At 51.2% G+C, this 67,401-nt stretch overlaps 2 protein-coding genes across 4 annotated transcripts; both read right to left on the bottom strand.

Annotated features, from left to right (window-relative positions):
• Positions 1 to 699: 699 nt before the first annotated feature.
• LOC116958264 (uncharacterized) lies at positions 700 to 41,466 on the bottom strand. 3 transcript variants are annotated; one of them, XM_076052388.1, is made up of 4 exons: positions 34,178 to 40,412; positions 33,358 to 33,961; positions 26,009 to 26,086; positions 700 to 9,970 (listed from the first exon to the last, which is right to left on the bottom strand). In XM_076052388.1, exons 3-4 carry the CDS (start codon positions 26,051 to 26,053, stop codon positions 9,149 to 9,151), a joined length of 867 nt encoding a protein of 288 aa, XP_075908503.1. In that variant the 5' UTR covers positions 26,054 to 26,086; positions 33,358 to 33,961; positions 34,178 to 40,412; the 3' UTR covers positions 700 to 9,148. The 3 variants fall into 3 exon arrangements, with proteins under 3 accessions (XP_075908503.1, XP_075908512.1, XP_075908508.1); XM_076052397.1 differs by lacking the exons at positions 33,358 to 33,961; positions 34,178 to 40,412 and adding an exon at positions 40,419 to 41,466; XM_076052393.1 differs by lacking the exons at positions 33,358 to 33,961; positions 34,178 to 40,412 and adding an exon at positions 26,175 to 27,727.
• Positions 41,467 to 55,205: 13,739 nt separating this feature from the next.
• On the bottom strand, positions 55,206 to 67,247 carry LOC116958276 (uncharacterized). The gene is made up of 6 exons (XM_076071960.1): positions 67,135 to 67,247; positions 62,535 to 62,578; positions 61,796 to 61,861; positions 60,838 to 60,901; positions 60,199 to 60,354; positions 55,206 to 56,560 (listed from the first exon to the last, which is right to left on the bottom strand). Exons 1-6 carry the CDS (start codon positions 67,204 to 67,206, stop codon positions 55,226 to 55,228), a joined length of 1,737 nt encoding a protein of 578 aa, XP_075928075.1. The 5' UTR covers positions 67,207 to 67,247; the 3' UTR covers positions 55,206 to 55,225.
• Between the last annotated feature and the right edge of the window lie 154 nt (positions 67,248 to 67,401).

The raw sequence follows: 67,401 nt of genomic DNA on the forward strand, positions 1-67,401 counted from the left end.
CCTGCCGGAGGAGCTCACGAATGGGACTGTGTCCCAGATTTTTCAAGGATCTGAGCTCCTCACACAATCCGTTCCAGTTAAAGTCCCCGATGGATCGTAGACAGGTCATCCTGAATGTGTCCAATGATCCCCCGTATAGCATTAATAGACTTACCGAAAGAACCAGAGAGTATGGATTCCTGCAGTCACGAAAGCTTAAAATCAAAAGATTGTTTTGGGGAAGTTCATTGGTCGGCACGGGACACGAGGGGGTAGGTAATTAGCACCAGGCTCGAGCGCCTTTGTCTCCCCCAGTGGACGATTTTTACACGCCGCACCAGGTACTCGTTTGAGGCTGAGTCTACCTAGGGGAGAGCCAGGACCAGTGCAGGAAATCGTTACCGGTGTTGTTGGCCGTGAGCGGGACTCGAACTCGGGTCGCCGGGTTCGTAGCGCAGCGCACGAACCGCAACACTACGGTACCCAAACACTAAAGACAAAGATCCCCCGTGTAGCCCAGCCAGACTTTTGGGGCAAGTGTTGTGAGCGAGTCCCAGGTGAAGGCAGGAACGGCACACGATGGGGTGGGTGACCAGAACCACGCCCGACCGCCTTTGTCTCCCCAGTGGCGATGTTTACACACATCTGTACACACACACACACCCTCTCCCGTACACACACACACACCTGTACACACACACACTCTCCCGTACACACACGTGAGCAATAGAAAGCCGCCTTTAATAATAATAAGTGCGTGTAGAAAAGAATGACTGGTGTATTATAGTGACTGAACTACGAGTACCGTATTTACAACAATAAATTACGCACTGCTCCTCTGCCTTACGGAACACTCGGCACGCGCGCGCCTTTACTCGGGGAAATAGCGCATTGTTAGCAATTGATAACAACACACACAATTATATTAATAATAACCACGTTAATACGAATAATACAGTGATAATTATAACAACGATGGTGCTAAATAATAGGACAACGAATATAAGACACACGATACGAAAACAAATGTTGTCATTGTAATAAAAAAATAATTTATGCAATAAATACTGAAATTCTCTCTTTTGTTTTATTATAATTCAATTGTTTTTTTTTTCTGTATAACATTCCATCTCCTGGCGCGGTCAACAAAGCTGTTGAAATTGTACAAATAATGATAATAATAATTGAATTTATTTAATAATAATAATAATAATAATTCATGATACAGTAAAACTCCTGTAATCCGCGATTGTGGGCTGGACGTGTCGCGGATTCAGAGATACTGGCTGGTTTGATAGGAGGTTAAATCGAATAGCTGATAAGAGACAGAGTCCGAAAGAAATCAAGTCGGCGGGGATTTAAGTGTGGGGGGGGGGGGGGGAATACATACAGTGTACGACTGTCGAGGAGGGAGGGAAGGGTGGTGGTGGTGGATGAGGTTTCTGTAATGGATTCTCAAGAAGTGGAGTCGAACGCTGTGTGTCCACCCCACTGGCACACACAAATGTATAACACAGCGCGGTGACATATCACGCGTGGTACATCCATACCTGTCAAACCCTTATCAGTGCTCTGCCTTATTACAGACCAATTCAAACCTTATTGGCCCACCCCCCCCCCCCCCGTGTCCCCTTTCGATCTCAACGTTCATCCTACAAAGTCCCATCACAAAAGGGAAACACAAATAGACCTTATTATTTTGTACTAATTTTCCCTGTCCAAGAATACGGATAAACCGTATGGGTTGACAGGTATGTTGCATCTGTGTAGACGCGTGTACGTAGACTGTGTACACACACACAAACGTGTGTGCACAGGTACACCTGTCAATCAATGCTCGACATATATTCTTCAGTAGAATGCTAACTTTGTTTTGATTTGAATGTAACAGGCAGGGTGCAAGTGGATATTCTGTGTGTGTGCGTTTAGGCCCATGCGTGATATATATTTAGTGCGTGTGTACACGGATGTACTTTTTTATGTGTTCAAGTATATGATTCTGACTTAAAGCTTTCGTGACTGCAGGGTTCTTTGAACACATCTAGGTGACTTTACCGAAAGACCCAAAGAACATATGATTCTGTAACATGCACGTATATATTTGTATGTGTGTGTGTGTACAGAGCACGTGCCGTGCCGGCTTTCACAGGTACTCGCTGAAAGCACTTGCCCCAAGTCTGTTAAAGGCTACACGGGATACCTTTTTCTTTGTTTTGAAAATACAGTGATCGTGTTATACTGTAATTGTACGTGTGCCGACGTGCATTCATGTAACTCTACACGCGTGCACGTGTGCGTACACGCGTGTGCGTACACTCGTGCACGTGTGTGTACACTCGTGCACGTGTACACGCGTGCACGTGTACACGCGTGTGCGTCTGCGCGGTCAGCGTTACGAACCCGGCTACCCGAGTTCGATTCCCGCTCACGGCCAACAGTGGTGACGATTATCTGAACCGGTCCTGGCGCTCCGCTAGGTCCACTCAGCCTCAAGTAAGTACCTGGCCTTCATAGGTGCTCTCGTAAATAGCACTTGTCCAAAAACCGTATGTTAAGGCAATACCGGGTGGATCTTTGTCTTGTATTTATGCACTTGTACACATACATGTATGTGCACGTGTGTACACACGCGTGGTGTATAATACATGGGTACGTGTGTGTGTGCACAACGTCCATACTCTGGCTGCACGCGTGGTGGGTGAGCGGGGTTCGTGCTCGTCATGCTGGAGGGTTTGGTGGTGGTGGTTGTGTGAGTGGTGGCTATGGTCGTTTTCAGCGGGGTAACCTACATTTAAGATTGGCTGACACAAGGAAGAGTAAAAGCATGATACGTAACGGAAGAGTTATTGTAAGGTACGCTTAGGTTGAGTAAGGCAAGACAGGATAAGTTGGGTAAAGTACAGGAGGTAAATAAGGTTGGGTAGGTATGTAGTGTAGGGTTGTGTAGTCATGGGCATGGTAAGCCATGGTTAGGGCAGGGTTGAGTAGCCGAAGTGATGGTAAGGTGGGGTTAGCCATGGTTAAGGCAGGTAGGGTAGCCTAAGTGATGGTAAGGTGGGGTTAGCCATGGTTAAGGCAGGTAGGGTAGCCTAAGTGATGGTAAGGTGGGGTTAGCCATGGTTAAGGCAGGGTAGGGTAGCCTAAGTGATGGTAAGGTGGGGTTAGCCATGGTTAAGGCAGGGTAGGGTAGCCTCAGTGAAGGTAAGATGGGGTTAGCAATGGTTAAGGCAGGGTTGAGTAGCCTAAGTGATGGTAAGGTGGGGTTAGCAATGGTTAAGGCAGGGTAGGGTAGCCTAAGTGATGGTAAGGTGGGGTAAGTCATGGGTAAGGAAGGGTAGAGTAGCCTAAGTGATGGTAAGGTAGGGTAAGTCATGGTTAAGGCAGGGTAGGGTAGCCTAAGTGATGGTAAGGTGGGGTAAGTCATGGTTAAGGCAGGGTAGGGTAGCCTCAGTGATGGTAAGGTGGGGTTAGCCATGGTTAAGGCAGGGTAGGGTAGCCTCAGTGATGGTAAGGTGGGGTTAGCCATGGTTAAGACAGGGTAGGGTATCAAGTCTTGGCAAGCTAACGGTAGAGCAAGCGAGCGAGCGAGGGAAGACGTGGTAGTGCGAGACTGACGAGGGCACGGCTGATCCTCCGCGGTTGGCGGAGCGTGTGGCCCCGGAGAGGCCGGCAGGGAGCGAGACGGGGTCAAGGCAGCGCGAGGTAAACGAAGCCACTTGCACCACCACCACCACCACCACCGCACGCGAGACGACGCAGCACGAACGCACATCTTCACAGCGACGTGAGTCACCCGCCGTCTGCTCCGCATCATCGCTAACTTTGGCGCGGTTTGAACGATCTCGGGGTTGCTGGGACGCGAGAAGAGCTGAGGGACACCGGGGGGGGGGGGGGGGGGTGGGTGGTCTAGGTGGGGTTGGTGGAACAGAGGAGGAGCTGAGAGGGAGGTTCTGGGTAGGGGAGTCCACGCGGAATTCCCGCAGCTGCACTCTCCACGTGGTGTCCCCTGCTGCCACCTCCACAGCCACTTAGCCATGACGCTGCTGTTGTTTTTCCAAAGGTCACAGGCCTGGGTCACGGAGGTCACAGGCCTTGGTTCAATCGACACTCTCGCCAGCCAGCAGAGGGCACTCGCCCAAGAACGACTGCTCCGTTTCCGTCGCGGATTATATTTGACTTCTTTCTCTCCCGATAACGTGCACGCTGTGTTGCTGTGTGTGTGTGTCGGCGTGGTTCAAGTGGAGAAACACACCGGGGCCAGGCGACACGGTCAACTCTGCCTGGGTCTCTGGATGGTGTCCTGAGGATGCTCGACGCAGTAGCGAGCGAACCGTCAAAAATAATGTATAACAATAACTGGCGCGCAGCTCAACACTTGCGCACGTCACACTTTCATTTGCTTGGTTATGTCGGGTGGTAGAGGGTCTTAACAACATTCATTTTAGGCAGAATAATTTCGTGGCCTTAACTCTCCACCCCGCCCCACCCCCCAACAAAAATCGATCGCAAATCCTATCAGCAACAGAAACCCACCAGCCACGTGTCAAAACCCGCAGTTCTATATGCAGAACTGTTGCAGCAGAGAACGGTGCACCACCCTGTGTTGTTACACCGCAATCCTCTGTTTGGGAGGTCGCTTGGCCCGCCGCTCTTTGTCTTTTTGTGCTTGGGTTCCGCACCTGCCCTGGCACAAGCGCTGTGGGGACGTCACCGCCCATTAGTGGAGTCTGCGTGTTCTCTTTCCCGTGGTTGTGTGGATTTTTCTCCGGGTTCTCCGGTTCCCCCCCCCCTCTACATTTTGAATCAACATCACGCATTTAGGGGACTTGGCTGCTATACATTTCCACATCAATAAGCCACTTCGTTGAGATATCATTTGTGGCCAGGTCGCATCTGCAATAGAACTATATCGCTCAGTGGTGCCTTACCTGGCAAAATAAAAATGTTCAGTTTAGTTTTAGATTAGTGGCGAATGGCAGCTGTTGTTTCAATTACCGACAATTATCGGTGTCTGGGACGAGATCAGCGCTCCGTCTAATCACCGGGCAGCTACCACCGCGATTGGAAACCCAGCTTCTCGGCACTGCCTGCTAGTCAAGTGTCCCCGACACGGCCATTCTGAATTTCCTGAACTAACACGGTCTTGTGTCTTGGACGACCCATCAAAACGTGTGCAGCCTCCGTTATAGCGAGCCACTCGGGGGGGGGGGGGGGTGATTCAATTGAGAACCACGATCAAGAGAAATGGCCTGCCTCCCTTGTTCATGCTATGAACTCCACGGACAATCAATGAACTTCATAATCATCCCATAAATCCGATGTTCAATCAACTCACTCCATAATCAATCAACAACCTCCATCATCATCCCATCACCGCCTTTCTCAATTGATTAACTCCCCAATCAATCAACCATCTCCATAATCAATTCATGGCCTCCTTGCTCTACGAACTCCCTCTAAGCTCTGCTCTATGAACTCCTGCCAAATATTACCATCTGAAGACTTTCACATCCTCTGTTGCCACACAAACCCTCAATAGACATATCTTAAACCTTCAACCGGATACAGCACCTGGATCATCTGAAGCCAACACGATGCAGGTGTGCATACTGCGTGCATACTGTGTGTATATCGTGTGTGTGTGGCCTTCATAGGTGCTACTCGCTAACAGCAGCACTTGCCCCAACAGTCTGTTAAGGCTATACGGGGGATCTTTTTCTTTGTATCCACAGGCTGCACGGCTGCAAAACCGACAAATCTACAGCGTTGGCCTTCCTGCGGGAATTCGTGATTCTTGCTTTGGGCAATGAAGGCGACGACTCGACTTAAAAACAAGAAACTAACGAGCCGAGAAACGAGGTTTAACGATTCCTGCACCCACCCATCCCAACCACCCTTCAACAAGTGCGTTCCCGCTGCGAGCATCTCGCCCGACACAAACACAACACCAAGAAACGTGGCACAGGGGTAAGTGGCACTGAGATGACACCGGGATAAGTGACACCGGGAAAGATGACACCAGGATGACACCAGGATAAGTGACACCAGGATGACACCAGGATGACACCAGGATAAGTGACACCAGGATGACACCAGGATGACACCAGGATGACACCAGGATAAGTGACACCAGGATAAGTGACACCAGGATGACACCAGGATAAGTGACACCGGGATAAGTGACACCAGGATGACACCAGGATGACACAAGGATGACACCAGGATAAGTGACACCGGGAAAGATGACACCAGGATGACACCAGGATGACACCAGGATAAGTGACACCAGGATGACACCAGGATGAGTGACATCAGGATGACACCAGGATGACACCAGGATGACACCGGTGTGTCCACCCCACAGTTCCACCGCTCCTCCTGCTCTCGACTCCTCGATTTGTAATGGAATTCTGCGTTCATTTTTGTAGTTTTTCTTTAATTTAAATAATTAAAATATTCTACTAAATCCACGCACACACACACATATATACGCACGCACACGGACACGTACACGCACACAAAAATACAACTTTGTTTCACTATCCATGTAATAGCTATATAAAATTAACGGGATCGTCATCTATAATATATATTATATAAAAATACCCTAACTTTTCTCTTTCTGTCTGATGCATGAAAGTTGTTGGGAGTGGGGGGACGATTAAATCTGCGACAAAGATAAAAGGGGGGCACGGAGCGGGGCTGTTGGGGGGGGGGGTCATGGGAAGTGCGTCACGCGGGGGGGGGGGGGCGCAATATTAAAACATCACGACACAAAATCACGGACGACGACGTAAATAAAAATAAACTTTTTCCTCCATCGACCTGACAGCGTCGTCTAAGTGCTTTGCGTCAGCGGCCGCCGCAATCGTTGAAATGTTTTGCATTTTTTAAGTTTTGCGCGGTGTTCGTAGCCGTTCCTCTTCCTTTCCAACTTCAACGGTTTCTGGTTGTTTTTTTTTTGTGGGTTGTTGTTTTTCGTCCTCTCGAAAAAATTCTGACGGTGAAGGTCAGCTCAGCCGCCCTGCCCCCCTGTCGCCCCCCTCCCCGCCACCCGAGGCGTCGGTGACAACCCGTCCCACGCGGTGATCTGAGCCGCCGGACGTTTCGCCGCTCCCGTCCGCCGCATGCTGTCGTGCGTTTTCTTTCATTTCTTGCGCTCACGGGCGATTTGCCGAGTCGGGGCGGTGGGAGAGAGAGGCGGTGGTAGGGGGGCGAGAGGTGCCAGAGAGAGAGAGAGAGAGGGGGTGGAGGGGGGGGGGCAGAGAGAGGAGGATGGGGAGGGGGGTCGAGTCCAGAGTGGAGGTCTCGTGAACACCAGCACGCACGCTGCCAGGGTTTGCGTGTGGCAGCGAGTTTCCCTGCTGCTTGCGTTGCCTGTTCTTCCCGTTTCTGAGCCACTCTTCAGCTGCTGCTGCTGCTGCACTAAAATGCTGCAAATTGTACCGTATTTGTTTTTGCAAACGCGGAAACAGAATGCATCTCCTTCCGGAAACACCACTCATCGTTTTGAAATTCGGGTTTCATTTGCTGGTCGGTGACAGCTCCGCGATTGGTTGCCTGCAGACACGTGGTTGGATTCGGCACACGCCTCCAGCTTTACTTAACAGGATTTGATTAATGAGCGAGACGAAACTGTGGTATCGCGAGACCGTAAAGGCTTGAGTCCTTCATCCAGCAATGGACAGACCATGGGTGATGATGATTAACGGACCGCATCTTAATTAGCCGTATGGTCTGTTTGCGCTACGGGACGGTAGAGGACAAGGGATACTCGCTCCCAGACGCATCGTGCCTATCGGTGTTCACCAGCTCCTCACTCACTCTTCCCTTACCACCCCTCACCGCCTCTCACCACCATCAACTGGTAGAGACACTGACATGCCCGGGGCGGGCAAAATCCACTCGACTTGGCCTTACAAGTACGAATAAATAAACGCGTATAAAAACTAAAACTTACAAAAACAATAATTAAATAATATAATGAACACACACTCGTATAAAAACCTTTAAAATACCGCGGAGGTATCGGTCACGTGTACAAGTGCTGGACTGTTTGCTGATGCGTTTTAGTTTCTTGTCATGTTGTCGCTAATCGATAAAATTTTAGCGGAATATATATATTTTTTTATTTCCGCGATCGCACACGGCTAAAGCGATTCTGCCGCTCGCCGCAAACCGGCCGGGCCGGGGCGAATTCGGCGGTCAAGGTGTGGTGACGCAAAATAAAACGCGGACGAACCAAAGAGGGGCGATAAATAATAATAAAAATAACAATCAAGATTTTTTTTTTTTAAATATCGACATCTCCCACCGGCGGCTCCAAGTTCCGCTTCTGCACCCCGGCCGTGGGGGCCAGCGTCGTGAGGGCAGTTGTGGAATGTTCACACCGATGACCATCGCGGGGACCACTTGCTTCTCCGTTCCCGGGCCCCTTTTTCACTTCTCCCTCCATGGCCCCTTGAGATTCCCTTCAGGAACCCTTGGTACCTCATTCCATCCAGAGCTCCCCCCCCCTCCACGCACCCCCACCGCCAGGGCCCACAGGCTTTAGTACCTCCACTCAGGCCCACCCTTTCGCATTCCTTTACGGCGTCATCCGTTACCCCTCCACGGCGCCATTGCGCAGGACCCACCCACACCCCCTTCTGCTTGTGCCCCAGTCTGGGACCCAATTCAGACCTTCTCTGTGGCTCGTTCGAGAGCTCGTTGAGATCCATCGCAGACCCTCTCAGGGCCAACTCAACGACCTCCCCGTGCAGACCACATTCTCGAACCCTCGTGACCCCATCTGTTTTAGCCCCTCTTCTCATCATCATCATCATCGTCGTCGTCACCACCGCCGCCATCGTCGTCACCATCAAACAAAACCAGCAGCAGCAGCCGCCGTTCACCACGATGCGGTAGCAACACGCCACCCGCGCGCCAGGCTAGGTGCACCTTGAGGCCACGTGAGGGCGGCGAAGGCTCGCCAGCCAGCAGGAGGTCACAGGACAGACCCAGGTGTCACAGGGTCAACCGAGTAGCTCATCATCACCACCATCATCATCATCATCACCACCCCCATCCTCCTGCTCTCCGCGCTAGCGTCTTTCAGTCTTCTCCCTCCACCCCTCTGTCCCCAGCACTCACGCTGGCACCGCCGGTCCCCACCGGTCCCCACCGGGGCCTAGAAGCGAGGCCCGTGTCCGCCCGGCGCCGTGGGGTGGGCCGCGTGCAGCTGGCTCGCCGTGGCGGCAGTGGCGGCCGCGTGCGCCGGCGGCATCACCACGCCGACCGACGATCCCCCGCCTCCTCCTCCTCCGCCTCCTCCTCCGCCGCCGCCGCCGCCACCTCCCGCCAACACCCCTAACGCCGCCGCCACCACCGCGTTGTTGTTGTTGTTGTTACCGCCGCCACCACCGCCGCCGATTCCCATGCCCATGCTGCTGTTGCTGATGACGCCGATGACGTTGTTGCTGTTGTTGCCGCCGCCGCCGCTGTTGTTCTCCGACTTGACGATGGTGATGACGCTGGTGGCCGCCACCTTGGCGGGCGCGATGGGCTCGCGGGCGACCGTGCGCGCGAACGCCTGCAGCGCCTCGTACTTGGCGCGCAGCGCTCCGAGCTCGAGGCGCATGCTCTCATTCTCGCGCGCCAGCTTCTCCACCTCCAGCTGCAGGTCGCCCTTCTGCCGCTCGAGCTCCTCCTTCTGGGTGACGCGCTTGACGCGGCAGCTGGCGGCGTAGCCGCGGTTCTTGAGCGTGCGCCGCCGCTGCTTGAGCCGCGCGATGTCGTCCTTGGAGAGGCCTCGCAGGTGCTGGTTCAGCTCGCGCACCGACATGGACACCAGCTCATTGTCGCTCAGCGGGCCGCTGCTGCCACCGCCGCCGCCACCGCAGCTGGTGTCCGTGTCGCCGCCGCCGCAGCCCCCCCCCCCGGTGAGTGCGGCGCCGTCAGGTGACGCCACGCTGCCGGCGTTCGGCAAAATCTCGTTCGGCTCGCGCTTCACCTGCGGGGGAGGAGGGGGGGGTGCGGGGGAAGGAGACGGAGGCGGTTGTGAGAGGGGGATGCGATGAGGACGCGGGGTGGACATGGTTGGGGGGGGGGGAAGCAGTTCCAAAGAAATTAGTTTTCATTTTAGATTATTTGAAATTGCGTAGCTCCCAGTAATATCGGAAGGAAGAGCGCTCCAGACGGCCACGACACGATGAGACGGAACACGAGAGGATGTGGTTAGGACAAACGGAACGCGGAAGCACACGAGGGGAAGTGAGTGGACGGCAGACACACCACGAGGGCAGGATGGAACACAAGAGGACACAACATGAAGCCAGAAATGCAACTCGAGCCGATGGTGCACAACGTATAGACACGGAGAACACGAGCCGGTGCCGGGGCCATCCTGGGGCCCCGGGCGAAGCTTTTGCTCTCCGGTTTGTTCACATGACCAGATGTGGAAAGCGCGGCCATTCGGCCGAAACCATGGTGAGGAACAATGCTAAGCCACATTTTTTCTTCCCTTCTGCTCTTCAAACTCTGAACTCAAAACACGAAGAGGGGAACAAGCCCACCAAATCAGCACGGTGAACATTTCTGGACGCGGTTTAAGAAGTGACCTCGGGCAAAGCTTAAAGGTCAGGCCTAGCTCATCATCAACACCGCTGGTCCCCCAGTGCTTTCCGGTCTGAATGAGCCAACACCAAACTCTGTTTGGGCGTAAATTACTCAAGTTAGCGCGAGTGACCAACGGACAAACGACGGATGACGTCGCCGCAATTAGGGCCGAAGTCAGGGCAACAGGACACAGAAAGACGCAGAGAAACAGGGTGGGGGACACAATGAATTACTCCTGGGCACAACGCGACATGGAAAGGTCTTCAACAGCCCGAAAATCGAGCTAGACGGAGTGCTTCGACAGCTTGTGGCGACGGTCGCCAAGGTCGTAACGAATCATGCCCGAAAGCCCGGCGATTCAAGTCAGGATTGGCGGATCACTCGGTAAGCCTCCCACCCCCCCCCCCCGACCTGCCCGGGGTGTGGGTGGCAGTGCAGCAAGTAGGCTCCCGCCGCGTGGGTATTCCCTGGGCACTTCCGCTCTCCTCCTCCTCCCACACACACGAACTTATCGAGATAAACACCGCCTCTCCCTGCCACTGGAAAAAGTGGAACTTCCACCAGCGGCTCGGTCGGGGCCACGCCAGGCGGCCGAGGGCGGCTTGGACCGCACGGCGGGTCAAGAGAAATCTGACCGCGGTCCGGACCTCAAGCGAGAGTTGGCCACGCGCTGAGCTGACAGCAGCACACGGGGCTGGCACTCATTCCTGTTGGCGGCCCCCAGAGCCGGCGGTGGAAATTCCACTTTCCAAATGCGCGGGGGGTGGGGGCGGGCAGTACGTCCACAGCACAAAATGTGATTGCTCATTTATGGACTCCAGAGGGGGGATGATGATGATGATAAACTAAAAGTAAACCTTTTTTTAATTTTTGCAGGTAAGGACTACTGGCTATCACAAATGAAAGCTCAACTCAATTGCTTATAGTGTCGAAATGTACTGCAGCCAAACACTCTAAATGTGGAGGGAAAGACCCGAGTCATGATGGAGGGTGATGAAGACTGCCATATGATAGTGACAATGTGATGACAATGATGATGATGCTGGTCACAATGACAGAGACAACAATGATAATGATGTGATGTGGAGTGGTGGTGCAGTGGTTAGCACACGGTCCTCTGAACTGGGCGAAGTGGTATCTCAATAACAGGTCCTGGACCACATCTCTTTCAACCAACCGGCACTGACCAGCTCGGTGAAGTATAGTCAAACCGCCCGTACGAGCGACACTCCATGGGGGAGGCCTTCATCCAGCAAGCAGCGGATTGACACAGGGCCCTAAATCCTACACTACCGTTATTTAACAGGACTGGCCACTGCTACTTCGAGAACAGCAATGGCTCTGTGAGCACGACAGGAAGGAGGGGAGGGGGTGTGGCGGGCGGCTGTAGCTGCGGGAATCAAACCGTAGCCCCGGGGCTCCTCCGTCGCTAGCGAGGGCGTTGTGCACCAGCCGCTAGCGGCCTGGGTAAGGGCGAGGTCCAAGCTCAACATTGGCGGGGGGGGGGGGTGTTTGGCGGTGAATCCTGGGAGGATGGGGGGTGGGTGGGCCGTGGTGGGGGGGGGGGATCTGCGTGCCGATGACGACACTCGGAAGGTATTTGTGTACGAGTGCAGCGGAACCGGGCAGCGTGCACGTGCTTGTGCAGCGCCGCATGCACGCAAGCGCGCTCGCCCCTCGCCAAGTAACGCGCGGAGTCGCACGTTCGCTCGCTTGCTCACATTCGCATTTAGTTTCACGTATTCGCTCGCTCACTCACGTGCTCAACGAGTCACACACGCGTTCACACATCACTCGCTCGCTCGCTCATTCACTCACATGCTCAACCAGTTACGCATTCGCTCGCTCACTCAACCAATCACACACGACGTTCACACTTTTGCTCACTCTATCGCTCACACACTCACTCACTCGCTCACACTTGTACTCACTCGGACACTCGCCCAGTCACACATCTTCATGCCAACTCTCGTGCTCATTCGCTCACACGGACACTTGCTCATTAATGCGCTGGCTAATGAACTGCCTTACTCGTGTGTTAACACGCACGTGCGCCCTTATATGCTCACCCCAACACACTGTGAAACACTCTCACATACTCAAAACCATAACATTCCTAAGTACACACACGTAGAGACATTTTTCACATAGTCCCGCAAACGTACCCAAACATGCTCTGGCACACTCGCTTGCACATTCCCTCGCACTATAACACACACACAGCACTCACAAATATACACTTATACACACTCACACGTGACTCACAATCACAACACAATACAAAACCCCCCAATAATAACACCCCTTACAAACACACACCAACATCACACACACTTACACCAACACAATCATAATAACACACCACCGACTTGGGGCTCACACAAACCCTCACAACAATAATAATTATACGACTCAGTGACTCCGAACGCATGTACACGCGCGTGCACGCGATCACAAGAATAACATTCACTGACTCACGCGTGTACACGAACCAACTCCCACCACACCAACAGTCATTACACTCGGGCACACACCTTGGCCGGTGAATGGAATTTTCCAAACGCCAAGCCACCTCAGCCCAAATTCTCCCCTCCTCGCTAGCTCTCACCCCCCCCCCACTCCTCCCTATCCCCAATACCTCTCACGCAGCCTGTGATCTCAGGCTGCAGCATGCAGGCTAAATGTGGTGCGGTGGTCCCACGCACACGCAGACAGACAGACGCACGCGCGCGCACGCACGCACGCACGTGCAAACGCGCACACAGCCACGGGCGCACAGCCACGCCGCACGCGCAAACGCACGCGCAGCCACGCGGCCACACACGCGCGGACGCACGTGCACACGCGCGCACCCACACGGCGCAACCCGCACAATCCGCAAACTCAAATAACGAGAGGCCGCGACACTGGAGGAGGCCTTGACCGCTTAAAACGCGCAAGACCACACACGCTCGCAGACGTGCGTGCACGTGTACGCACGAGCACACTCGCGAGCGCGTGCGCACGTACGTACGGCCGCGCAGACACGGTCTCGCACACACGGACACGTTCACACACCCTCACCGGCTTCCTTCACGTCGGCATGCGGAATCGCGCGCGCGCGCGCACACAGGCAGTTCCACAAATTAGGCAACCGGCACAAAGTTTCACAATCACCCGAATACACACCCACAGGGGGGTGTTACTGTTAGGGTAATAATTATCTACAGTCTTTGAATATATGGCTTACATTGTGAAATTAGCTGATGCGTTTACACGGGCGCACACTTGCGCGCGTAACCGAACGCCCCATCCGTGTCCGTGGTATTTCACGAGAGGCTTCTTCCCTGATCGAAATAATTCGTACAAATTATTCCCGTCCGAATTATACTCATAATCAGTTGACGTGCTGTGCCCAATTAATAAAGATAAAGACACTTCACGATTCTCCCGAGGATGAACCCCGCATCTCCAAAGTGTCTGAAAAGCACGTCGTTTAAACCGGGATTGTTTGATTATTACTCTTTGGTTTTTTCGATAAAGTCACGTAGGTAAAAAAAAAAATTAAATAACGACGTTTCGGAGGCAACACCAGCTTCCTTCATCAGGTGTAAAAAAGGAAGCTTGTGTTGCCTCCGAAACGTCGTGATTTAATTGAGTAGTTTTCAATTATTTTAATTTTATTTTTTACCTACGTGATTTTTCCGAAAAAACCAAAGAGTATGAATCCTTGCAGTCACGAAAGCTTCAAATCTAGAATGTTTGATTATTATTTGATTGTTATTATCATCGCGATTACTCTACGACGCTGCGTCGCATTACGAGATGCTTGTCCTTTCAAGCGCCGTGGCGTTATCGACACCCAACGTGTGGAGTTTCTCAGTTCCCCCCCCCCCGACCGCCTCCTCTCTTGAGACCAGTGGTGGGTGGGCAACCTGCGACGCGCAGGCCGCATGCATCCCTTGGCGCCCCTTGCGGTGTCCCGGCCTAAGTCGTCTCGATGTTGTGCGTACGTACGTTGAACTCCTTTCGCGCCGTGCGTAGCCAACCGTGCTAATCGGAGGTGCGGGACTCCAGGTGAGGCTGTAGCTCAGTGGTGCGCAACCTGCATCCCCCACGGGCCTCGCGCGTCCCGTGGAGGCCCTCGCGGTGTCCCGGTCTAAAAGGGTGTCTCGAGGGTGGCACGTGGGGTCATGATTAGTGCACGAGCACGGTGTCAGGCTTGCGGCCCACCGAGGTGAAGGATGGCCGCTCACGCGGCCCACCGATTACAGTCTGGGGTTGCCCATCACTGCTGGTTTAGACCATGGAACGCGTACCACCAAGCGCACTCCGGTCATCCTCGCAGCTGCGGCTTTTGGCTGGGCCATCGAACAAAGATGGTCACCGCGTCGCCCGGCGCTTTCAGATGCACTCTTCCTTCTGATGTTAGGAAGCCACTGGAGCTATGCACTTTTAAATCATCGAGTTAGAAAAAATGTTTATTTTGACCCGATGTTTGTGTTTAGTTTGTTGTCCTTCCTCCGCACCTCCGATTAGCACGGTTAGCTACGTACGGTGGTGTGAAAGAAGTTCAACATACATACATTCACGCTACTCGCGTTTAATTCTGAACGAAGAGGCGCACGTAAATCAATTCATCTACAGCCACGCGCGCACCCATGCACGCACGCACATTTATGTGCCGGAGAAAATCCACACGGATAAATTCACAACACAAACTCGATGCCACTCAACTAGGTGTCAACAAATAATGACGAGGATTATTATTATTATTCATAAAGTTACGTATAAAACACTTTGCCAAACACCTACAGTGAGGGAAAAAAGTATCTGATCCCCTGCTAATTTTGTACGTTTGCCCACTGACAAAGAAATTATCAGTCTATAATTTTAATGGTAGGTTTATTTGAACAGTGAGAGACAGAATAACAACAATAAATCCAGAAAAACGCATGTCAAAAATGTTATAAATTGATTTGCATTTTAATGAGGGAAATAAGTATTTGACCCCTCTGCAAAATATGACTTAGTACTTGGTGGCAAAACCCTTGTTGGCAATCACAGAGGTCAGACGTTTCTTGTAGTTGGCCACCAGGTTTGCACACATCTCAGGAGGGATTTTGTCCCACTCCTCTTTGCAGATCTTCTCCAAGTCATTAAGCTTTCGAGGCTGACGTTTGGCAACTCGAACCTTCAGCTCCCTCCACAAATTTTCTATGGGATAAAGGTCTGGAGACTGGCTAGGCCACTCCAGGACCTTAATGTGATTCTTCTTGAGCCACTCCTTTGTTGCCTTGGCCGTGTGTTTTGGGTCATTGTCATGCTGGAATACCCATCCTTGCTTAGCAATGGTCTTGTAGCCCATTCCAGCCTTGTGTAGGTCTACAATCTTGTCCCTGACATCCTTGGAGAGCTCTTTGGTCTTGGCCATGGTGGAGAGTTTGGAATCTGATTGATTGATTGCTTCTGTGGACAGGTGTCTTTTATACAGGTAACAAGCTGAGATTAGGAGCACTCCCTTTAAGAGTGTGCTCCTAATCTCAGCCCGTTACCTGTATAAAAGACACCTGGGAGCCAGAAATCTTTCTGATTGAGAGGGGGTCAAATACTTATTTCCCTCATTAAAATGCAAATCAATTTATAACATTTTTGACATGCGTTTTTCTGGATTTCCCTGTTGTTATTCTGTCTCTCACTGTTCAAATAAACCTACCATTAAAATTATAGACTGATCATTTCTTTGTCAGTGGGCAAACGTACAAAATCAGCAGGGGATCAAATACTTTTTATCCCTCACTGTACGTCTACAGTAGAATTCACAGCTGTTGAAATTTAACACAGTTACAACATTTATTGACAATTCTTAAAATTACCTCAGAGTAAAACAATTAAATTAATTCAGAACTGGTATACAGGGTGGCCCAAAAGCCAGGACAGATAGGGTTATTATTATTATACAGGGTGGCCCAAAGATCAGCACACAGGGTTGTTATTATACTGGGTGGCCCAAAGGTCAGGACATAGAGGGTTGTATAATGACAACCCTATGTGTGCTGATCTGTGGGCCAATTTGTACAATAATAACCCTACATGTCCTGACTTTTGGCCACCCTCTATAACAATAACCCCATGTGTCCTGACTTTTCAGCCACCCTGCACGTATTTCCTAGACCACCGATTAGCGTCTCCGATTAGCACGGTTGGCTACGTATTGTGCGAAAGGAGGCCCAAAACATCAAGGGGCCAGCAACAGACTATTATCAAAAATAGGGATAGGTTTTACCCTTTCTGACAATAAAAAAGGGAGGCGTTAAGATGTTCAAACACCACATAGATACATTTTGCAAGGCATCAAGTCTGCATTAACCACAAATACTTGTGGCAAAACATGCAAAAAAAAACATAGATCTGATATATGTGCATTGCCTTTGACACTGATTGGCCTGCTCCAGAGACAGTCTTCTTTATGGCCTTCTCTCACCAGTGTTAGACCAGAGAGAATGCCAACGGGCGAACAGCACAAAGGCAATGGTTAGTGCAGACTTGATGCCTTGCAAATGGTGTCTCTTTGGTGCTGGGACATCTTGACACCTGTTTTATTGTCAACAAGGGTAAAAACCCATTCTTATTTTTCCCATCATTTTTGATGATGGGGAAAAGAAGGTCCCATGCACTAGCACAATTATATCGAAGGCGTTAAGCAAGAGTGACATCGGGAGGAGGGAATTATAGAATTAGCAGAGCAGTGTGAGGGAAGAAAAAGAGTGAGGAGTGGTGACCTCCAGTGTGGTGGATGAACAAAGACAAAGATCCCCCGTGTAGCCTTAAACAAACTTTTGAGGCAAGTACTGTTAGTGAGTAGCGCCCATGAAGGCCGGCACGGTGCACGAGGAGGTTGTGTAGATAACACCACGGCCAGCTGCCCTTTGCCTCCGCAGTGCATCAGGTACTCATTTGAGGCTAAGTCGACCTCGGGGAGCCCCAGGACCGGTTCAGATAATTGTCACTGCTGTTGTTGGCCGCGAGCTGGAATCAAACTTGGGTCGCCGTGTTTGTAGCGCAGCCTCACAGACGACACACACGTACGTACACTCAAATCCATACGCGACACATTCTAACTCGCACACAAGGGCACGAACAAATTCCCAAACATTGAGGGAAGGCACGTTTAGTTCCAAATTCACGCACGCACAGCAACAACCACAACCACAACAACAGCCGCCGTTCACCACTCAGTGACGCTTGGCCTCCTGGGAATACCCAGGTGCTGTAGGCTCTGGCTGCGCGGTGGCCAGGAGATGTTGTACTCGAGCAAAGGATTATTGCGTCCACCTGTGCCGAGCTTTAGCTGTTACGCTCCCGTACGAGTGGGGGGTCGCTCCTCAATTGGGGATGATTGAACATCCCCAATTGAGTAGCAGGACCCTCTTGAAAAAGAGCCTGGAAACTCAGCGTGCCTCTCCTCGGTGATTACATCGACCCTTACGCCGGCATGCATGGTAATCTCCGCCCTAGTAACGGTCTCCATCGGCAACCGTCGTCCCAGCGACGGTTGCTATGGTAACCCCCATCACAGCAACGACTTCCCCCCCCCGGTTACCGGTGCCGCCGACAGGAATGTGACAGTTGTTAAGCAACCGACGCCAAGGGTTAACGGGTCGGCAACCAACGGCGATGGCAAACAGGTTGCCAACGGCGCGGCTGGCATTTGCCGCGGGTATCGGTCGCCGCGGGCGACGGTCGTCAGGGGAGACAGCCGACATTGCAAATTTCGCTGCATCAGCTGTTGCCTGGCGACAGATGCAAGCCCAGAGGTCAGGGCCTAAATATAGAGAAATAGCATCACAGGCTGGGGCATCACAGACCAGCCCACACACACGCCGCACGGTACAGCTGCCTATTGAAACAGTAATGATATGGATGTACTGCCCCTGACCGTGGTAATGTGGAATTTAAAACCGTTGGCTCAGGGTCACCAACATACGTGCACTTGATCAGAACACACGAACGCACAACCGTGATCAGAAACAAAGACAAAGATCCCCACGTGTAGCCTTTACAGACTGTTGGGGCAAGTGCTGTTGGCGAGCACCTCTGACAGCCAGCAACGGTACACGAGGGGGTCGGAGGCCAGCACCGTGCCAGGCTGCCTTTGTCTCCCCCGTGGCGATGTTTACAGACAGCACTAGGTACTAGTTTAAGGCCGAGTCGACCTAGACACACACGTGTACACACGCACGCGTACAAGCGCACGTACGCACAGCTCTCATCTGATGCGGACAGTGCATGTGTACACACACATTATTCACAAACGTATTCACGCACGCGCACAAACACACGCATAAACACCTACAGCGATATGCATGTACGGACACCCATCACCACAGGCATTGGTGGTGATGATGGTGAGAGCTGTGATGGTCGTGATGGTGGTGATGGTCGTGATTAGTTGTGGCGGTGAAGATGACAGTGAAGGCTGTGATGGTGGTGAGGGCGATGATGGTTGCGATAGCTGTAATGGTGATGCTGGTGTTGATGGTTGCTGTGATGATGGTGGTGATGTTAGTGATGGTGATGATGGTAGGGTTATGGTGATAGTGGTAATGATGATGATAGTGGTGATGGCGGTGATGGTAGTGATTGTAGTGGTGATGGTAGTGGTGATGGTAACAACTGAGATGGTCGTGGTGATGGCTGTGATGGTGGTGATGGTAATAGCTGCGATGGTCGTGGTGATGGCTGTGATGGTATTGGTGATGGCGGTAACAATTGAGATGGTCGTGGTGATGGTAGTGGTGTTGGCGGTGACGGCAATAGCTGCAATGGTCACGGTGATGGCTGCAATGGTCACGGTGATGGCTGTAATGGTAGTGGTGATGGCAGTGACGGCATCAATTGAGATGGTCGTGGTGATGGTAGTGGTGATGGCAGTGACGGTAACAGCTGCGATGGTAGCGGTGATGGTAGTGGCGATGGTGAGAGGAGAATTGTGCTGATGGGGCGAGTGCTGTGGGATCTTGCTGGCTCAGCATGGCCGGGAGTGCTGACTCCAGCAGTCTCACCCCGAGAGGGAGAGATCTCAACACACACTCACACACGTGCAGACACACAAAGTTAAATATCCCCCGTATAGCCTTAGCAGACTGTTTGAGCAAGTGCTGTTAGCGAGCACCTATGAAGGCACACCGAAGTAGGTACTCATTTGAGGCCGAGTCGACCTAGGGGAGGCCCAGGACCAGTTCAGATAATCGTCACTGGTGTTGGCCGCGAGCGGGTTACATGCTTGTAACTCAGACAGATGCATATACACACGTACACACAAGCACACAGACAATTACAAATAGAGACCCACAAATACACATACAGGCATGCACATATATACACACACACCCTAGTGTAGACATACTAGTGTAGACATACTATGTATCTACATACCCACGTGTACGTAGATGCCGAGATGGTACGTTGACGTCACCACGACACTTGTGCCAGCCTAGGTACACACACACACACACTCACTAAAACACAAAGATCCCCTGTGTAGCCTACACAGACTCTTGGGGCAAGTGCTGTTAGCGAGCACCTATGAGGCCAGCACAATGGCTTGGCAAACACCACATCCCGCCACCTTTGTGCCCCAGCGCTGTTGTTTACACACCGCACCTAGTACTCATTTGAGGCCGAGTCGACCTTGGGGCAGGCCCAGGACCGGGAATTGAACTCGGCACCGCGGGTTCGCAGCGCAGTGACGCTGACCGCTACACTTCCGCTCACGCACGTGCACACACACACACATGCAGGCGCACGTGTACCACATCCACACAGACACACACACAGTATACATGCAAGCAGGGCATGAGGAACGGACAGCATTCATCGCGGCCCTACCGACATCTGTAGTAGTGCTTCACAAGCAATATTTACAGCTCTCTTGCCTCTCCTCCCGCCCATCTCTCATCTCTCCCTCAGCTCCCTGGCTCGCTCTCACTTGCTCGCTCACTCTCTCTCGTGTTGACAAAGCAAATGCTGATGCAGCACCTCTCGCACGATTATAAATACTGTATGAGAACACACAGACGCAGATTTACACGTGCGCACACAGACACAAACATCCCCTGTGTAGCCTTTACCAGACTGTTGGGGTCAAGTGCTGTTAGCGAGTACCTACGAACGCCGGCACGGTGCACGTGTGGGGTGGTGTGGCCGATACCACGCCCGACCGCCAGTGCTGATGTTTTACACAACCACACCAGGTACCCATTCAACAACACGTACAAAGACCCCCCGACCCGCCCATAGCCTCAACAGACTGGTAGGGCAAGTGCTGTTAGCGAGTACCTACAATAAAATACAAAGATTCTCCTTTATAGCTTTTAACAGACTGTTAGGGCAAGTGCTGTTAGCGAGTACCTATGAAGGCCGGCACGGCACACCCACCTACATATACAACACATACACGCACGGACGCGCGTACACAGACACACATCCCAACGTACGTTTGATTGCCACCATGAGTGCCGGCCATGATGAACCAACATTCTGTCAATACGAGCGTCAGGGTTAATGGATCACACAAAGATAGAACCTTCTGTGTATCCTTACCCCCCGCCCACCCACTGGGAAATTAGATAACTCCTACATAACGCAGCACGGCAAGTAAGTTACACACAGGTGCAACGCAGTTGGCTGATTACTGACTCCCAAACTAGGTTCGTCAATTTATAAATGTGTCGTAACCCTCCACCACCCGACACGGCCAAACAGTAAAAAATGTGTCACGTTTACAAAGGACAAATAGTTCACTACTTTAGCCCACCGGTGTGTTGAAGAGTGAATCAACATCATTTAAAATTTTAGTACGACGTTTCGCTGGTAATTACATCCAGCATCATCGGGCAATTCGCAAGAATGGTAAAGCCCTCACTTGCTCCCGGTCTTAAATAGAGCAGCAGGGTGACGTCATCATTTAACTCATTCAGGTGCAATGATTTGAGGCGGAGGGGGGGTATTGTAATTATATAATCGATTGGTAATCAATCAATGGTTATGATTAGTAATGAGTTGTAGATTAGTAATTAGAGGGTTATGACACATTTATAAATAACGCGATCTAACCCAAAAACCTTTATTATGAATATTGGTCGCGAAAGCCTACGTGTTAAACTAGGTTCGTCAACCCATTTTGTGCGGACATTCGTGTTACTAACCTCTCGTACTCAAAGTTGGTTTTCTCCGGGTTCTCCAGTTTCCTACCACACTCAGCCCAACTCTCATTTTACAGTGGGCCAATGGATGTCACGTAATGCAAGTTGCTCTTCTTTCGCACCGCACGTAGCCAACCATGATAAAATCGGAGGTGCGGGGGAAGGACAACCAAACACAAAAAGCGGTTCCAAAGAATTTACCTTTCAATCTAGATGATGATTTAACAGCGCAAAGCTCCAGTGGCTTCCTAATATCGGACGGGAGAGCGTTGCAGACGATGGCCAGCTATAAAGCCGTTGCCGCTGCGAGGATGACCGGAGTCCGCTTGATGGTTTATGTCAAACATCGACAATGCGATGGGATCCCTCCTGAAAAAAATACCCGTGGATTCAGCAAGCCTTTTCCTGGGTTAATAATGCACTTCGTTACTTTGGCGGAGTCTGAATGCCCGTCACCTCGCGTCGCACGGGGTTTTCGTCCAGGCACTTCGGTTTCCTCTGGCACGCACCACAGTGGCGAGAAGTTAACTACCTCGCCTGGTATTCAGGTCGTGGGTTCGGTCCCGACCCTGACGTCTGTATATTTGGGGCATGCGTCACTCTCCCCACGGTGGCGTGGATTTCTCTCTCCGGGTCCTCCGGTTTTCTCTCCACATTTAGAATCAACGTGCGTTTACGGGCATTTGGCCGCTATACATTTCCACTTGATAAGCCACTTCGTTGGGCTATCACTTGTGGCAAGGTCGCTTCTGAAAAAGAGCTACGCAGCTCAGTGGGCCTTACCAGTTTTAGTAAACAAGCATTAGTAGCCGTATTGGCCAGACATTCGAAACCAGGACCCTCCTGAATAAGGTTGTCAACCTGCGGCTCTTTAAGGAACCGCTTCGTGACGTTATTTATTCAGGACCCACTGTCTCGTATTCACCACCTGACATTGTGCGGCTCTTGAAATATTGAGGTTTTTTTTACCGAATTAAAAAAAAACGGCTCTTCTTGTTGCTGTAGTTGCCGACCCCCTGGTTTCGCTTTCCCAGGCAAAGTCATTTAATCGTGATTGTTAACAACAAATAAACAAAACAAATAATCTCATTTCCGAAGCAAGACTGGATTCTTTTTTTGTTGTTTGAGCCTTTTGCTTTGGTGCCATTTCTTTGATTCGTTTAATTCACCTTTCATTTCTGACGGCTTTCATTCGCTCGGTAGCTGCGAATATATTTCGCACCTCTAATTAGCACAGTTGGCTACGTACGGCGAGAAAGAAATTCAACGTACATACACTCACACAGAGACCAATAAACTCACTACACAGAGACCCATAGACTCACTCAGAGACCCATAGTTTATTGTCCTTCCCCTGCAACTCCGATCAGTATGGTTGGCTATGTAAGTATATAGTCATCGTACAGCGTCGCGGGATGCAATTAGCATGAACGATGCTATATCAAATGGAATTATCACGCGTTGTTAAGCGTGACCGTTGGTGAAGAATACGGAAACGACGACTGAAGAGTGCGCCAAGAAGCGTGGGGAGCGGCAAGCTTGCACCGAGAGACGGAAAGAGGAACACAGGTTCGTGACCTCATCAAACTGAAAGTGGGCTTGGACAGCGGGCGAGGCCCAACGGCCAAAAAAGAGTGGCAAGCCGAGGAACGGACCGCGCACCGAGGAGGAGATGGAGCGACAAAATTAGTTCGCGTGCAACAGGTGCCGGGTGGATTATCGCATCACAGGATCACAAGCGGTGCTGGCAGTGGCGACGGCCTGGGGGAGGCCTTCATCCAGAAGTGCATTGACCACGGCCAATGATGATTTACGACGATGATGACGTTGACAGTTGAAAGCAGGTGATTAGCGAGTAGGCAATGTCACGTGAATTGTCTGAGCAAACGCGATGGCTTGGTGACACTGTGCTTCGTAGTCCTGGTCGCTCTCACGCGAGCGTGACCGCGCTTGTACACAGCTGCGCAAAGCGCGAGGGAACAAACGGAAAACAACGCAAACGAGACAGGCCAAGTCGACCGCCGAATCAAAGTGTGACCCCAAAATCGTGGAAATTATCCAATTGGTGGAGGAATGAACCATTCCACAATCACACACGTATACATATATATAAAAAACACATGGACCCATACAGACTGTTGGCGTAAGTGATGTCAGCTAGGACCAATTAAGGTCGGCACGTTGCACAAGGGCATGTGACGTAGCCCACCATACCCAACCACCCAGTCGCCTGTCTCCCCAATACTGACGTCTACACACTTCGCCAGGTACTCATTTGAGGCCAAGTCAACCTAGGGGAGACCCGGGACAGCTTCTGCAATTCGTCACCAATGTTGGCCGTGAGTTGGAACCGAACGAGGGTGGCCGGGTTCGCAGAGCAGTGCAATAACTACCTCGGTACCCGCTCGTCCACCGTTCCGTACACACACACACACACAAAAAAAGACAAAGATCCCCCATATCGCCCTAACAGACTGTTGGGGCAAGTGCTGTGCTCATTTAATTTAATGCTCAGTCGACCGAGGGGTAGACTGCTCAGGACCGGTTCAGATATCTGTCCACGAAGTTGGCCACGAGCGAGAATCGAACTCAGGTCGCCGGGTTTGTTGCGCAGCGTGCAAACTCCTGCGCCGACCGCTTCCCCACTATTTGAATAACAATCGCACACACACACACAGATGTCTATAAACACGCGCGTATATATACACACAAACACGTGACATCATTTTATTGGGGAAAAAGCAGCGTGCTCTTCTTTGGCATTGGGGGGTCGATACGTCACATCCAGAAATAGCATCACAGCCACAGTTTCCTGGGTAGAGGTCTCCCTCCCTTCTCACTCACTCCCTCCCTCCTTCCCTCCAGCACGCACACAACGACAAAGATCCCCCGTATAACCATAAAAGACTGTTGGGGCAAGTGTTGCTAGCGAACAGCACCAATGAAGGCTGACACGGCACACGATGGGGGTGGGCGGCCAGCACCACGCCCGGCCGCCTTTGTCTCCCCCAGTGGCGATGTTTACACACCGCACCAGGTACTCATTTGAGGCCGAGTCGATCTAGGGGAGGGCCCAGGACCGGTTCAGATAACCGTCACTTGTGTTTGACTACGAGCGGGAATCGAACTCGGGTCAACGGGCTTGTGGCATGGCGCACTAACCATTACGCACGCTCACACGTGTTTGGCACGGGGCGCGAGAAAAACACTCGCACGAGCGGCGGGGGGGGGGGGGGCAAAGCACGTGCCACGAAGACGTAAACACGGGCGCACACGCGCGCGGCGCACGGGAGAAGAGAGGGCGGCACGCCGTAGGGGAGCAACCGCAAGCAACAACCGCGGGCAACCTCAAGGAAATAGGTATAGTGAGCGACGCGTTGAGAAGCTGTCCGGCAATCGCGTGCGTCCGTTAATGGCCACGGGGGGGGGGGGGGAACTGCGAGCGACCTCGAAAGGACGGGGGAACAACCGCGAGAGGTCAGCAAACCTGCCCCCCAGTGAGCAACCAAGCGCGGCCATCGACAACCGCGCGCAACCACACGCGCTCGTGGGAAGCCCAGAAGTGACCCAGACCCAACCGCGAGCAACTTCACGCAACCCAATCACTCGCGGCAAGAACTGCGAGCGACCTCGCGCGAAATAAAACCCTGCACGCGAAGCCAGCGGTGAACAGCCGTCGTGCGGGCAGCCGCACGACAACACCGGGGCGGGCCCCCGAGCCACGCGCCACCTCTCGCGAAGAGCAACAAGTCTCGCGCCGCAGGAGCGAAGCGACTCCCGAGAACATTTGCCCTGGGCTAGGGCTCTGACGAGCGAACGCGCAACACCGGGCAACCTCGACGCAACCGTCCTCGTACGTAGACGTGAGGGAGCGGACGCCCGCACACCCTCGCACTCCCACTGTCGCTTGCACTCCCACACTTCTCTCGCTCTCTCTCCCTCGCACTCCCACTCTCGCTTGCACTCTCTTTCGCACTCCCACTGTCGCTTGCACTCCCACACTTCTCTTACACTCTCTTTCCCTCGCACTCCCACTGTCGCTTGCACTCTCGTTCGCACTCCCACTGTCGCTTGCACTCCCACACTTCTCTTAACACTCTCTTTCGCACTCCCACTGTCGCTTGCACTCGCACCCCCTCTCTCACTCGCTCCTCCTGCACTCCTCTCTCGCGCACACAGCCTTGCACACCCATCACGCACTCTCATCCCGCACACTCGCTCACACTCGAACCCGCTGGCTGGCTCACCTTGAGAGCCTTGTTCACCTTGCTGCTATTGCTGTTTGTCGTCATGCCACGAAGACTGGCAGTGCAGAGAAGGCCTCACTGCGGGTCGAGAAGAGAGAGAAAGGTCGGGATGGGGCGGGAGGACAAGGGGAGAGGGACCGGGGGTCAAACACGCGTTTGTTCTTACCATTGCTGCATGCTGCAAATGATCCGCTCGTGCAGCACACCGCAAATGATGAATCTCCATTTGTGTTCCACACGAAAGATGACGGATGGTCAACGTGAGTGTACACATTTGTTGCTGCTGCATGCTCCAATTGATTCCCTTGTGTTGCACGCTGGAAATTGATACTCTATTTCTGTTCGCTACAAGAAGGGAGAACCAATTGGTAAACACTGCTATATACACATTATATTTAATGCCAAATGCTGAAAATTATTCTCTATTTCTAGTCGACACAAAAGAGGAGAGGGACAAACGGTGTAACACCGGTGCACTCATTTGCCGCTGCTGCATGCTGCAAGTGATTCCCCAGCGCTGTGCGCTGCAAATAATTCTCCTGTGTGGAAAGCTTCCCCATTACACAGCAGCATCAGCATCAGGAAGGCACGCTTCCTGCCGCAAACGCTTGTCGCTGGGTCTCGGCGGAAATGCCCGAGGCTCAGAGAACCAGACCAAGGCCTTCGGACGGGAGAAGACGACAACAACGCGTGTCACACGCGCGCACATGCACACGTACAAACAATAGCAAAGATCCCCCCCGTGTAGCCTGCACAGGCGGTTGGGACAAGTTCCGTAAGCGAGAGCCGATTAAGGCCGGCACGGCACATGAGGGAAGTGGGTGGCCAGCACCACGCCCGGCCGCATTCGCCTCGCCAGTGCTGATGTTTAAACACGGCACCAGGTACCCATTTATGGCCGAGTCCACCCAAGGGTGGCCCATTACCGATTCAGACAGTTACCGGTATGGTGCAGTGGGAGAGAGTCAAACTCGGGTCGCCTGGTTTGTAACGAAGCGCGCTAACCACCACACTAGTGCTCCCCACTGCACACACCTGTGCTCGCGCGCACAGGTGTGCACGCACCTGTGCGCGCGAGCGTACACCTCAATGGCCGGAGCTGAGGCTGAGGGGGAATTTTCTGAGCGACGTTCGCAAAAGGGGAAATCAAAACGCAAAGCCACTTCCGTGAGGTTTTTGCTGGAAAGCTGGAGAGAGCAGCAGCCCTGCTTTTACCAAGCCCTCCACGTGGCCACTTCATCCCGTGAAACTGTGGAATATTGACGCACGGAACCCGAGCAAATCGCACTGCCGTGGTGCACGCACGCACACACGCACGCACACACGACCCAGTACAAAGACCCCCCGTGTAGCCTTAACAGACTGTTGAGGCAAGTGCTGTTAGCAAGCACCTACGAGATATCCTAATCCTCTAGCACATACACGCACATGACCCAGAACTTTGGTGAGGGAAACTAACCTCTAACCCTCTAGCACACAGACACACACGACCCAGTGAGAACCACGATGACACGTGGGATAGCCACTGTTGTGATTAATGAATAAACAGCCCCTCCCACACGCAGCAATGGGAGGGGGGGGGCGGTGGCGGGGAGGGGGTGCAAGGTGAAGTGCTGGACATTGGGGCCAGAGCAACGGCCGCAACAGGGAAAATAAATACACAAGAATTACATCTGAGCTGATAAGAGGGACTCCCACCGAACTCCCCGGCCAGTTTGCCTGCCGGCCCACCTACCCGCCCGCCCGCCCACCCACAGGCCTACGAACTCACCCACCCACCTACCCACTTGTCTGCCCGCCCGCCCGCCCGCCTTTGAGGAACTACATCCACAATGGCCAACCGACCGTGCACACCAAACCGCCACCCCCAGCCCATCACGTACTCGCAGCACTCGCACCCAGAGACAAAGATCCACCCCCCCTGTGTAGCCTACGCGGGTTGTTGGGGCCAGCGCTCTTACCGAGAACTCACGAAGGCCATCGGCACGGCACACCTATGAGGGCGGTGTGACCAGCACCACGCCCGGCCGGGCCACCTCCCGACTCCCCAGCGGTCATATTTAACACACCGCAACGGGTACTCATTTGAGGCTGAGTCAACCTAGGAGAGGCCCAGTACCGGTTCAGATAATCGCCACTGGTGTTGGCCGTGAGTGGAAATCGAACTCAGGTGGCCAGGTTCATAGCGTAGCGCGCTAACCGCTACACTAACGCTTCCCACCATTCCGCGTACACACACGCTCGCACGCTCGCCAAAAGCACATGGCACTGGCAGACGAGACAGACTGGCGAATGTTTTGGCGGTGGCGTTGGGAGCGAGTGGAGATTCTTACGGCTGTTGAGGGGTTTCCGCTTTGGGGGTTTTTTTTCCTCGACTAAGTACCTAGCAAGTATCCCCGTGAAAAACGGGGCTCGGAAATTCGAAAAGACCAGCGACAAAATTTATACCGCAACTTCTTTAAAGAGGGCATCCAATTCAAGTGCAAAACAGCTGGATGTGGAGTTTACACATGCCAATTTTATTTATTTTGGTTTCAACCGAATTATTTAAGGCATCAGCGAATGAGAAAGAGTTATCAAACGGCGCTCCGAAACCGACGGGCCGAGTTCGACTCCCCGGCCCTCCGAGATTGACGCCAAGTGCCAAGTGGTCACTTGAACCGGTCCAAGGGCTGGCCGCCTTCACCGAAATCCTCGCACTGACCAACGTCGTGAAGGACGGCCGCACGACCTCCATAACCGACACGACGGCACGTTGTGCGGGGTCCTTTCATCCAGCAGTGGATTGACAACGTACTGTAAGTTTCTGTGTAAGAATGGTGACGGAGGAATATTTGTTTTAAATGCAAAGTGGAGCAATATCTCCTGCGGTACTTCCAAATGGAAAGTGGTGAGTGAGGCAGCTGTAGCTGTGGTTGACACGGGGGGGGGGGCAAGGCTGGTGTGATCAATGATGTTGAAATGACGATGTTGCTTCATCACACGGGAAGTGGAGATGGGAGGGATTGAGATGATGCTCAACGTCCTAGTACTCAGTGTCACACCATCAGACGCTAGCTCGAAAACACCAACGCATCACAGTGGTGTGACTGAGTGTGGTGGTGTGATATCGAGTGGTATTGTCACCTTTTCTGTACTGCACTATCACTCACTCACCCATGAACACCATAGCATAACATACGCAAAAACACATACACATTATATACCTGTACAACATTCCAGCATACGTGAACGAGACAAAGATCCCCGTATAGCCTACAAAGACTGTAGGGGCAAGTGCTGTTAGCGAGCACCTATGAAGGCCGGCACGGCACACGAGAGGGTGGGTGGCCAGCACCACGCCCGGCCGCCTTTGTCTCCCTAGTGGCGATGTCCACTACACACCGCACCAGGTACTCATTGACGCTGAGTCGACCTAGGGGAGGCCCAGGACCGGTTCAGATAATCGTCACTGATGTTGGCCGTGAGCGGGAATCCAACTCGGGTCGCCGGGTTCGTAGTGCAGCACGCTAACCACTGCGCCACCGCTCCTCATCTGTACAACATTCATGCATACATGAACACACACATACGTGCTACAATACCTATGCATGTGTGCATACGAAACGTTGAGTAGGCTATGCATGCACGCGCATCATGTGATTGTGCATGTATGGTCAGCGCACGCAGTTTCACGCACACAGACAACATTGCGTCAGTGAGAAATGTGCGATCGTTTAAGGCCAGAACAGAGAAACCAGGAGCACATGGCGTGGCACGTGACTCACAGCAACACTGCACCAAGTTCACCAGCACGTGTACGTACTCGCCAACTCTGTAACATCGCCTTTGTACCACAGGTAGAACTGCTTTTTGTGTTTCAACTCTTGTCCTTCCACCGCACTGCTGATTAGCAAGGTTGGCTACGTACGATGGGAAAGAAGTTCAACGTACATACGCTCACACAGGTGGGGACCAAGGACGTGGCACCTGCGGTAAAAAGACGATGTTACATAGTATGCACAGGTAATCTCCCAGAACGACAACTGAAACAATGGAGGTTTCTGAAATTCCGATCCTCCTCCTCCTCTTCCCACCACGACCTCTGCCAAGACGGTAGGTCTCGATGAAGGGGGACATCAAACTTTATTGGTTGGCAGGTCGGGTGTGGTATGTACGTATATGTATGTTGAAATTATTTCGCACCGTACGTAGCCAACCGTGCTAATGGGAGGTGCGGGGTAAGGACGACAAACTAAAGACACAAAGCTGTTGTGAAGAAATTCGTTTTCAATCTAAAGTGTGGGTAGGCCCACCTCCTCCAATACGTTTTGCTCAACGTGGAAGAGTAGGCCAAAGACTCTCCAGAGCTCACTCTAGTGCAGACCCCTTCCACCAGCAGTGGCATGAGTAAGCAATTGCAAGGCTGCACATGAACTGTCTACACACAGTTATTATACACAGTTATACACAGGCACAGCGATACTGTATGCAGGCACGCTGTGCTATAGACACGCAATTTATCATAATATAGAGCGTAAACAATAAACATGGTACATTAACATGTCCTACTGACAGCTGTAAGACACCACATTCACACAAGACACTAAACGTGAGTCACACACCCATACATGGTGTATCACACCCCATACTGCTTACCTTGCCCACGCACATATCATGCACACCAAAGACACACATAATACATACACACTTCACCCCACCCACACCCATCCCCTCAACTTCACACGCACACCTCCACATATACCCTCAATATATATAAACACAATACACTATCCCAACACACACCACACACACACACCATGCAGCTTCAAACACACCCAAAACACACACACACCATGCATGCCCCACACACACCACACACACACCATGCATGCATCACACACACACATGCATGCCCCACACACACACCATGCATGCATGCCCCACACACACACATGCATGCCCCAAACACACCACACACACACACCATGCAGCCTCAAACACACCCAAAACACACACACAATGCATGCCCCACACACACCACACACACCATGCATGCCCCACACACACACCATGCATGCCCCACACACACCACACACAGCATACATGCCCCACACACACCACACACACACACCATGCATGCCCCACACACACCACACACGCACCATGCATGCCCCACACACACCACACACACGCACCATGCATGCCCCACACACACCACACACACACCATGCATGCCCCACACACACACCACACACACCATGCATGCCCCACACACACCACACACACACACCATGCATGCTCCACACACACACACACACGCACCATGCATGCCCCACACACACACACCACACACCATGCATGCCCCACACACACAGCACACACACCATGCATGCTCCACACACACACCACACACACACACCATGCATGACCCACACACACCACACACACACACCATGCATGCCCCACACACACATCACACACACACCATGCATGCTCCACACACACACCACACACACACACCATGCATGACCCACACACACCACACACACACACCATGCATGCCCCACACACACATCACACACACACCATGCATGCTCCACACACACACCACACACACACCATGCATGCTCGACACACACCACACACACACCATGCATGCCCCACACACACACCATGCATGCCCCACACACACCACACACACCATGCATGCCCCACACACACCACACACACACACCATGCATGCTCCACACACCACACACACACACACCATGCATGCTCCATACACATCACACACACACACCATGCATGCCCCACACACACACACACCCCACACACACCATGCATGCTCCACACACACACCACACACACACCATGCATGCCCCACACACACACCACACACACCATGCATGCCCCACACACACCACACACACCATGCATGCCCCACACACACACCACACACACACACCACACACACACACCATGCATGCCCCACACACACACACACAGCATGCATGCCCCACACACACCACACACACACACCATGCATGCCCCACACACACACACAGCATGCATGCCCCACACACACACACCACACACACACAGCATGCATGCTCCACACACACCACACACACACACCATGCATGCTCCACACACACCACACACACACACACCATGCATGCCCCATACACATCACACACACACACCATGCATGCCCCACACACACACACACCACACACACCATGCATGCCCCACACACACACCACACACACACACCATGCATGCTCCACACACACCACACACCATGCATGCCCCACACACACCACACACACACCATGCATGCCCCACACAAACCCAACGCACATCCCACACACAATCCCCCCACACACCGACCCCTAAATGATCGGGGTTGCCGCGATATCGTGTTTCACGATACGATATAAATTTCACGATACGGCGATTATCACGATATCGGAGTCCCTTTACGTGTGCACGGCGCGTACACGAATGGGGAAGTTCTATAGCCTCGCGTGCTTTCATGTACATCGAGTACCAATTACAATGACTTCGTAAACGTTATTAAATAGTAGTTTAACATCAGCCTGCCCAAAGTTTCTCTCACTATTGCAACTTGACAATCTGCGATGATTATTATAACTTGTAAAATTGCGTAATGTGCCGGCAATTTACCCGTCCTAATTTAATGAGCAATACACGTGTATTTATTTACAGCATTAATTTGTATTTTTTCTTTTGGTCGACGTAGATGTTCCGAGTTGTATATGTTGCGATATGGCGATATCTTGCCCAAATCTGACGATTATCGTAAGATTCCTCGTATATATCGTAAGATACCTCGTATATATATTCGCCGAACTGGGTCACCCAAAATGACAACAGAAATGTAAAACAATAAATACCTCGCAGATGATTCAATTGTGGGTTTTTTGTTATGTAAAACAATTGCGTCACGTGATGTGCAAACATATCGTTCGATATATCGATATATCGATACATCGATACATCGATATATCGCGGTATCGCTGCACGCTCACACCGTTACGTCAAAAGCTAAAGGACTTAACTCCCACACGACAGCAGTACACAAAAGCACTTTATAAACACAACTGTAAGAAGAAAAATTTGTTCGATTATCGCGGATAAATCATAAATATCGTCACGATATCGTCACTATATCGTACGATATCGTCGCGATATCGTCGCGATATCATCGCAATATCGTGACGATATCGTCGCGATATCGTGTGATATCGTTATAATATCGTACGATATCGTCACGATATCGTATCGTCACGATATCGTACGATATCGCGGCGGCGACCCCCCCACCACCGCCGCCCCTCACTCACCTCGTGACGCCAAGGGATGAAGGTTTCACTCTGCACCACCGTCGTCATCATCAACAACAAACTAAAACCGCTACAACAAAACACCTAAATACGGCGCCATTCCAATGTCTACAACAATAACAAACCCCGCCCCGCGTAAGATTCTCTTTTTTTGTGAAGGTAAAAAATATATATATTTAATAAAAACACCAAATTCCCCTCAGCGCCGCCGAGCGCCGGCGGCGATAGCGGCGGCAAAAAGGCGGGAAAACGAGAGGCCGCGGCGCGTAGCCTGTGCTAGAAAACTAAAACAAATAAACAAAAACGGATGCAAACACAGGAGCGGACAACATCAATAACAAACAAATAAAGCCGTGGGAGGGATGTGTAGAGAGGGAGAGAGAGGGAGAGTGACCGCATGCACTCCGGGCGCGACGGCGGTGGTTGTTGAGGCCGAGATGAGGCGGCTGCCCTGATGACTCAGCAATGAACCACGCACTCACCATACACACTACTACACTACACACACTCTTACACTACACACTATCTTACACTACACACTATTACACACTCTTAAACTACACTCTCTTACACACTCTTACACTACACACTATCTTACACACTACTACACTACACACTTACACATTCTTACACACACTCTTACACTAATACACGCACTCATACACACTACTACACACACTATCTTACACACTCTTACACTATTACACATTCTTACACTACACACTATCTTACACACACACTACTACACACTCTTACACTACACACTACTACACACACTCTTACACACTACTACACACTATTACACTACACACTTACACACTCTTACACTACACACTATCTTACACACTCTTACACTACACACTATCTTACACTACACAATATCTTACACACTAGTACACACTACTACACACACTCTTACACTACACACTATCTTACACTACACACTATTACACACTCTTACACTACACACTATTACACATTACTACACACTATTACACACTATCTTACACTACACAATATCTTACACACTACTACACACACTCTTACACTACACACTCTTACACTACACACTATCTTACACACTACTACACACTCTTACACTACACACTATCTTACACACTACTACACACTCTTACACTACACACTATCTTACACACTACTACACACTCTTACACTACACACTATCTTACACACTACTACACACTCTTACACTACACACACTCTTACACTACACACTATCTTACACTACACACTATCTTACACTACACACTATCTTACACACTACTACACACTACACTACACACTATCCACTACATTACACACTACATGACACACTTTTACTAGACTCTTACACACTACTACACACTCTTACACACTACTACACACTCCTACACACTCTTACACACTCTTACACACTACATACTCTTACACATTACACTACACACTACATGACACACTCTTACACTACACACTATCTTACACACTACATTACACACTACACACTCCTACACAATACATGACACACTTTTACTAGACGCTTACACTACACAACACACTCTTACACACTACATTACACACTACTACACACTCTTACACTACACACTCTTACACACTACACTACACACTACATACTCTTACACATTACACTACACACTACATTACACACTCTTACACATTACACTACACGCTCTTACACATGACACTACATTACACACTCTTACACACTATACTCATCATACACACTACACACTCTTACACACTACATTACACACTTTTACTAGACTCTTACACTACACAACACACTCTTACACACTACATTACACACTACTACACACTCTTACACTACATACTCTTACACATTACACTACACACTACATTACACACTCTTACACATTACACTACACGCTCTTACACATTACACTACATTACACACTACACACTCTTACACCCTATACTCATCATACACACTACACACTATACTCATCATACACACTACACATTCTTACACATTACATTACACACTTTTACTAGACTCTTACACACTACACACTCCTACACACTACACCCGCACTCCTAACTTACAGTTACTCATAACTACCCACGGTGTTTCACGATTACCAACAAACGTTACGATGATTTTAAAAGCACCCGCCCAGTGCGCTGAAGTTAAGGTCTCTTCAAGGTTGTGAACAGGGCACTCATCCAGCAGTGGATTGAACAGGCCGTGGTGTAATGCCGTGCCGTACATTACACACACACACTTGCAAGACACACACGTGTCGTTACACACCTCGCACGTGCTGTTACACACCTTGCACGTGCTGTTACACACCTGTAACGCTCTTTGAGTAGGTCAACCTAACACACGGAGCCGCACGTAGTTAGACCCCCCTAACGCATATTGTAACGCCTTTATTGCCGCATGTTTACACACCTCACGGAATGAAATACCTCATTCATTATAATACTTACACACTATAATGTCCGATACCGTTCAACAACATATTTGCACTCACAGACCTCGTCATTAACATCGCAACACATCTTACCCGTACACATCTTTACACAATGAACACGAATACCGTACACAACACACGCCTTCACTCTTGTAACACATTTACACACGTATAACATAAGCATGGGTGAACACTCATTTACAAAGCTACAACTCACACCTGTAATGGTATTTACACCCCTTAACACAACATAGTTACACGCCAGAAGATCGCACACGTGAATATCGGCCCCCTTTACACGCTTATAACACACTCCTTTACACGTGAACACACCTAACACTACACATTAACACACGTAACACTACACCATACACTTAACACTACATATGAACACACCTACACGTGAACACGCGCCTATTACTACACATTAACATACCCGAACACAACACACGCTTAACACTACACATGAACACCCCATACACGTGAGCACACCATAACACTACACGTGAACACACCCTAACACTACACGTGAACACCCCTATACACGTGAACACACCCTAACACTACACGTAAACACCCCTATACACGTGAACACACCCTAACACTACACGTGAACACCCCCGATACACGTGAACACACCCTAACACTACGCGTCAACACCCCATACACGTGAGCACACCCTAATACTACACGTGAACACCCCATACACGTGAACACACCCTAACACTACACACTTAACAATACACATGAACACCCCTGTACACGTGAACACACCCTAACCCTACACGTGAACACCCCTGTACACGTGAACACACCCTAACCCTACACTACACGTGAACACCCCATACACGTGAGCACACCCTAACACTACACGTGAACACCCTATACACGTGAGCACACCCTAACACTACACGCGAACACCCCTATACACGTGAGCACACACTAACACTACACGCGAACACCCCTATACACGTGAGCACACCCTAACACTACGCGTGAACACCCCTATACACGTGAGCACACCCTAACGCTACACGTGAACACCCCTATACACGTGAGCACACCCTAACACTGCGCGTGAACACCCTATACACGTGAACACACCCTAACACTACACGTGAACACCCCTATACACGTGAACACACCCTAACACTACACGTGAACATCCCTGTGCACGTGAACACACCCTAACACCACACTGCACGTGAACACCCCTATACACGTGAGCACACCCTAACACTACACTACAAGTGAACACCCCTATACACGTGAACACACCCTAACACTACACGTGAACACCCCTATACACGTGTTGCCGTGCCGGCCTTCATATGGTGCTGCACACTATCAGCACTTGCCACAACAACTTTATTACAGGCAACACGGGGGGGGGGGGGGAGGTCTTCGCTTGTGTCGACACACCCGGCACAACCGTCGAGCAATCGCGAACACTCGGAATCACAACCAAGACAACAACTCCTCTTGCGAGAACAACAACAACAACAACCCCCACGCCGTTGTAGACTCATGAATATAGTCTTACAGGCAAACACACTCAACACACACGTGTACACTAACAATCACCACCACAACAACACCACACACACGTGTACACTAACAATAACCACCACAACAACACCACACACACGTGTACACTAACAATCACCACCACAACAACACCACACACACGTGTACACTAACAATCACCATCACAACACACACGTGTACACTAACAATCACCACACACACACACACGTGTACACTAACAATCACCACCACAACAACACCACACACACGTGTACACTAACAATCACCACCACACACACACACACACGTGTACACTAACAATCACCACCACAACAACACCACACACACGTGTACACTAACAATCACCACCACAACAACACCACACACACGTGTACACTAACAATCACCATCACAACACACACGTGTACACTAACAATCACCACACACACACGTGTACACTAACAATCACCACCAAAACACCACACACACGTGTACACTAACAATCACCACCACCACAACAACACCACACACACGTGTACACTAAAAATCACCACCACAACAACACCACACACACGTGTACACTAACAATCACCACCACAACACCACACACACGTGTACACTAACAATCACCACCACAACACCACACACACGTGTACACTAACAATCACCACAACACCACACACACGTGCACACTAACAATCACCACACACACACACGTGTACACTAACAATCACCACCACAACAACACCACAGTGTTCACTAACAATCACCATCACAACACACACGTGTACACTAACAATCACCACCACAACAACACCACAGTGTTCACTAACAATCACCATCACAACACACACGTATACACTAACAATCACCACCACAACACCACAAACACGTGTACACTAACAATCACCACCAGCACACACGTGTAGACTAACAATCACCAGCACACACACACGTTGACGTGTACACTAACGATCACCAGCACACACACACGTGTAGACTAACAATCACAACACCACACACACAGTTAACAACAAGCAGCCCGACACGCTGACAATTGTACACACTCAGCAGAAACACACGCACACACTCAGCAGAAATAAGCCCCACACACGTGTGTACTCGGCGCTGGTAAGGCTAAAACACGTGTGTTTACTTTTAACCAAACCTCAGGTTTACACACCTGTTCACCTGTAAGGTTTACCACACATTTTCCTTATTTACATTCGGAGTTTGGGCACACTCGGGCTAATAACCACCCAACGCACACACGAACGCGTGGGCTCTAGCCTAATGCTTTACTTCCATATTTGCTCACGCACACATTTACACACAAAACACATGGACTCAACGCACACTCACACACACTTGTTTACACGCACACTCACTTGTTTACACACACAGACACACTTGTTTCCTCACACAGACTCACTTGTTTACACACACAGACACTTGTTTACACACAGACTCACTTGTTTACACACACAGAAACTTGTTTACACACAGACTCACTTGTTTACACACAGACACTTGTTTACACACACAGACACTTGTTTACACACACAGACACTTGTTTACACACTCACAACACACTTGTTTACACACAGTATATCCTGGAAACTCGCATAATACTATTACACGCGTGTTTACACACGAACACGTGGACTCACACACTTGTTTACACACACACACAATACTTGTTTACACACACAATACACCGACAACTCACGCAATTCTATTACACACGAACACGTGGACTCAATACTCACACACGCACACACACACGTGGTTTACACACACACACTGGCAATAAACTCAACACATTTCTTTGGAAACTCGCAGAACACAGAGAATAACAACGCTATTACACACCCAACACGTGTTGACTAACGTTGACACTACAGCACACCAACACCTTACACGTTTACACACTCACACTTGTTTACACACTTGTTTAACACACTCACACGTGTGTGAGTGTGTTAAACAATTGTACACCTAACACACCTAACACTTGTCGACTTACGTGCTTTGTTTCTGCCACACTTGTTGACACACACACGCACGTAAATTTGTGTACACACACCGATCCACAAGTCATTTACTGCAAACACATTCAACAACACCAATGTACTCACTGCACTTCTCATCTCTTTATGAAACACACATCTGTACAGTGGTGTTTACACACTCAACACTAACAACACACGTGTATATATTTAACGTATATTTAACAGGTCCAGTACAAACACAGTTTCGTTTACACACTCGCACGGGCTACACTGCACACACGAAACACGAGTACTGTAGCGATGGATTTAGTATTTACACACGAATACACAGAGACTTGTACACACATACACACACAAGTTTACACACAAACCGCATTGCACTCACACCGTAGTAATGTGTTTACACACACTTGTTTACACACACGCGTTTATACTGCAATGTATTTTACACACACACGGTTACACACAAGCCACATCACACACTTGTTTACACACACACATGGATACACACAAGCTACAACACACACTTGTTTACACACGCACGTTTATATTACACACACATGGTTACACACATGGTTACACACAAGCCACATCACACACCCATCCACACACTTGTTTACACACACACACTTGTTTACACACAAGCCACATCACACACACACACACTTGTTTACACACACACTTGTTTACACACACTTGTTCACATACAAGCCACATCACACACACTTGTTTACACACACTTGTTTAAACACACACCACATCCCACACACACACATCCACACACTTGTTCACATACAAGCCACATCACACACACTTGTTTACACACACTTGTTTACACACACCACATCCCACACACACACTTGTTCACATACAAGCCACATCACACACACTTGTTTACATACACACTTGTTTACACACACACCACATCCCACACACACACATATCCACACACATCACACACTTGTTCACACACACTTGTTTACACACACACCACATCACACACTTGTTTACACACACCACATCCCACACACTCAGCAACTCGCTCAAGAGAAACCTCTAAACTCACCGGCGTGGCTCCCCTCCCTCCCTCCCGCCTCCTCCTCCTCGTCTTCGTCGTCGTCTCCTCCGCTCGTCTCTCCACGTCTCCCTTCCTCTCTCTCGTCTCTCTCTCCCTGTGATACTCCTGTCCCGTCTCTCTCCCCGTGTCTCCCCTCTCCTCCCCCTCTCTCTCCCCACCACACAAACTCCCTCCTCTTCCGTCAGCGAAATCGGGCAGGGACGCCCGTGATGCTGCTGCTGCTGTTGTTGATGTTGATGGTGGCGATGATGATGATGACGACGATGATCCGATACAATAACGGCAGCAGCGGAATGACAACGACTGTTGTTGATGATGACGACGACGACGGCGATGATGTCAATGGTGGCTGGTGATGTTTGTGGGAATGGTGATGATGATGGTGATGATGGTGGTGGTGGTGGTTAGCAGTGGTGGTGATGTCAGTGATGCCCGGCAATGTCAATGATGATGGTGATGGTAGTGGTGATGATGATGGTAGTGGTGGTGATGATGATGGTGGTAGTGGTGGTGGTGATGATGGTGATGCCGCCGATACGGCACAAGCAGTCATCAAATGTCTTAAATGATTTTTCTGATGACGAGGTTCTTAAATGATGCTGATAACGATGATGATTGTGATGCTGATGATAGTGACGACGGCGACGATGATGATGATGTTGTGACGTTGCTCCCTCTCTCCTCCTCCTCCTCCTCAGCCTTAGCAGATGAGCGGGCGGGCGATGAAGCAGCTGATGCTGTTGCCTGTTGCTGCTACAGCCACTGTCTCTTCTGCTGCTGCTGCTTGTATGTCCTTGCTAGTTGTGATCTTGGTTTCGCTGCCGTTGCCGCTGATATCCCTGCTGCTGATGTTCAGCTGCTGCTGTCCCTGTTGCTGTTTCCTCTACTGTGGACGCAGGTTCCCCCCCCCCCTGTTGCAGGTATCCCTCCTGCTGCTGTTCCTGCTCTTGTGTGATATTCCTCCTCCTCCTGTTGCTGTTCCTCCTCCTGCTGCTGCTGTTCCTCCTCCTGCTGCTGTTCCTCCTGCTGCTGCTGCTGCTGTTCCTGCTGTTGTTGTTGCTGCTGCTGGGTTAAGTCACGCGTCATATGATGTTTGGTCATGAGGTTTCATTCATGAAATACAGTGACGTCACGGGCAACAGAGCCATGGCGGGAAGAGACCCGGTATGTGGGGGGCGGGGCCGGAGGAAGAGTGGCGGGGGGGGGGGAGTGTGCAGGGTGGTGATGCAGGGAGGGTGGTGAGGGAGGGAGTGTGCAGGGTGGTGATGGAGGGAGGGTGGTGAGGGAGGGTGGTAATGGTGCAGGGTGTGTGCAGGGAGTGTGCAGGGTGGTGATGCAGGGAGGGTGCAGGGAGTGTGCAGGGAGTGTGCAGGGAGGGTGCAGGGAGGGTGGTGATGGTGGAGGGTGATGGTGGGTGTGTGCAGGGTGATGGTGCAGGGTGTGTGCAGGGTGTGTGCAGGGTGGTGATGATGGTGCAGGGTGATGGTGGAGGGAGTGTGCAGGGTGGTGATGGTGCAGGGTGGTGATGGAGGGTGTGCGCAGGGTGTGTGCAGGGAGGGTGTGTGCAGGGAGTGTGATGGTGGAGGGTGGTGATGGAGGGTGATGGTGGAGGGTGGTGATGGAGGGTGATGGTGGAGGGTGATGGTGGAGGGTGGTGATGGAGGGTGTGTGCAGGGTGGTGATGGAGGGTGTGTGCAGGGTGGTGATGGAGGGTGTGTACAGGGTGGTGATGGAAGGTGTGTGCAGGGTGGTGATGGAGGGAGTGTGCAGGGTGGTGATGGAGGGTGTGTGCAGGGAGTGTGGTGATGGAGGGTGTGTGCAGGGAGTGTGATGGTGGAGGGTGGTGCAGGGAGTGTGATGGTGGAGGGTGGTGATGGAGGGTGTGTGCAGGGTGTGTCCAGGGAGTGTGCAGGGAGGGTGATGATGGGAGGGGCGTGTGAAGAGTCGAGTTGGGGAGGGTGGTTTCAGGGAGTGTGATGATGTAGGGTGTTTGGGAAGGGTGTGTTATGATGTAGGGGTGTGTTCTAATGGATGTGTCGAGGGCAGTGTTATGATGATTGTGGCTAAGTGTAGGGGATGTTACGGAAGGAGTGTGGGAGGCATCACGACAGAATGTTATGATGGAGGGTTGCGAGGCGGTGTTTTTGGAGGCGTATTACGACACAGGGTGTGTGTGCGGGCACGGCGCTGGAAGAGTTTAGGATGTGGGGAGGGGAGTTTGGGGAGTGTCTTATGACAGAAGAGTCTCGGGAGGGTCGTGTTATGATGAAGGGGATGGACTTGGATACGGGGAGGGGGGGTGTGGGAAGAGATGGTGTATGGGGAAAAATAAGTGTGGGGGGATGTTATGGTGGTGGCATGCGAGAGGTGTGATGGGTGTTACAATCGAGGAGGAGGAGGAGGGGGTGACATGGAGTGGGTTGGTGTAGGTTCATGCTAGGGAAGGGTGTGGTGTGATGCGAGTCCCGGTGTGACTTGGGAGAGCTGTGTTATGATGGGGTATGAGTTGGGGTGTGTGGAACGTGTTGATGTGTCGGTCATGCTATGTTATGTGGGTAGGTATGTGGTGCTCAGAAACTTGGTCACTCCTCAGGAGTGTGCCATTGCGGTAATGGGAAGAGGTGAATAGCAGAAGATTAGTGCCGGAAACACTCACATTTACAAATGTTTTTTTGTAACTTTGAACCTTACTCTTTGGCTCTTTGGGTAAAGTCACGGAGGTAAAAATTAAAACTACATTTTTTTGGTTTCATTTTTGTTTTAATTTATTTCATTTTATTTTTTTACCTACGTGACTTTATCGAAAGAACCAAAGTGTATGGATCCTTGCAGGCACGAAAACTTCAAATCTAGAATTAACTTTGAACCTTACCTTTCTATCGATAAAATTTTGATCTAAAGCTTTCGTGACTGCAGTAATTCATATTCTTAGTTCCGTTTTATTGAGGGACTACTGTGCGTGGTCTGGGACTGTTTTGTTGTTTTTTTTCCGCCTTGCCCAACCTTGATAAATCGAGCTTATATAATAATCGTACTTATTTAGATTTAGTGGTTTTATTACTTTTCTTTTCTCTATTTTTGAACTATAATTTTTTTTGGTATCGTTTGTTATCGTAACTTGGTGACGCGCCCCATATTGGATATCTGTGAAAAAGAGCTTCTTAGCTCATCGGATTCCTCCAGACTAAATAAAGATTCCGAAAACAGTTATGGCAGGTAGAGGGCGGGGTGTTACAGGGGGCGAGTGCGAGAAACGGAGGTGTAATAGGGTGGTCCAGATGTCTTGTGACCCTCATTGAATTCTCTAAAACGTAACTTTTTTTTAAGTTGTTTTATTTAAAACAGAAATTAAAAGGCAAAGGGGGTAAAATGGTATAAGTAAATTAATTGGTGGGGGGGGGGTCACAATACATCTGGACCACTCCGTACTGTGAGGCAGGTAGGGGTGTCATTTAGATATCAGTGGCGTAGCTGTGAGCAAGGGTTGGGGGCGGGAGGTCATTAAGAGAAGGGGGGGTGATAAGGGGGGGGGGGGGGGGTGAGATGGAGGCTGAGCTAATATCTCCGGATTTTACCTACAAAACATAGTTTAGTTCCATCTGTGTATATTTTTACACGTGGTTTCTTTACCTTCCCAATACTTTACACTCCTATCGTGTTTTTTTTTCAAAGTTTGCTGTTGTCACGTTCTGACCCCGTGCCCCCCTACTGGACATAGCTCATCAGATTCCTCCAGTACTGTTAGATTCTGATGAGATAGTGGATGGGGGGGGGTGTTGCTGCTGTGTGTAGATTACACCAAATGTGTTATTGTGTAATATTACACCGGGTGTGTTGTTGCTGTGTGTAGATTACACCGGGTGTGATGTTGCTGTGTGTATATTACACCACGCGTGTTGTTGTTGTTGTTGTGTGTACATGACACTACCACCACCATGTGTTTTGTTGTTGCTGTGTGTACATGACACTACCACCACCATGTGTTGTTGTTGTTGCTGTGTGCACATGACACCACCACGCGTGTTGTTGCTGTGTGTACATGACACCACCACCACGTGTTGTTGTTGCTGTGTGTACATGACACCACCACCACGTGTTGTTGCTGTGTGTACATGACACTACCACCACCACGTGTTGTTGTTGCTGTGTGTACATGACACCACCACCACCACGTATTGTTGTTCCTGTGTGTACATGACACCACCACCACGTGTTGTTGCTGTGTGTACATGACACCACCACCATGTGTTGTTGTTGCTGTGTGTACATGACACTACCACCACCATGTGTTGTTGTTGCTGTGTGTACATGACACCACCACGCGTGTTGTTGTTGCTGTGTGTACATGACACCACCACGCGTGTTGTTGTTGCTGTGTGTACATGACACTACCACCACCACCACGTGTTGTTGTTGCTGTGTGTACATGACACTACCACCACCATGTGTTGTTGTTGCTGTGTGTACATGCCACTACCACCACGTGTTGTTGCTGTGTGTACATGACACCACCACCACGTGTTGTTGTTGCTGTGTACATGACACTACCACCACCATGTGTTGTTGTTGCTGTGTGTACATGACACCACCACCACGTGTTGTTGCTGTGTGTACATGACACTACCACCACCACGTGTTGTTGTTGCTGTGTACATGACACCACCACGCGTGTTGTTGCTGTGTGTACATGACACTACCACCACGTGTTGTTGTTGCTGTGTGTACATGACACTACCACCACCATGTGTTGTTGCTGTGTGTACATGACACCACCACGCGTGTTGTTGTTGCTGTGTGTACATGACACCACCACCAAGTGTTGTTGCTGTGTGTACATGACACCACCACCACCACGTGTTGTTGCTGTGTGTACATGACACCACCACCACCACCACGTGTTGTTGTTGCTGTGTGTACATGACACCACCACCACGTGTTGTTGTTGCTGTGTGTACATGACACCACCACGTGTTGTTGTTGCTGTGTGTACATGACACCACCACCACGTGTTGTTGCTGTGTGTACATGACACCACCACCACGTGTTGTTGCTGTGTGTACATGACACCACCACCACGTGTTGTTGCTGTGTGTACATGACACCACCACCACGTGTTGTTGCTGTGTGTACATGACACCACCACCACCACGTGTTGTTGCTGTGTGTACATGACACCACCACCATGTGTTGTTGTTGCTGTGTGTACATGATACCACCACCACCACGTGTTGTTGTTGCTGTGTGTACATGACACCACCACCACGTGTTGTTGTTGCTGTGTGTACATGACACCACCACGCGTGTTGTTGTTGCTGTGTGTACATGATACCACCACCACGTGTTGTTGTTGCTGTGTGTAAAGGACACCACCACCACGTGTTGTTGTTTTTCCGTTAGGGGGGAGACGGGGGGAGGGGCTTAGATGTGGAAGCGGAAGTGACGTTTGCGACACTGGGGTCACGTACCGGAAATGCCCTCACGGGGTTGTTTTCGAGGCCACGTGACCGGATGTCCGTTGCGATGTTTTTAAAAAAAAATCCACAATGGCATCGTGTACAGTGTGCGCACGTGTTTGTACAGTACCAAAAAAACGTACACCGCCCGTTCTATATACACACAGTTGTGTATGTTTATGTAGACATATACATATATGCCCCCGTTATAGCTTTTCATAGAGTTAGTGGAGAGGCGAGTAACTGCTGTCGGCGTTAATATGTTGAGGTAGGCACGGCGCACCGGGCTGTTTGGTGCGGTCAAGCGGCCATGCCGGGCCGCCTTTGTCTCTACACAAACACAAAGTGCTTGATGTTTACACAACCCGCGTGCGGGGCACTCATTTCACGCTGAGCCGTCCTAGGGGAGAGCCGCGACCGCAGTCGATTGACAAAACAGGGCTGCGACGTGCACACCCAAGTGACATTCACTCGCTTACGCCCACTGCGCGAAAAACTTGGCTGCGCTCTTTGGAAGCGCCGCTCAACCAAACAAAGTTCCCCCGTATAGCCTGTAACAGAGTGTTTGGGCAAGTGCTGCTGTTAGCGAGCACCTGTGAAGTTGCGGCACGCGACGGGGTGGGTGGCCAACACCACGCCCGGCCGCGTTCCCCCGTAACTTCTCAAACCCTGCATCGCGTGCGCAGTGCGCCTCACCGTGGCGACACGTTTCCGAATTGCAATGCCGGAAAAACCAATAATTGTTTAGTTTAAAAATATTTTTTGTTTTGTTTAGCTCGCGTAAATATGAATGTGTCGTCGTTAAACCCGCCACCCGACAGCCAGTTGATGATTGCTTGTGTTGCAATCGAAACGTGGTGATTTTATTTATTTTATACCTACGTGACTTTACCGAAAGAACCAAGGGTATGGAAACCGTGGCCAATTCGTCGTTACTGCTTCAGCACAATCGGTTGTGTTGGAGAGTAAAAGCCACCTTCTTTGGTTCTTTCGGTAAGGTCACGTAGAATGAGAATAAAATAATAAATTAATAAAAAATAACAATACAATTCTCACGGCGTTTCGGCCACAACACAAGTGGCCTTCTTCAGGTGAAAGGAACAGACCTGTCGGGACGACAGAGCTTTAATGAACGTTGTTAAGATTCGTAGCGTCTTTTAAGCCTCAACTTCAAAGACGCTACGAATCTTAACGTTCATTGAAGCTCTGTCGTCCCGACAGGTCTGTTCCTTTCACCTGAAGAAGGCCACTTGTGTCGTGGCCGAAACGTCGTGATAATTTTGTGTTATTTTATTAATTTATTATTTTATTCTCATTCTACGTGACTTTACCGAAAGAACCAAAGAAGATTAATCCTTGCAGTCACGAAAGCTTTAAATCGAAAATTAAAATCCACATTCACATTTCGAGCAACTGTGGCGTTTCCCGGGGTGATTGCAACAAGCGGCTTCATCAGGACATTAGCCGGAATTGTGAGCAAGTCTTTCTGATTTCGGACGGCGGCGGATTTAACGGCGCATATATATTTACGCGATCCAACCCAAAAACAACCCCATTTATGATGGATAAAATTGGTCGCGAAAGTCTACTTTAGCGTGTTAAACTGTTATGATAACCGCCAGCACCACTGACACCGATCTCAAACATTGTCACCATCATCACCACCACCTTCGCTGCTGCTTTCACGTCTTCACTTGTTGTCTTTCATTCTTTGTATTAAGACGTGTCCGTAAGATTATAGGATAACATAGGGTACAAGAATATTTAGTGATATTGAAGCCTATCCTCCAATCGTGGTTACACACCTCTGGTTTATATATTCTTCATTGTGTATTCATGTTGTGTGGGTGCGATATCCATCGCATAAATGCATACTGTTCAAATGATTGATTAAAACAAATAAAAAGTTTGTGTACGTGCGCATAACGTGTCTTCTAGAGTACGCGTGATTGAGTGTGGGGAGCGGTGGTGCAGTGGTTAGCGCGCTTCGCTACGATCCCGGCGACCCGGGGTTCGATTCCCGCTCACGGCCAACACCGGTGACGATTATCTGAACCGGTCCTGGGCCTCCCCTAGGTCGGCTCAGCCCTCAAATGAGTACCTGGTGCGATGGTGTCCAACATCGCCACTAGGGAGACAAAGGCGGCCGGGCGTGGTTGTTGGCCACCCACCGCCTCGTGTGCCCGTGCCGCACCTTCACAGGTGCTACTCGCTAACAGCAGCACTTGCCCCAACAGTCTGTTAAGGCTACAGTCAGTGGTGCGTTTCATGCTAATTTCCTTTGTCAGGGCGTTTGCTGTTTGCCCCCTCACAGCTTAAAGGGAGGCGACCAGCAGCTTGGCTGTGTTCACTCCAACGCTGTCCGCTGGACAGGTTGGTCCTGATGAAGGCCGCTTGTGTTTTGGCCGAAACGTCGTGATTTTTGTTGTTTTAATTTTTACCTACGTGACTTTACCGAATAGAACCAAAGAGTACACGGGGGAACTTTGTTTGGGGTGCGCAGCAAGTTGGCGCAGTGGAGAGCACGGGTTGAGCATCTGCCAGCTCTTTGTCAGTCAGCCCATGACACTTGGGTCTGTTCTGTGACCTCCTGTCAACGAGCCTTCGACACTTCATGTGGCCTCCTCCAGTTAGCACGATTGGCTACGCGCGGTGCGAAAGATGTTCGGCGAACCTAGCCTGGCACTTCGTGGGCGAACGGAGGTTGAACGTTGGTCGAGCGTGTGTGGATTTGAGTGTAGGGTTGTGGATGCGAGTGGATCTCTCTTTATACACGTCTCATTACGCGTTTGCTATGGGTCGATCCTGAGTCGTTCCACCTCAACGGATTTTCCAGGTGAAATATTTCTACGAATAAAATGAAGGGGAAAAAACGCCGATAATCTCTAATCCCAAGTCAGCCTAAGCAGCCATCTGGAAAACATCGAGTGAAACGAAGCTCTGATGTATGTACGTATGTTGAACTTTCTTACGTTGCCACAGGTGGTACAATCTTTGGACGGTGGCGGCTCTGAATTTGGCAGGCCACCCGCTTGGTTAACATTTACCATAAATGTACGCACCCTATGATGCACAACGGATGTTAAACATCCCCGGACGTCATTGTGTGCCTTGGTTCAAACGTTTAACAACTTCTAGAAATGACCCGCAAGCAATTTACTCGATTGGGATTACACTCGGCAACATCCCCCGCACTATCAAATTACGGAGTGGGCGCTTGCTCCTCTTAACGGACTCTGAAAGACCTGAATTACACGGGTGCCTTTTAATAACCTGGTTCCTTTAATAATAAACGCGGTCAAACACTGGCGCGATATTTACAGCAGCTGTAAAACGTCTCCCACGTCATCCGCCAACGGCGCGCGCGCGCGTACCCCGTGAGTGTGCGCGCGCGCGTACCCCGTGTGAGCGCGCGCGTACCCCGTGTGATCGCGCGCGTACCCCGTGTGATCGCGCGCGCGTACCCCGTGTGCGCGTGCATGCGGACATGCGCACTCCTGGGCCCCAATGGCGACATCCACAGGACCCACGAGAGAATGTCCACAGAACGTTTCACATCCTACATGCATCCCTTGGGAACCTCCACGAGACCCGGCGTCACCGACACCACAGGACACACAAGCACGTCCGCGGGACCCGGGGTCATTGCTACAGGACACAAGCATGTTGGTGGGACCCGGGGTCACCACCACAGGACACAAGCACAGTTTTCCTTTCCGAGACCCCAAAGTCTCACTGAGGCGACCCTCTCATCTACTGGGACAAACTCCAACTGAACAGCACCCAGCCGGGGGCTTGTGAGTATCCCCATACCGGTCCAGGGCCTCTCGCCAGGGGTTACTCTGGAATAGGAGAGACTACCCCCGAGCAAGATGTTTGGTTCCGGTGTCAGTGTGTGTGTGTGGAGGTGAGACCACCGGCTCTAGCTCCTTCGCCCCCCCCCCCCACCCCCAGTGATGTGACATTCCAACATCCCAATTGATAGTGTCCATCACCAAGGTCCAGTCACCAAGGTCCAGTCCATCTGAGACCATCCCCCCTCTCCCTGCCACACTGGCATCACACCCGCCCCTCACCCTTCGTCCTGCAGATGGTGGGCCCACAGGACGGCGCCAAGTAGCCATTTTGGGCTGGGCCCGACCAGGTAACGCGAGTCACCCGGCCACCAGGCGCTTGCCGGCGAACACCACCCCCAGGCCTGGCTCCAGGGGTGCGTCCCAGTATTCCTTGTCTGGGCAAGATTTTCTCATTTTGGTATTTTTTTTAACCATTCACGAGGGGCTTTTTTTGGACCGTTATTTGTCTGGAACCCCCCCCCCCCCCCCCAGACCTGTTCGCCAAGCGAGACCTTGCCAGTGGTACATGACTCCAGGCGACATAGCTCGGAGGGTTATTGGAACACACAAACCCCACCACCACGATAAGGTTACGATATATTGTTATTCCAGTAGCAGAAACAATGTGAATATTTATGTTGTAGAGAGAAAGGGAAGCAGTAGTCGGTCTCCATGCGAGTCTATGCGTCTCTATGCGAGTATGGGAGAGAGACACAGACGTCTCTCTGAGCCTATGGGGGAAAGCGACAGGCAGTCAGTCATAGAGAAGAGGAAGGTCCCATGTCTGGATTTAAAGATCTGCAGGGATTCATACTCTTTGGTTTTTTCAGTAAAGTCACGTAGGTAAAATAAAATAAATTAAAATAAAAGAAAACAATTAAATTAAATCACGACAGCAAGATCGCTGCATCAACTTGATGCAGCGATCTTGCTGTGACTGTTCCACCTGAAGACGGAAGTTTGTGTTGCCTCCGAAACGTCGCGATTTAATTCTTTTATTTTATTTTATCAACTTGATGCAGCCATCTTCCTGTGACTGTTCCACCTGAAGACGGAAGCTTGTGTTGCCTCCGAAACGTCGTGATTTAATTATTTTATTTTAATTTATTTTACCTACGTTACTTCACCGAAAAAACCAAAGAGTATGAATCCTTGCAGTCACGAAAGCTTCAAATCTAGAAGTTGCAGGGATGTCCGAGAGAAAGGAGATTTGCGCCACCATTGTAGTACAAGGTACGCCTGCCTAGTCATAAAAATCCAATATTATTGTACCCTGTATGCCTATATTATGGACAGGGCACACCTTGTACACAAAAAAAGATGACAAAATAAGGCAAGATGGACGTAGTTGGGTGCCAAAATGAATTCCTGGAACAGCTTTCCGGATTGTTCCTGCTGAAACGAGGCATGTGGTCGCGGTGAAGGCTATGGAAATGCTGGTAAATGATTGCATTGATGTTGATGAAGTTTAAGATCAATGTTGGCGGTGCTGGTGTTTGTGGTCATGTCTGCGTGCGGGTGCGTTGATTGCCTTTGTCTTTGTGTAGATTGTTGGCACAGTAGGGGCCCACAGGTGATGCGTCTGCCAGTCATCTCAAGTGAGTCAACCCATGGCCCATGGGTCTGTCCTGTGACCTCCTGCCAGCAGTGAGCGTTCGACACTTCACGGGGCCTGAGAGTGCACCTGGTCTGGCACAAGCGCCGTGGTGACTTCACCGCCACTTAGTAGCGAATGCTGTTGTTGTGTAGATTGTTATTCCAGTAGCTGCCATCCACTGTAGAGAAACCAACCTCTACCATAGGAATGTGGAGTTATCACCATTGGCTCAGGGTCACGAGTAGAAAAGAGCCGCGTCCCATTGCTTGTTTGAGCAGAGGGACGCACGCCCAGCGCGCACGCACGCACCCACGCACGCCCAGTGCGCACGCACGCGCGCACACACACACGTGAACGTGCTATATATATGGCGATCCATTTATACACACCCCACTAAAATAACGGGGAGATAAATTATAGCAAAACATTTAGATTATTTTGACGTGCTAAGAGGAAGGACCCATTTGCTCGAAACGTCACCGACTCTATACTTCTTCCTTTTAAGGCAAAGGTATCGATGAACGTGTTGCGTGGTTTTTTTCGTGTTAATTTCGTGCTCCCTGCACCACTTCCAATGCAGAAGCAGCAGCACCAAATAATTTGTTTCATTTTAATTCAAAGCCTCCACGCGTCTCCCACCAACCTCAATGTACTTGTTAAATATTTTAACGTCCTCCTCCTCTGCAACGAATGTAATCGGCCGTTGAGAAGTGGGTCACTACAAATCGGCGGGGCATCTATAATTGGATCGCCATGTATACACTGCATATACGTACACTATATACACACACACACACACTGTGTGTACACACACACACACAATTGTGTACACGTGTGCGCGCCTACTGTTCGGACGTGCGCAAGGCGCAGACGCTGCATGTAACAACGGTTCACCCTGTGCGCGTACACGCAGCTGTATGTGGGGCCGCATGCAAATTCCAATGCAGCAGTTCGTACAGGAGCGTACACAGTCGTGCGTGCACACACGGCAATGTGGAAACACTATACAAGGACAAAACAACCCCCCATTTAGTCTCATAGACCACAAGGGCAAGTGCTGTTAGCGAGCACTTATTAAGGCCGGCGAACAAAAATACAACGTGATGGTGTGGCCAGCACCACTTCCGACCGGGAAATACCTCCCGAGCGCTGATGTTTATCGACCTGGGGGGGGGGGGGGGGTCCAGGACTGGTTCAGGTACCACTCGCCGCTCTATGTTCCAACGTCATGGCTGGGAGTCGAACCCAGGTCCCACCGGGATCACAGCGCAGCGTGCGAACCGCTGTGGCACTGGATTCCCCACACACACACACGCGCGCGCACGCGCACACACACACGCGCTAACAGTATACGTATACTGTACTTAGGTTGTCTTGGCCAACACTGCGCCTACCGTATACAATGATGCTGTACACGCGAGGCTCAATAATAATACAAACATCGTGACAATACAAATATGATGATGATAATAATACGTAAGGTAATTCTGCTGGGCGATAGGAAATTACTTTAGCCCGCACAATAAATCAACACCGATATTTAAAATATTTACAATGGGGTCCACTTTGCCGAGCGTGCCGTTGTGACCCCCCAAACCGGTGAGGCTGGGGGGGGGGGAGTCAGGATCAGGGTCAGAGGGATCGAGGTCACGGTCCCGGAGGACGAACGGCCACAGGGGGTGTCACCCCGTACCCCTTCGTTGTGGGGGGGTCGAGGCAGGATCGGGGGAAGAGAGAGGGGGTTGCATTCGTGAACTTATAAAGCGATTAAAAATGTAACTTGAACAGGGCAAAAAGCCACAACGTTGCTTCGGCCTCGTGACCTCGTGGATTCACCTGCAATGAGATCAGTGGCTGCACCGTTACCCCAATCTGGGGACTGTCACAACCCGACCCCACCTCTTCACTCTCACCCTCTGGGTCACCGTGCCCTTTTTTCCATGCCTCTGCCCCAGTCAGGATTAGCGATACCCTGGATTGGTGTATGCCTCACCCAAGATCCCCCCTTTAGGTCACATCAGCATCTCTCTCCGCCGGGTCGGTTTACGGGAGTGCCTCCGTGTCTCTTACGAAAAGGCCAAGTATAATCTCCGGGTGAGTCCCATGGCATGGCATAATCTGACCGACCGCTCTCCCAAACCCAAGTACAGTCTGACCTCTGCCATTGGCTGGTTGCGCAAAATACGATAAGTGTTCAGTTGTTTTACACCCAGAAATAAAGACATGGGTAAATTAATCACAATGCTAATTTTCCCGACAAAGTCTGAATGAGTCTCAAGATCATTTTCCTGGAGGGTCCTACATTCCAATGCCTGGCCAATACCTTAAGGGGTGTCTTGTTATGCGCGCGCATGCGCGTGTGCGCGCGCGTTCAGGAAACCGATATTCTCAGACAACCCCCCCCCCCCCCCCCCCCCCGTGCCACGCGTAGCAGGGGATACCGTTCAAAAGTCCGCACAGACAGGTTTCACGAACTCGCTCAACGCGTGCTACTGGCGGTCCATCGCGCTCCAGTGGGTTTTGAGAGTTTCACAAATTTAGCGATGCACCAACACCTCGGCCTCCAGAGTACCGGACCTCGCTCGGGCGCGTGCGACGCCGCAAACTATTCCCGCCGCTCTTAAAAACACCGCTGCTGCCAATCAGAAATGTTTTTTGAGGTTCATGGTGAGGGGGGTGGGGGGGTAGGCGTGAGCATTGATGGAAGAGTGAATGGGTAAGCGTCGGTAAGAAACCCGTGCCGTTCGTCCTGCAGTAAGTAGCCCACGATGAACTACTGCTATTTTCCCTCTTCGGGGGAAAAAAATAATAACATTGTGGTCTAGGAATATGAACCGTTATGAAAAGTGATCGGGTGTGCACGATTGGTGTTCTGAGAAGCTCCGGCATGGTGTCCCATTCTATACTTGTGGGAGAAGGGCACATTAATGACCACAGCATAACCAAATATGTGGTGGGAGCGAGATGGCATGTGAAGCGGAGGCGCTTAACAACGCGTTGATTAACCCAACGCTTAGGTGGTTTTTGCGACCGATGCCATGATCCACTATTGATTTTTGGGTTAGGCGACGTGTAATGATGCAATCCGGCCAAATGTTTCGCTTCAGAAGTCATTTCTGATTTTGGCCGGTTCCGAAACACCTGGAGATGCTCGACGCAAATTTAAGTGAAACGTCGTTTTTATGAAACCGCTAAATTCTGTCACGGGAAAAACTGATCTTCAAACTACCGGTGAGTGCGCTCAAACGTAATCTATAATTGGCCCAACCCAAATGTCAGTTGCAAATCGATTATCTTATTGACATCTATTCTTACGCACACTCCACACGGATTAAATCGTGCGCGCAACCATGGACTCTCCCTCCCAGTATCGTGCCGTATCGTACGCAGTCGATTCGTGCAGCCGCCAGTGGCGACACTATACGTTCGGCACGGCGTAGATATAGGAATGACTGTCGAATCGGATGGCGATGCGGAATCGCGATGATCCATCGTAGTGCACTGCCATGGTGGGGGGGGCGGGGGGGAGACGAATGGGGGGGGTGGGAGGTTGCCGATTGGCTGCGGCGCTGTTGTTCAAGGCGCCGGTCCTTTCGCGACGAAACCCCATGACGCCGCCCGGCGGCGAACGAGTTCGGTCCCCGATTGTTTTGACACAACCGACCACGGCTCGGCCCCCAGCGTGATCTCGGCGTGACCTCCTCGGCGTGACCTCGGCGTGACCCTCAGCGTGACCCCCACCTCCCCCCCGCTGTACGGTTCAGTCATAGCACCGCGCCCCCCAACACCGCACCCCCTTGCGGTGTGGCCAACGTAACTCCTCCTCACGCATATCGGTCGGCCTCCGCCCCCCCCCCCCGCTCCTCCCTCCCTCCCACCCCCCCCCCCCAAAAAAAACCGAACGTTCAGTCACAGCGCTGCCCCCCGTGGGCCGGCGAAGAAGCCGACGCTGGAGCTGCTCTCCTTGACGGTGACCGTGAGCAGGTTCGCCGTCACGTCCGTCACCATGACGTGCTGCGCCAGGAAGGCCTTGGGCTTCCACTCGGGCGCCAGCGCTGCGGCACTCCCCAGCCGCAGCGGGGGGCCCACGCGGCCGCACAGCGCTCCGCCACCCCCTGCCCCCGCTGCCAGCGGCTGCGTCATGGCGCCCCCCGGCCGGGGCCCCGCCTCATCCACCTCGCCCGCCTCCCTCCCGTCGGCGCAGCTGCTGTCCGCCTCGTCGTCGTCGTCGTCGTCCTCGCAGTCCTCGTCGTCGTCCTCGCGGTCGTCGTCGTCGTCGTCCTCCTCCTCCTCAGACGAAGAGGACGACGACGATTGCGAGGACGACGACGAGGACGACGAGGACGACGACGACGACGAGGACGACGAGGTCGAGCTAGACGAAGACGACGAGGTGGACGACGACGACGAGGTCGGGGGAGACGGCGCCGTCGGCGCCGCCGCCGCCGCCGCCGCCGCAGCCGCCGCAGCCGGCGCCGTCGCCGGCGCCGGCGCGGCCGCCGCGACCGCCGCGCGGGCCGGAGCCTTCACCTCCTCGAGACGAGGGGAGCGCCGCTGCGAGGCCGGGCTGTAGAGGTCCTCCTCGTCGTCATCGTCCTCCCCGCGGCGCAGGACCATTCCCACGTCGTCGCCGACTCGCCGGCGCCTCCTGCTCCGCACGCCGGGCACCGGCGCCGGCGCCAGCGGTTGCCGGCCGGGCCGAGCCCGGGGGCGCTCGCGCCGCGCAAAGTACCCGGCGCCAGCCCCGCCGCCGACTCCGCCGCCGCCGACTCCGCCGCCGCCGCCGGCAGCGGCAGTGGCGGCGGCGCCGACTCCAACGGGCGGCACCGCCGTAGTCCGGCCGCCGTGCATCCTGGGACCGGCGTCGCCCCGACCGCCCGACCCCATGGCCGGCGGCGACGACCGCGCCGCCGCCACCGCCGGCACCGGCCGTGGGTCCGGCTCCACCGAGCTCGCCGCGACGGCGACTCCGCCCAGCGGCCGCAGCGCCGGAGAGCGGTGGTGGAGCTGCTGCTGCAGACAGTGCGGCTGGTGCCTCTGTTGCTGCTGCTGCTGCCTGTGCTGATGCTGCTGCTGCAGGCGCTTGAGCTTGCGCCCCATCTTGCGCGTGGCGCCGTTGGCGATGGAGAACAGCTGCAGGGCGCGCACCTCGTTGCGCTGATGCTGCCGCTGCAGCTGCAGCTCGAGGTGCGAGCGCGACGCGGCGCTGCCGCCGCCGCCGCGCGGCGGGACCAGACGGCGAACCTTTGCGGGGGGGTTGGGGGGGGGCGGCAGTGGCGATGAAGGGCAAGCCGGGAAGCAGCAGCAGGGATGAATGGGCGCGAGCACGTGTGTGCGGTGGGCGTCGCTATTCGAGGAGGTTCCGCGATTCAAATCCAGCAGGCCGCCCTGGCGATTGTACCGCGGGGGCCCATTAACCCTTTCCCGCTCCGAGATGTCTCGTTCACTGCTGAACCTCGCAAAGCGCGAGCGGTTCAGCGTTTACATTTATTTACAGGGGCCATAGTAGCACTGTTGTTTTTGGAACTATTCAGAGAGCCATAGCAACACGACCGCCGCACTCTACGGTAGCTGCCACCAAACTGTGCCAAACGCCCTCCCATATTGGCCTTTTACTCCCGATTCTGTTCCGGTGTATGTACGCGTACACGTCATTAGAACGGTATCAGAAGTTAACCATCATTTCCGCGCGCTGCTCGCTTCGCGGTGAACGCAAAATAAATCCGACGAGGGTCATTCATAAAGTAACTAGGCCAGTGTGCGTCGGCTTCACGGTCCAGATTTTACCAAATGGACGTATCGGCAACACACTGGTACGGCATAAAAACACCGGTCCTCATAAAACGGTCTGAATCAGCAAATCTGTTTATCGGTCTTTCATTGACTCTCTCGCCAAGTCTGATGCGATTTGAAGGTTTATTCAGTCTACCGAGACTGCCAGAGAAGGTCAATATTGACCGTTGATTTGGGTCTGTCTAATCTAGGAACCGTCCAACCAAGTCTCGGTCGGGCACGAGTCAAATCGGCGTCTGGAACATGGAGCCAGCCAATCGTCATCGTGGCTGGGTCCTGCTTTTCGACAACAGGCTCCGAAGCTTTGTGTTCAGCCGCTCTAAACGTTCGACTTCCTACCGCTTCGACATCTTTTTGACACGCACCCCCCGCAAGATGTTCTGACCGCGGTTGCCAATCGCGGGGAAAATAAATAGCATACCGCGCACCGGTGTACCGCCAATGTGCTCAAATACGAAAAATGACACTGCAATTTGCTCAAATGGGATTGCACAGAGCCAACCCTGCTGCTCCACCCCCCCCCCCCCCCGCTGTCAAACTATCGCAGCCCGCATCTGCGGAACAGCGCACTGGCTCCCTCCGCGGTAGCCTTGCACGTCGCGATTGCCAAGCGCGTGAAAACTATCACACGGCGCCAAGGCCGGCCGTTCGCTCCTTTCGAGACATCCATTGTCAGTGCCCGCAAACCCGTTCGCTCTTGCGGAAAAATTAGGTTTTGTGCAAATCAAATTGCGGGCACCCTCGTTCACTCGCATAGCGATCTATTAATTACATTCCACAAATTCTCTTCCACGAGACCTGCGGTACAGGTGGTCTCCGGTTTACGACGGACCAATTTACAAACGATCCACATTCGCGAGGTTTATGCAATGCCACCATGGAGCGATTTTACGACGCAGAAACTTGATTTAGCGACGTGTCTTCCGACACGCCTCCGAACGCATTTGAGCAGAGTCGGTCTGGTCTCTGATGTGATTTGGCGTGCAGCTTTTGTTATTCGAGTCCTTAGTGGATATTTAACCTCTTAATCCTTGTTAAATACGACCGATGAAAGGAAAAACACATCGGGAAGTGATGTTTCTACCGTTTCTACGACAATGATGGAATTCCTAGGAAGGCATTGTGTTGCTGTAAAAGCAGGGACCGCCTGTATTTAGTATAACCTCATTCACTCTAACAGAGGTCTATCGATGAAATTCCCCTACATTTACTTTCGCACAGATCTAGAACTCAATGGGACCTGCAGGCAATACTCTCGAAATCGGTTCGTGAAAAATTTACCTCCGTTCACCGTTCATGCAATTCTCTAAATGAGAAATTAAATTAACTCCCACACGGGCCTGCACGGCGTTAAATACACGCTCATTCACTCCCCGTAGAGACCAGCTCCGTTTGTCACTTTCATTCGCCACCGTCCACCATCTATTCATGGGCGCGACAACTATTCACCCTCTCAAAGGTCTGTTAGCGAAACCACTAATTACTTCAACACAGGTCTAGTAATTAAATTACGTACTTCTCTTCATCACCTATGGGACATACGGCTACAACGAGCTCTTTCTATATTTTCCTGTCTCTGGCTGCATGCAGTGCCTCTCTCCCCATGAGAGGTTCTTCGCTACGTGGTTTCTGGCCTCCCCGGTTTTCTTTCGCCCGGAGGCGTCCATCTCGGGGCAATTTTAGGGATGCGGTTCTATTCCAGTCTTCATTGTTTTATCTCCGCTGCGATGTTCCGGCTTCGTGTCCTCAAGTACAATTCATGACTGTATATTTGTGGAAGGCCTCAACCTTTTTCACGTCTGCTTTCACGACCCTCCAGCATTCAGAGCCATATAGCAGGATGGACTTGACGTTGCTGTTGTATTTACAGTAAAACCTTGGATTGCGAGCATAATTCGTTCCGGAAACATGTTTGTAATCCAAAGCACTCGTATATCAAAGCACCCGTATATCGGTTGTGATCACGTGACGCTCGGCAGACAAAGCGTATACATGCTACTCGTATTGCAAGACCTCGCTCGTTTATCAAATTAATATTTATTTTAAATTTTTGCTCGTCTTGCAAAACACTCGCAGACCAAGTTACTCGCAATCCAAGATTTTACTGTTTTTGGACTTTGGTTTTCAGATTGTACTGTTTGGACTTCCAAATGGTTCGCAGTTGACAGATGTGGCCACCTAGCTTTTCCCACTTGGGAGAGAGTGTTGCCCACGATTACACTGCATTCAAAGTGTTCATACAACTTTCCTATGATGGAATTACATAGGAGCTCATTATCTTCCAAGGGATATCCCCCCATGTACATTGTCAAAGGCTTTCTTGAAATCCAAAGTTAATTAACAAAGTGCATTTCATTCTCAGCACTGCGCAATGATGTTTCGCAGTGCAAACATCTGGTTTATCCATCCCCTTCCTCTTCCAAATCCTGCTTGCTCCTGCTCAAGCCTGGTGTCAATGGCTGTCTCCATTCTGTCGAGGAGAACTCTGCAGGAGACCTTTGCTGGCAATGGACAGTAAGGCGGTTCCTTGCCAGTTATTGCAGTTCTTTAGGTTGCCTTTCTTTGATATTTTTAACGGTGAGACCTTTAGTCCAATCACCAGGGATGTTGTCTGTGGCCCAGACGTTACGGAAGAGGTCAGTTTTTTTTCGTTCATTGTATTGTTTTTAACTTTTCAGTTTCTTTACGGGGTGGCATTGTTCGCGCCACGCCCAACCCCCAACCTGGAGGGCCAGTGCGCTGGCTTTCGTCTGGCCTCTCGCCTGAAACCAATCCGGTTTTGGTTAAACCTGCCAGATTTAAAAGTGCACAGAGGCCCTCTGTCCTCATACTCACTCATACTCTGGCGAGTATGAGAGAGGGCCTCCCATTCACTCGACGAGAGATCAATTGAAGGGGGCCCCACTCAATGTTAGATGATAAAAAGGGGTCCCCACTTTACTCGGTTACACTCATACTGGCGTACGGTGTTAAAGGGACCCCTCACTCGCTGCCAGCGGCAAGTGGTAGAGTGGCGGCGTGTTAGTAGAGTGTTGGGGGCGGGTGGGGCGTGTTAGTCGGGTGGAGTCAGGGGTGAGGGGGGTACGCACCTTGTACACTGCCTTGTGTCTGAAGGCATCAGGGTGGTGGGGAGGCCCAGCCCCCCCACCCGGGCCGTGGGGTGGAGGGGGGGCCGGCGACGCCGTGGGAAGGGCGGCAGAGTGAGCGGCTCGCAGGCGCCCGGAGAGACCCGCGGGGAACCCCTCCTGTGCGCACACACAAAGACAAAGATCCCCCACGTAGCCTTTAACAGATATGTTGGGGCAAGTGCTGTTAGCGAGTAGCACCTATGAAGGCCGGCATAACACACTAGGGGGCGAGTGGCAACCACCACCACTCCCAGCAACCTTTGTTTCCCCAGTGGTAATGTTTACACATCACACCAGGTACTCATTCGAGGCCAAGTCTACCTAGGGGAGAGTCCCAGGACCGGTTCAGATCATCTTCACTGGTATTGGCCGTGAGCCGGAATTGAACTCGGGTCACTGGGTTCGTCGCGCAACGCGCGACACTACCGCTCACACACGCGTGCATATACTTCCACGTGGACGTTTGTGTGTACACACCATGTCCCTATGGACACAGTTGTACGTTTCTGCATGTGTGTGCACCATGTCCCAGTGCACACACGCACACACGTGTGTGTGTGTGTGCGTGTGCGCGTGTATACTCCGTGTCCCCGCGTTTACCGGGTCCTTGCGCGGGCGTCCGCGTCGCCTTCCACGTCTCCCCATGGCAGACTTCTCCTGCTGACTGTGGTGCATACACACACAAACACGTGCATTGTACACAGTGTACATGGCCCACTGCAGTCTACCGAACACGCGCACTGTGTCCACTGTACACGGACCGCTGCAACCTGCAGCCGAGCACTGTACACACGGCCCACCGCACATGCACACTGCACACAGCTCACTGTAGTCTACCGCACACGTGCACTGTACACGCTGCACTACACACAGCCCACCGTACATACTGCACACGGCATACTGTGCACACTGCACACAGCCCAAGGTGGCTTGGTCGTTAGGGTGGGTGGCTTGCAATTGGAGGGTGGGTGAGTTCAAATTCTGGTTGGGGACAAGGGTTGATAAAAACGAGTACCAACTTTGTGGGGGAACGCAACTGTGGTTGTCCTATGGATATACTAAAGCCACGTCAAAGGAAGGTGGAATTTCCACCACTGTGCTCAGGGCCGGAAACAGGAGCTGAGCACTCTCCTCCATGTGGCACGTCATTTGAGCAAACCATTTCTTGACTTCTGAACAGTACCTGCCTCCACAGCCCATGTCGTCTATACAGGGACGGGGTCATTGTTTGCCTGTTTGTATGAAGGACGCTGCTACTTGGCAGTTGGAGGCAGTCGCCCTCCCACAAAAGCGGAGGGCAGAGGAGCGACGCTCACAACAACGAGCGGAGCGCCGGGCGGCTAAAACACAGCATGTTGGCACAGTAGGGGGTAGAGGTGGTGCCATCCTACTTTCAGTCAACCCATGGCACCTAGGTATGTCCCGTGACCTCCTGTTAGCGAGCGTTCGACACTTCACGTGGCCTCAGAGTGTACCTAGCCTGGCACAAGGGCAGTGGTGACATCACCGCCACTTCGTGACAAATGACGGCTGTTGTTAATGTATAGGATCTACTCACATCCTCTCGAATGCCAGGAGAAGTCGTGGGTCCAACAGATTCTCCTCGGGCTCCCAGCTGTTGTGCCTGTGGTGTGGACATTAAAACCAATGTGTGTTTATGCATGCACATGTGTGTGTGCGCATGGCAGTGTGGTTTTGTGCAGTTGAGGAGCGGTAGTGTAGTCGTCTGCGCCCTCCGTTACGAACCCGGCGACCCGAGTTCCATTCCCGCTCACGCACAGCATCGGTGACAAACATTTAAACCAGTCCTGGGCCTCCCCTACGTCAACTCAGCCTTAAATGAGTACCCCGCTGTGGTGCGTAAACATCGGCGCCACGCGTCGTGTTTGGCCACGCCACCCCCCGTCATTGCGCCAAGCAGGCCTTCATCAGTGCTCGCTAACAGCACTTCCCCAAAGCCTTTGTAGGCTATAGAAATAAAATAAGCAGACTACACGTCTCCTTCACATATCTGTCTCCTTGTATTAAAAACAAAATTATTAAAACAAAAATGTTTTACACGATTCATCGACCCACAATTGTCCCCCTGCGAGCGAATAACCTCAGCGGCATTCATTCAACACAAGCAAAATCTCCGGACCGGTTTGAAGAGCGTCCCATCGGCAGATTCGGGCGCGCAGGTGAACTTGCCGGACGTTCGTTGGGCAAGAGACCTCCCTTGAAGATACGGGTCCCCGCCGTTCCGACAGCAAATAATATCCCTGGCCTCAAAATTGAGTCATGAGTAGAATACTCACTTGGAGGACCAGCCCTTCCATTTGACCAGGTACTCGGCCTTCCCCTGTGGAGTCACACACACACAATAAACATGTCACACACACACACAGAATGCACACCGTTTTAGCGCGTAGTCTTTCGGGACCAAGATCATCCATTCCACAGGTTTTTTTGTTTGGGTGGGATCGCGTAAATCTAAATGTCGTTAAGCCCGCGACCACCCGACACAGCCAATTAGTAAGGTTTGTCACGTAAACAGAACGTGCCAATTCGTTACTAGAACAGCACACCAAGCCATAACATTTACAATCCGAGCACGACGTTTCGACAGTAATTAAAACCGGCATTAAATACAACACAAATAATCCCCCAATTGTAGCCTTCACCAGGCTGCTCGCGAGCACACCCCTCTTGTCCCCAATGCCACCCTGTTATCCGCAATTCCACCCTCTAATAGTAACTTTCTGACCCCTTACCGAATGGACATGTGAAAACGAGCCTTCGAACTCATGGGATTTCTCCAGGATACATAAGTGTTCTGATTATCCGCAATTTCGCCTTCTTTTAACACAGTCTCACACTCTTATCTCAAATTTCACCCTCTTTTTACACAGTCTCACACTCCTTAAATTTCACCCTCTTTTTACACAGTCTCACACTCTTATCTCAAATTTCACCCTCTTTTTACACAGTCTCACACTCTTATCTCAAATTTCACCCTCTTCTTACACAGTCTCACACTCTTATCTCAAATTTCACCCTCTTCTTACACAGTCTTACACTCTCATCTCCAATTTCACCCTCTTCTTACACAGTCTCACACTCTTATCTCCAATTTCACCTTTTTACACAGTCTCACACTCTTATCTCAAATTTCGCCTTTTTACACAGTCTCACACTCTTATCTCCAATTTCACCCTCTTTTCCGCAATTTTGCCCTCATCCCCACTTTCGCCCTCTTATCCGCAACTTCTCCACCTTGTCCACAATAGCAATGCACATTTAAGCCTAGGTTGAAAACTCGTTTCTTCAGAACTGCCTTTTGTGCTTGGGTGTGTTGTCCGTCCCCGCACCTCCGGTTAGCGCGATCGGCTACGCAGGGTGCCGAAGAAGTTCAACAGACAGTCAACACGTGTAAGGCCAACATACAGCACGCGAAGTGACGGTGAAGTCGCAACTGATTGCGCCAGGCTAGGTGCACTTTTGAGGCCGCGTGATGTTGCTATCAGGTCAAAAGAGCAGACACCCACCCAGGTGTTATGGGATCATAGAGTGAGGTCACAGGCAGATGAACCACGTGTGTCCCCACCGTGCAAAGATACACACACGTGTACAATAGTTACTAATGTAAGATGGTGGAATATACATCAAGTACAAACATGTCACTACAAATGATTGTCAAAGCAAAGCGAGCATCTATGAAGGCCGGCACGTCACACAGAGTGGGTGAATGGCCCGCCTTTGTCTCCCCTGTGACGATGTGTACACATCGCCACCAGGTGCTCATTTGAGGCCGAGTCGACCTAGGGGAGGCCCAGGACCGGTTTATAATAATCTGTCGCTGGTGCTGGTGGCCTTGAGCGGGAATCGAACTCGGATGGCCGGGTTCGTGGCGCAGCGTGCTAACCGCTACGCCACCGCTCCTCACACAGTGCCTATGTACACACACACTACTCTACCGTGTACACACACACACTACTGTACCGTGTACACACACTCACACACTACTCTACCGTGTACACGCACACACACACTACTCTACCGTGTACACACACACTACTGTACCGTGTACACACACACACTACTCTACAGTGTACACACACTACTGTACCGTGTACACACACACTACTGTACCGTGTACACACACACTACTGTACCGTGTACACACACACTACTCTACCGTGTACACACACACTACTCTACCGTGTACAAACACACACACTACTGTACCGTGTACACACACACAAACTACTGTACCGTGTACACACACACACTACTGTACCGTGTACACACACACTACTCTACCGTTTACACACACTACTGTACGGTGTACACACACACTACTGTACCGTGTACACACACACTACTGTACCGTGTACACACACACTACTGTACCGTGTATACACACACTACTGTACCGTGTATACACACACACTACTGTACCGTGTACACACACACACTACTGTACCGTGTACACACACACTCACTACTGTACCGTGTACACACACACACTACTCTACCGTGTACACACACACTACTGTACCGTGTATACACACACAATCTACCGTGTACACACACACACACACTATTGTCCCGTGTACACACACACACTACTCTACCGTGTACACACACACACACTACTCTACCGTGTACACACACACTACTGTACCGTGTATACACACTACTCTACCGTGTACACACACACTACTGTACCGTGTATACACACAGACTACTGTACCGTGTACACACACACACTACTCTCCCGTGTACACACACACACTACTCTACCGTGTACACACACACACACTACCGTGTACACACACACACTACTGTACCGTGTATACACACTACTGTACCGTGTATACACACACACTACTGTACCGTGTACACACACACACACTACTCTACCGTTTACACACACACAATACTGTACCGTGTACACACACACACTACTCTACCGTGTACACACACACACTACTGTACCGTGTATACACACACACACTACTCTACCGTGTACACACACACTACTGTACCGTGTATATACACACACTATTGTACCGTGTATACACACACACTACTCTCCCGTGTATACACACACACACTACTGTCCCGTGTACACACACACACTATTGTACCGTGTACACACACACACTATTGTCCCGTGTACACACACACACTACTCTACCGTGTACACACACACTACTGTACCGTGTATACACACACACTACTGTAGAGTGTACACACACACACTACTCTACCGTGTACACACACACACACTACTGTACCGTGTATACACACACACTACTGTAGAGTGTATACACACAAACTACTGTACCGTGTACACACACACACACTACTGTACCGTGTATACACACACACGCTACTCTCCCGTGTACACACACACACTCACTACTGTACCGTGTACACACACACTACTGTCCCGTGTACACACACACTACTGTCCCGTGTACACACACACTACTGTACCGTGTATATACACACACACACTATTGTACCGTGTATACACACACACACTACTGTCCCGTGTATACACACACACAAAGCACACTACATGCACGCATACATTTTCAGAGAAGCGTTCGTGCATGTACACATCCACTGCACACAAAGGATATACACATACACACACACACCAACCCACGTACAAACACGCAAATAATACACGCATACGTACACATATCGTACATGCACACACACACGCATTGACATGCACGTACAAAACATCGAGACACCCGTTATACGTACACCTGTACCCACAGGAGACACAATCATGTACACAATCATGTACACATACTGAAATGAAGTACACACAAGCACACATACTGTACGTTATACACGCACACACATTGTACACGCACATGAAACACAAGCAGATGCACGTGATACACGCGCACACACTTTTGTACGTGAGACATATCGTACATGCACACATACAGGACGTATGTACTGTATATATATACACACACACACACTGTGCATGCACATATAACATATGCACACACATTATACATGCACATATAATATATACACACACACATGAAACATACACACAATCATGCATGTACACACAACCACGAAGCATGCACACACACACTGTACATGCACATATAACATATGTGAACACATTATACATGCACATCTAATATATGCACAGACACATTCTGCATGCATGTATACTACACACACGCACGACACGGGGGAACACAATCATGCATTTACACACAAAGTATACACACTGTACATGCACATGTCATATGCACACAGACACACGCTATACATGCACTGATACTACGTGCACACACGTTATACACACACACACATGTACACACACACAATGTACACACACATGTACACACACATGTACACACACACATGTACACACACGTACACACATGTACACACACGTACACACATGTACACACACGTACACACAATGTACACACACAATGTACACACACAATGTACACACACCATGTACACACACACATGTACACACACACATGTACACACACACAATGTACACACACAATGTACACACACAATGTACACACACAATGTACACACACATGTACACACACACACATGTACACACACACATGTACACACACACATGTACACACACACAATGTACACACACAATGTACACACACAATGTACACACACCATGTACACACACATGTACACACACATGTACACACACACACGGAGAGCTGTAACACGACGGTGGAGGAGGAGGTCGCACTGCGGCCTAGCGCCGAGCACAAGCCGAGCGGCGCTCCCCCTCCATCTCCCCCCTCCATCTCCCCCCTCCTCCCGCCGCTCTCTCCGCGCCCTCTCCACCACCATCCCCGTCTCCCCCTCTCCTCCTCCTCCTCGTACCTTGCGGAGTCTTTTCTTCAAGATCCTCTCCGCGGCGAAAACCCGCTCTCCCGTCCCCATGATCTCCTCCATGTTCGTCTCTCTCCCCCCCCTCCCCTCTCTCTCTCCCTTTGCCGTATCCCCTCCCTCCCTCCTCTATCCCCTCCCTCCTCCCACTGCCTTTCCCTCTCCTCCTCCTCCTCCACTCTCTCCTCCCCCTTGTCACCTCCCTCCACCCCTCGCTCTCTCTCTCTTCGCCTTTCGCCTTTCTTATCTCTTCCTCATCTC

This window comes from Petromyzon marinus, chromosome 3 (assembly GCF_048934315.1).
Source record: "Petromyzon marinus isolate PM22_M1 ecotype Great Lakes invasive population chromosome 3, UKy_Petmar_22M1.pri1.0, whole genome shotgun sequence".
Classification (NCBI taxonomy): Eukaryota; Metazoa; Chordata; class Hyperoartia; order Petromyzontiformes; family Petromyzontidae; genus Petromyzon; species Petromyzon marinus.

Coding starts and splice junctions, on each gene's coding strand:
- LOC116958264 (XM_076052397.1), bottom strand. CDS start 26,053: ATGACGACAAACAGCAATAGCAGCAAGGTGAACAAGGCTCTCAAG. Junction 9,971..26,008: donor AGGTGAACAAGGCTCTCAAG/GTGAGCCAGCCA, acceptor CCTCCCCCGCAG/GTGAAGCGCGAGCCGAACGA.
- LOC116958276 (XM_076071960.1), bottom strand. CDS start 67,206: ATGGAGGAGATCATGGGGACGGGAGAGCGGGTTTTCGCCGCGGAGAGG. Junction 62,579..67,134: donor TGAAGAAAAGACTCCGCAAG/GTACGAGGAGGA, acceptor GTGACTCCACAG/GGGAAGGCCGAGTACCTGGT. Junction 61,862..62,534: donor TGGAAGGGCTGGTCCTCCAA/GTGAGTATTCTA, acceptor TCCACACCACAG/GCACAACAGCTGGGAGCCCG.